The sequence below is a fragment of the Callorhinchus milii genome, unplaced genomic scaffold (genome assembly GCF_018977255.1).
Source record: "Callorhinchus milii isolate IMCB2004 unplaced genomic scaffold, IMCB_Cmil_1.0 Scaffold4, whole genome shotgun sequence".
Taxonomy (NCBI): Eukaryota; Metazoa; Chordata; class Chondrichthyes; order Chimaeriformes; family Callorhinchidae; genus Callorhinchus; species Callorhinchus milii.
In genome coordinates, this window is record NW_024704745.1 from 22632328 (window position 1) to 22704416 (window position 72089).

At 39.7% G+C, this 72089-nt stretch overlaps 1 protein-coding gene across 1 annotated transcript; it reads left to right on the forward strand.

Annotated features, from left to right (window-relative positions):
• Nucleotides 1–1789: 1789 nt before the first annotated feature.
• On the forward strand, nucleotides 1790–56395 carry tubgcp3 (tubulin, gamma complex associated protein 3). Its single transcript, XM_007891763.2, is given in 23 exon segments — nucleotides 1790–1957; nucleotides 12257–12364; nucleotides 15686–15753; nucleotides 18204–18252; nucleotides 18255–18280; nucleotides 20693–20907; nucleotides 23295–23464; nucleotides 26917–27026; nucleotides 28168–28293; nucleotides 30360–30428; nucleotides 32837–32969; nucleotides 33457–33623; nucleotides 36258–36368; nucleotides 37246–37354; nucleotides 37911–38100; nucleotides 39864–39999; nucleotides 43012–43080; nucleotides 45237–45372; nucleotides 51193–51281; nucleotides 52576–52707; nucleotides 53949–54089; nucleotides 55646–55756; nucleotides 55923–56395. Coding segments are annotated over 23 exon segments (2703 nt in total). The 5' UTR covers nucleotides 1790–1881; the 3' UTR covers nucleotides 56085–56395.
• The last annotated feature ends 15694 nt before the right edge of the window (nucleotides 56396–72089 follow it).

The following is a 72089-nucleotide window of genomic DNA, read 5'->3' on the forward strand; positions in this document are numbered from 1 at the left end:
TCCTTCTTCAATGGCCCTAGGAGGGTAAGAACGCTCCTATTCTAGTTATCCACATGGCCAACCCCTTTTGTTTTTGCTCTGGCCCGCTACCCTGTGTGAGGGGCGCTATATAAAGTCAAGTTGTTGTTGTTGCTTGCAGTTTTCCACCCTCTCTTAACCAGATAATGCAATTTTTTTTAAAAAGCTCCTGAACATTACTGACAATTTATTTAAAAATCCTCACCTCTCACATATAAAGCCCTCCAAGCACACCCCTATCTCTCTGATCTGCACATACCCCACTCCTCTGCCCCTATACCACAGCTCCCCTCATTCCCCCCACGCGCTCAGGTGATACAGACCTGCTGCTCATACCCTGCTCTCTCCACACTACTGTCAGTGGCTGTGCAGGGTGGCGAGAAATTAAAATACATACAAAATCAAACACTAGCTCAAAAGGTGCCCAATATTATGTATCTATAACTACGGGTAGCAGAGAGGCCAATTTAGGTTTGTGCTTTTGCAACTGTGTAAAAAAAGGTCTTCAAGGAGTGGGGGGGTGGGGGCTAAGTTTAGCAGGTTTAAATTAAAAATGTTAGAATTAGGCACCCGTCCAAAGCCATTTTTGTCACGCAGTATAACAAAAGCCCACCCAATCTGGCAATTTATGGCTGAGCCTTTAGCTACGAACCTCTGAAACTCCGCCTCAATCCCTCGCCTCGTCTTTCTATCTCCTGTTAATCCTGCAACCCAATGCCCTAACGGGTGGCCCCAGATGGAAAGCTTGCCAGACAGCGATATCAATGGCAAGCTATGCGCTTTTAGCTGGTTAGCCTCCAGCAGTTACCCCAACGCACACTCTGGGGTGCCCAGGTCTTGGCTCTTGCCAACCTGCGCCTAATACTTTCTTGAATTTTCTCTTTCTCTTTGACCGAGCCTTCAGCTCCCCTCTCGACTCTCTTCCCCCTCCTCGCTCCCTCCCTTCCCTCACCCTGACCATTTCCCCCCTCCTCGCTCCCTCCCCTCACCCTGACCATTTCCCCCCAATGCTCGGGTCATGACCCAACTGTGCAGCGCCTTGGGACGTCCTCCTGACGTGAAAGGCGCTTTATAAATGGAATCTTGTTGTTGTTGTTGTTGCTGAATTAGGTGAGCAGGATGCTTGAGAGTGTGCACACCATTTCCAACAATCCACCTGCGGGATGTCCAGGTGTAGGTGGGATGCAGGGAAACGCTAATAATAATAATAATAATAATAATAATAATAATCCCTGCATTTAATACGGCGCCTCACCACGTCCCCGCGACGTCTCAAAAGCGTTTCACACAATGCACCGTAAAGTGAATCGACTCGTTATTTTGCGGGCGAAACGCGGCAGCCAACTTGGGACGCTCTGAAGCACGGCGGTGGGTTCCTGCATGTGTCAGACACCCACCCCACTGACCCACTGACCCACAGGCTTCACCAGGACCCATTTCGACTCAGTGACCGACCTCCGCCCCCTGTGAGCCCCGCCGGATAAATGCAAGTTGTCGTTTCAAATCCAAGGACCACTTATAAATCGACAGGGGGGGGGGGCAGCTCCGTTCCCAACCTAATTTATTTATTCTAAATAAAGCAATTAAGCCACCGGGGAGGCGCGGAGCTCAAAGCTCAAACGCAGCTGTTTTGTTTGTCGGCGGCGCTCGGTGTCGGCGGGGACCGAATGGCGGCTCACGGGTTACAGTCAGGAACTGATGTTCTGGTTCCTGTTGCCGGGGGGAAGCCGGACAGGGCGGGACGTGTTCCCCGGTGAAAGGCATTGTGGGTCACTTTCGGCGGGGCTGAGGGGGGAAAATGGCGCCGCCGAACTGAGAGCGGAGAGCGGACCCGGACCCGGACTCACGCGGAACACGTCAACAATGGCCAACCTGGAACACAGGTCACCCAATGTTCTCCTCCAGAGCCTGTGCTGCCGCATCCTCGGCAAGAACGAGGGTGAGCCACACACACACACACACACACATATATACATATACATACACACACACAGGCACACACACACAGACATACACACACACACACATACATACACACACATACATACATACACACACATACACAGACACACAGACATACACACACAGGCACACACAGACACACACACACAGGCACACACACACATACACAGCCACATACACAGGCACACACACACAGGCACACACACACATACATACACAGACACACAGACATACACACACACACATACATACATACACACACACACAGGCACACACACACATACACACACATACACACACACACATACACACACCATGCACACGCATACACAGGCACACACACACACACACACCAACACACATACATACACAGACACACAGACAGACACACAGACATACATACACACACACACAGGCACACACACACATACACATACACAGTCACATACACAGGCACACACACACATACATACATACACACACATACACACATACATACACAGACACACAGACATACACACACAGGCACACACACACACAGGCACACACACACAGACACACACACACAGGCACACACACACACAGGCACACACACACACAGGCACACACACACACAGGCACACACACACACAGGCACACACACACATATACACACACAGAAACACACAGACACACACACACAAATACATACACAGCCACACACACAGACACACACAGACATACACACACATATACACATATACACATACACATATACACACACCGAAACACACAGACACACACACGCAGACATACATACACACACACAAATACATACACACACAGCCACACACACACAGACACACATACACACATGCATATACACACACATACATATATACACACATACATACATACATACATACATACATACATACAGCAATGTACATACATACCTACAAGACATAACACAGAGATACACATATGTACACACACAAGACATACACACACACACACATACAAGACATACACACAGAGAGTCACATACATACAAGATATACACACAGAGGTACACATATCCATCCAGACACACACACAGACCACAGCGATACACATACATGCAAACATACATACATACAGCGATATATACATACATACAAGACATACACACAGAGGCACACATATATACACACATACATACACAGCGATATATATACATACATACAAGACATACAGAGATACACACAAATACATGCACACACAGCAATATATACATAAATGCAAGGCATTCATACACTGCTATATATATACACATGCATACACACACACAGAGATACATACACATACATACAAAACGATATACATACATACATGCATACATGACATACACAAGAGATACTTATACATACATACAAGACACGCATACAGAGATACATATACAGCGATATATATACACACACATACAAGACATACAGACATACAGACATACATACATACATACATACATACATACATACATACATACATACATACATAAACAGAGAGAGATACACATACACAACAGAGAGAGACACACAAGCACAGACAGAGACGCACAGACAACAGAGGCACACACGCATGAGAGACATACACATGAGAGAGACATACATACATACATACACACACACACACACACACACACACCAGAGAGAGACACACAACAACAGAGAAAGACACACACACATAACAGAGAGAGAGTGGCAGACCTATGTGTGGGGGAGAGAGTGACAGATGGGGTGGTTGGTGGGGAAGAGAGAGAGTGGGAGTGACGGACGGGGGGAGAAGGGGAGTAACGGATGGGGTGGGGGGGGGCGAGAGTAAATGACAAGATAGTGGGGAGAGAGAGTGATAGATTTTGGGGGGAAAGTGAGAGTGACAGAAGGAGAGGGCGAGAGAATGAGGGGGGAATGAGGGTGAGTCAAGAGAGGAGGGTATAAAGGGTGACGGATAGGGAGACAAGTGATTGGGAGGGATTAAAGGTGAGTGCAGAAACAGTGGTCGAGAAAGAGTTGATCATTGAGAGAACCACTATGAAGCAGAAAATCAGTGAACAGAGAAGAAAGGGGCACGAATGATGATGAGTAAGAGGGAAGGCCAGCAGTCCAAAAGTTTATTTACAACAAAGGAAAAATGTGATGATCTCAAAGTCTGTCCATTTGCTCGTTGGCCACAATGCCACTGGGGGGGTCTAGTTAGCACCGATGCACACAAAATAAAAACAAACATCCTATGGGCCTCAGCCTGTAGCAGACAAGTTAGGAGTTGAAACGAATTGCAGGCCCGTAGCTAATATTAAAGTCTGATTCCCTCTCTCTCGACCCCTTTTCGTTTTGGGATTACAGAAATTTGTGAAGGTTTTAAAATATGGAGTGTGACTGAGAAGATGGCAGGGAGGGTGGGTATTAAAGAGTGAATATGCTATATGTTGCAATATTGTTTTGGGGGTTAAGAAGGTGTGTTGAAGTGGGCTGGAATTTTGCCCTCTCACCTCTGGGACACGGCTTACAAATCAGTTCACAGGCCTTATTAGTGCAAAAATGAATGCTTGTTTATGTTACCAAAATGAATAATTTGCTGCTACTTCCTCCCAATATTAGCATCTAGAAATTCAGTGCAGCAACAGAACACCTTTATTACAACATATCATCAGAGTTCTCAATTCTCCTTTTGCGTGTCAGCAGAGGTTAGCAATGTTGGCCTCCCCTCTTACACAGTTTCATTCTTGCCCATTCTCTTAAAAAAAACACTGTGTTTGAAGTATATTATTGTTTTGGTACCAAGCCCTGTTGGGTGAAAAGATTTATGCAACAGGTTGTAAAATTGTCTTTCTCTTTCTGCTTTTGGTTAAGTGTTCAATGCGTGCGATATTATTGTAAGAACTATTAAGGAGAACTCCATCCTGGGCCTAAACTTACTCTATTTATGTCGCATTTTAGGGCATCCAGAAATTAGCAAATATTGGATTCAATTTTAACTTGTAATCTGTTTCTTAAACTGACTTGCAGAAAAATGGTTTAAAAATTAAGGTTGCATTTAAGAATTTGACAAATTTCGATCCTCTAAAATGCTGCATTGAGTAAATGTAGATCCAGATGGAAAGTCTCCCCATATAATGGCTAAGTTGATAGACCGTTACAGTGGTAGCTTCTGAAATCCAGTTGTTAAGGATACGTTTTTCTCAATTTTGCACAAAAATAGCTACTGCAGTTGCCTTCAAAATACACAGATACTATACTTCACAGTAAATCCTATAGAACAAGAACATCTTGAGAAGATGAGGGAATAACCTCCTCCACTCACCTTTAAATTCTTCAATCTCAATTGAATAAAGCACAGAAATGGAACACGTTTAAACTATCCTGGGATGGAAATGCAGCACATTTATCCTGTGCTGGTGTGGAAATGGGAACAACAACAAGATTACATTTGTATAGCGCCTTTCATGTCGGGAGGACGTCTCAAGATGCTGGACAATCAGTGTTTTGGACCAGAGCTGGGGGTTGGGATTGGGGAGGGTGGAGAGCAGGGGGGGGGAAGGAGGGTGACCGAAGGTACTGTCGAAGAGGAGGGTCTTGAGATGGGTTTTGAAGGAGGCAAGGGAGGGAACGAGGCGGAGGGACTGCGGGATGGAGCTCCAGAGAGTGGGGGCAGAGTGGCAGAAGGCCCGCCCACCAATGGTAGAGCAGGAGAGGCAGGGGACGTGAAGCAGGCTGGAGTATGCTGAGGGGAGTGCGTGGGCAGGTTGGTAGGGGGTCAGAAGGTCGCAGAGGTAGGGGTGAGGAAGGTGATGGATGGCCAGGATCTTGAACTGTATCCTCTGTGTGATGGGTAGCCAGCGGAGTCGGGCGAGGTTGGAAATGGAACACATGCTATACAGAATTACATTATGTGCTCCAGCACAGAAACAGACCATTTCGCCCAACTGGTTTGATCTAGAATTCATACTCCACATAATCATCCATCCCTACTGTTCCCCTCTTTTGTAGCCATCTTTTCCCTTCTCCCTAGTGTATAGACCAAGTGCCCTCTCAAATACGTTGACGCTTTCTGCTTCAACCACAGCTTCCATACTCTCACCACCCTCTGTGTAAAGAAGTTCCTCCAAAACTCCATTTTAAACCTGCTGCTCGCTGTCATATTTATGCCCTTTTGTTTTGGATTCACCAACAAGTGGAAATGGCGTATTAATGGGCTTGTTATACAATCCTTTCATAATTTTTAACTCATCCATTGGGGTTACCTTTCATTTGTCTCTTCAGTGAGAAACGTTCTAACAATCTAACAAGAAAAGCTCTGTCCAATCTTCCTAAAAGATGTATCTACTCATCCCTGCTAGCATTCCAGTTCATCTACATTGCTGCACTCATGCTACTTCCTGTAGTTTGGCGACCAAAACTATACGCAGTACTCCAAATATGGTCTAAACTTTTATGTTCACATAACATGACTTTCATATTTTTATACTCTATTCCACTGGACACAAAGCCAATGATTCTATTTGCACCGAGATTGAAATGGGATATACTTACACTTTACGCCTGTACTGGAGATGTTCTTTTTGAGTTTGGGACAGAATAGAGAGCATTTTATTTTGCACCTGACTGCTGACACTGGATGCTTGTAATGGAAAAAAAATACTGTCTCCCAGCAATAACATTTCTCACTTGGAGAGATAAAAGTAGCCTGAGGGAATTAGTGGATTAAAATTAAATTTTAAAATTGATGAGAGGAGCTCTCTTAAGTAGTGCAATATGTATGTTTTTTTTATACAGTTGAGGTCAGTTACTCCTCCAAGTCAGTTATTAAAGTGAGGCAATTAGCACTCACTGTTTAACAACCAGTATTAATGAGGACAGAAAATTATTGTTTCCCTCTTCATGTGACAGTGAAACCTGCTGATTTTAGAAAATAAGAAAAATGCAGTACAACTTGAAGAGAAATTTAAGTTTCAGTTGCAAGAAGCTTAAGTAGCCTGCTGGAGAACTAAAATATTGGGACTTTCTGACAAAGACCCACCTCCTTTGATCTGATTCATTATTTATACACTTTATATAGCGTGAGGATTTCTTCCTTTTGGTTTTCTACTAATTGTTTTGCTGGATTTGTTTGTAGACAGGTTGTTGGACATCTTTCTGGTCACTGAATGTTGTTGAATCCCTTCTGAATGGGATTGAATGACATGTTGTATACGTTGGTGATAGCTTGAGGTCCTTTCATAGAATACTATCCAAGGTGTGTGGCTGTCCTACAATCATGCAATAACTCCAGCAACATAGCTGAATATGCCCCATTTGTCTCTGTTTATGGAAGCTTCTGAATGCTTAATTCTTTACAGATTGTGGAGATTTACCTTATCCACTCTGCTGCTGCCTGTTTATATCACTTTTTGGTTCAGTTGCAGCGTTTTTTTTGTTCCGCAGCCCATCAATGGATTCTACAGCTGACCGGTGATGGTAGATCTGAGAGAATCTGCTGTGTAGATCCTGTATTGTTTTTTACCGTGTTTGTGGCATTCTTTGTTTATGCTTCTGAATAGTAAACCAAAGTGATTGGTTTGAAAGCTGCAACGGGCCTGGTGTTACTTAAATTGTTTTGTTATGTTACCAATTTTGATTTTGTATTCTATTTGCAAGGATACATTCTGTAACAATAATAATACATACATTTGATAATACAGTCGTGCCTTATCACGTTGATGAGACATCTAAAGTACTTCACAGGATATATTGTAAAGTTGTCATTCTATGTACTGTAGTCCTATTTTTATACATAATTCATTATATTTAGAGCCAAAGGATCAACAAGGCAGTGGAACAAGAATTGGCATTTCACCAGTCGCTTTCCAAGTCTATAATCCATGATCATGAAAAAATATGTCCACATTTTTTAGCTAATATGGAAAGAAATGTTCAAATTGCAAGACTGCACTCTGGCTTCCATTATAAATAATCAATGGTTGATTGTTGGGAATTAGCAGAGTCAGTATATAAAAACTTATCAAATGTTTTATTCTGGATCTCATAAACACTTGAGCTGCTCCCATGTCTCTGACAGCAGTTCATTGCTGGCAGCAGTGTATGCAGCAGTAATGACTTGCAAATTATCCCACTTCTTCAGCTCCTCCTGGGGTTTGGTAGCCTCCCCTGGTGATACATAGCTCTAGTGTTGAAGGGAAGTCTATGGGAACTAATCAAGATACCAATCGATGATCAATTTAGCTCTTGGATGACACCATTTTCTGTGCAGGCATGACTCTGCCTTTTAATTTTTACTTTTCCTTCTTTCCTCTCCCCCCATGCCCCACACTTCTTATTGCTTCTATGTTTCACACTACTCAAGCTACATTCACCCACAAAACACAGTCACTGCACTTTACAGTATATCGGGCACTATACCACATGTAAGGATTATTATTAGTCAGAGAGAGTAGAGTGAAGGAAGAAGAAACTATGTTTATTTCCCTCCATGGTACTGAGTACTTGTGCTTTTGAGTTTTGGTACGGCTTAACTTTATCCAAAGTGGATCCCCAGTTTGAAAGGCACATGCTTAATGAAATGAGCCAATCAACACTCTTGGGTGCTTTTAGAATTAGCCATGAACATCTATATTTTAGCTTCCTGATTCTAAGGTAACTTGTTTATATAATATGAATTTAGTGCCTGCAGCTCCTAGTAACAGGAGCACGCATCCTGGGTCAGTTTGCTCTTGACCTCCCAGTTTTATGATTATAAATACATTTGCATTGATCAGGCATGCTAATTTCAAATCATGTGCTGGAATAAATTATGCAAATGAAGACACGCAGAATAATATTTTCAGTGATCTATATTCCCATATGAGTAGCATGCGTAATGGATGTGGAATATTTAGGTAATAGACTTCATAAGGTGTTAGCTTGGCTCATTTGGTAGTGCTCGCCTCCTGAATCAAAGAAAGTTATGGGTTCAAGCCCTATGTCAGGTCTTTGTGCTTGTCGTCTAGGCTGGCACAACTATGGATTGCCAGGAGGCATTGTATTGTCCTCGGTGCCATCCTTTAGATGAGATGTTAAACCAAACTCATCTTCCTGTTCTAGATTCAATAATACTTTTTAAAAGGAGAAGGGAGTTTCTCCCAGTTTCCTTGACAAGAAATCTCCCAGATAAAATTAGTAATTCATTCTGTGGATATATGTGGGACAATGATGTGGGTAAATTAGCTGCTGCATACTGCTACAAATACATAACCACTACACTTTATAGTGAAACGCTTTGAGATGTTTTGATGATGTGATAAGGCATTATATCTAATGCAAGGATTATTTATTATTTGTTTACTTATGTGTTTGTGTTTAGGTGGTCATAATGTGTTAAATGAGTCTTCACGCTTTGTGCATTTATTTTACTAAATATCTTAACCAAAAAGAATGAGACTGCAAATTAATCACGAGGTATAATTTTGGGGATCAGATGCTATTAATCATTTGATCTTTGCTCTTGTAATTTGACTTCATTTGAGTTTCTTTAGATTATATTGCAGATAGTAACATTCTGTCTTTAAAAAGTTATGTATCACCTGCAGTTTTAATAATTTTGCATTTTTTTTGAATATGTGCAGAAAGATTTGTCACGACTGTATTGAGTGTGGAAATAGTTTGGAAAATCCGTTTACCAGATTGTACCACTGGCACCATGTACGAGTATAATGGACTGTTTCTATTAACGATTAAGCAATTTCTCTGGCAAATGTAAGCTTTTTTAAAATATTGAAGTTGACAGTAATTGGAGTGAAGCTGTTACACCAGGATTTACTGGATCAATCTTATGATAAACCATTAGCTCCTAAATGGAAAAAGGATCATGAAATAAGTTTTATTTTTACAGTTTTAGTAAAAATGCATATTTGAGTGGTTCTAAAATTATATTTCATATAATATATGAAATGTCATCAAAAAATACAAGACTGGTGATTAGCACAGCTATTTTATTTGTGACATTGGAAACATGGTAAGTAGTGAAACAGTAAAGGGCAATTACATATTTGGAAATATTTTCAGTTATAATGAAATGTTTTGAGCTGACTAGAAAATAAAGTATCCAAAATTAAAGAATTATACTAAACTAATCTATGTTGTAGGAAATGTCATGCAGTATATGATAATTTGTTGTTGCAAAAAGGTGTGGTCCAAAGCAATCTTTTTTTCAGTTTCATTTGCTGGTGTTTTTATGCTCTTAACACTGTGAGAGTTAGTACTCAGGCAATACAGCACTTTTCCTTCAAGAATTAGTTTTGAGCACCTTATGGTCAGCCCTGACTGGTATGGCTCACTCTAGTCTATCCCAATATACATTATAGTGTGAACTTTCTAGTTCTTACACTAACCGTTGTCATAGCCTCTCTTAGGTACATACTTTTGTGTCAATCTGTCCAGAATTAAAGAAACTCCTGTCTTGGATTCTACTGAGTTGAGATTGCCCATATCTATTTCATGGAGGATTCTTCTACCTGGCAGTACTAAAAGGCTTTCATGGAATGTGGATTTGACTCAAGACCAGGTCGCAGAGTTAGGAAGTGCGTGATGTGATAAGCAACATTACCTTTATTTTTATTGGGATCTCCTGAGAACCTTCCTTCTAAAATCACAGGCTGTTCACAGAAAGGGTTTAAAAACAATCCTATCTTTTCCAGCATATATGTATGTATCTACATATCTAACGTGACTTCCAGAGAGGCACTTGAGAGTTGTGTCTTTGGAGGGATTGACACATGGGGATATTTTCGTACTTGAAGGATTAGAATGTTTCTCTGTGCTATTTTAGTTTGATGCACCACAGAGACCTGGATTAAGAAATTATTTGCTTGTGACTCAAACTACTTGTGAACAGCTGTTTGAATCAAGAATTTGAAGCAGGGGATTTCCTCCCACCAATTTGGTATTTTTTCAGCCAGTTAGAAGGTAGCAATAACATTGCAGGTAATATTCAAGCAGCATTTGTTCAAGGTGGTCCAAAGGAAACGGCAAGGTTCCCAAATGATCTAAATGAGCCTTTCTTATCCTGGCAGTTCAATTACTACTTCTTCTCAATCCCTTTAAATGCCCATTTTAATCCCTATTCTGATCGGTGGCTTCCTCCAAATGGAGCCTGAACCTGTTGGGGGAAGATCTAGGTCAGCTACCCCAGAAGTCACCATGATCTCCAGTAATCTGATTAATGAAGTAGAAGCTTTACGTTCTGAATGAAAAGGTGATTAAAGGCCATTTCTTTCTCCGTCTCAAGATCTTTGTGGTCTTAGTTGCACCTACATAGAAGCGCAATCTTTATATATTTCCTGCCTGGACCTTTTCCTGTGCGTTTAGATATTTCCAAAGGAATCATTGCTCTGCGTAATATGCAGCCTATTTGGCCTCAGAAAGTTAATGGCACTCCTTAAACTGGGTAATAAATATTCATGCTCAGTTTAAATACAGCAGCTCTCATCATTTGTACTCGTTACCCTCCTGATATAAATGGTATTGTGACAAAAAATAATGCATCAGTTTAAAAACATTTATAATCTGCCAGTGGCTAAGTGAGCAATACAGCTGTTATTCAAATGGATTGTGCAGCTCAGGAACGATTCAAGTGATGCGTTTCACCCACAAAATACACAGTCAATCCATTTTACAGAAGTCTCAACGTTGTGATAAAGCGCTATATCAAATGCAAGGATTATTATTACTGTCAAAGCAGCTGTTTGGTTACAGTTGCACTTGGAAAGGGTTGTCCTTCCCCTACATGGCACAGCCATGATCAGCAAACAGTCCTTGGCAGTTGTCCTCATGTGAACACTGAGTTTCTGGGTCCAGAAGGAAAACTGCTGTCCATCCTAATTTGGCTTTATTTAAATGGGAAATTGTGCACTAAGTGGGCTCAATTTCTGTATATGGTACACGCAGCATATAACAACAACTTGCTTTATATAGCGCCCTTCATATGGGGTAGTGTCTCAGAAGTACTTTTATGACAGTAATATTGGAATTCACTCCAACTTATGTTTCATAAATAGTAAAATTATTGGAATCATTATGCTTTGAAAAGCATTTGGTGCAAACCAAAGTAATTTGAAATAAATAATCAATATTGTAAAATATATTACAATATAGTCTCATCAGTGTTTTTATGGAAAATTTGTGGTTTTGTTGTTGCATTTGTCATAAGAGCTGTGGTTTTGTAAGATGTTGACCTGGCTGTTTGATAATCAGCCACATGTTAATGCAGTTGGAATTGTATTTTGCAGCGGATGTGGCACAGCAGTTCCAGTATGCTGTAAGAGTTATTGGAAGCAACTTTGCTCCAACTGTGGAAAGGGATGAATTCCTCGTGGCTGAAAAGGTCAAGAAAGAAAGTAAGTAGGTTTATTAGATAAACTCCATTAAAGTCTTGAAGATCTCTGCAATAGGTGAATTATAAAATAATAGTCATTCCGCAGATTAGCCTGGTTCGTAGCACTGTCATCTCTGAATCACATGGTTGTGGGTTCGAGCCTCACATTGTGGTGGGGTTTGGGTCATAGTGTAAACTGGTACTCCAGGTAAGCTGCTAAGGGTGCGCTGCAGTGTTGAGGCTTTAGATGAGAAGTTAAACTGAGATCTTGTCTGTCTGTTCAGGAAGACTTTAAAGATCCCAGGGTACACTTTGAAAAATGAAGGTAGTTTCTCCCAGTGTCCTGGCCAACGATGCTACAGGGAGAAAAAAAATTGGCATTTAATTTCATGGCTGTTTGTGTACCATAGCTGTGTACAAATTGGCTGCCAGGTTCGCCTCTACAGTAAATCCGTAAATCTGTGAAACACTGGTGAGATGTCTTGACAACATGACAATGTGGTCTATCAAATGCAAGGGTTATTATTATTTTGTTAAATCACCATTATTCACTCTTGGAATCAAGGGATCAACTATTATTTTTGGAAAGAATGTAGATACTTTAATTAGCTTTTTCTAATAGTAGTATGCCCTAGATCAATAGTTCAATATTATCAATATTGTTGTAATAAAATATGCTCCATCATAGCTTTCACACAGTGCTTAGTTCCGAAATAACATTGTACTTCTAGTTTTAGATTAACTGATATGCAAACTGCTAGATAAGAGCTCTGCTGTTTTTGTCAGCTGGGTGTTATTATATGTATTGAAACCTCCATCATGTCTGGTTGCAGAGAAACCCTTAATGCAGAGTTTATGATTTAAAGCACATATATCCTTGGGGTGGGGGGAGAAGAGAAACAGGCTCCTACACGCCACAGTGGAGGCATTAGGGATCCCAAAGTCTACGTCTATGGATACTTTGACATCTAACCTGCCAATTATGCATAGCTATACAGTGGGAAGTGCTGGTGAATTTCCTGCTTCTATTCCAGTTGGGCCTGCCCTCCCTGTTGAGGTGAGAGTTAGCAGGAATATTAGTACCTGGGAGGGAAGAGTCTTAACCACTGGAGGCATGTCTATCCCTCCATGTAGCTTTAGTGAGACAGGTAGCCTGATCAGTCATCAACTAGGACTTGCAGCACCGCTGACTAGTGTGAATAGGGATGAATCATTACAGCTGAACATTCGTGAGAAGAAGCAATTCAGAGCTGGAAGGCAAACCACAAATCTAATCACGCAGAATGCTGGAAATTTACAGGCACTTGCTCCCCATCTGAAAAAAATAGGTTTGACCTTTCTGCTAAGACATTGTCAGTCCTCTTTCAGAAGCTTTGCTCCTCATTGCTAGAAGTTTCTATTTTTTTGTTTCACCTTCAGCATTGCAGTTGCTCTTTTCAATCCTACAATGTATTGTATTGATAACTTGTGTGTTTCTCTGAGTTAAGGCAATGAGAGCCAAACTTATTCTGTATACCATCGTCCTGTACAAATTATTTTTCCATCCATCTCTTTCACTGCTCAGGCTTTTTTCTATAGTGTACGTTGGAACTGTGCTCAAATGTGGAGTCCTGTAGCTCAGCGGTTAGAACACTAGCTTCGCAAGTGAGAGACCTGGGTTTGATTCCCGGCAGGGGTGAAATGTTGGGTGAGTTACCTTACTCCACATGCCTCTGCTTACCTAGTAGTAAGTAGGAACCTGGTTGTTAGTCGAGTGGCAGATAATAAGCCTTCAAAAAAATATTTAATTTGGTCACTGAATCCACGATTGTTTGTAGGACATTGCTTTGCACAATTGACTGCCGCGTTTCGCCCACAAATATATAGTCAATTCACTTTACAGTATATTCTGTGAAGCGCTTTGAGACATCTAATGATGTGAAAAGCACTATATCAAATGCAAGGATTATTATTACTATTATTAGTTGCTTGCCATTGGTGTTATTTTTCATTCAACTCTAGGGGATCCTAAGACTGCATTGGAGTAATGTTTGAGTTTAGCCAGCTAAAGTTCCATAGCTGGCAATTGAGAGTATTATCTGGCAAGCTTCCTGCTGCTAGGACCACCCTACTCATTTGGGCTTTAGCTTGTAGAGTTAACGTGAGCCAAATGGGAAGAATCCTTCTTTCCATTAATAGAAAAAAACCCAATGGGTACAACTAAATGGTTGGCAATGAATACCAAACTTTGCTTTTAAAAATCTGTGGATTATTTATTTATGTTTCTTTTGCCACAGTACAAAATGGACTTGTTATTTTGCTGACCTCATTCTGAATTTGTGCTGGAATTTGTTTTTGAACAAATGTCCATATATCATTAACCCCTTTCCCCCATTCTGTTTTTACTTCTGGACATGACTGCCAATTAGTGCGATGAATATGGATACGATTGAACAAAAAATGGATAAAACTAATCTTATTTAGTGCCTTTCAAATGAAAGAACATCTCTAATGTGCTTTGCAAAATGAGAATTATTAGAATTGTTATACAGGCAAATGCAGCAGCAAATGTTGTTTGCTGAGTTGAATGGCAAGATGAACTGATTCCTTACTGTGAGGTAAGTGGACAGGGATAGGAAAGAAAAACAGATACCTAGGCAACAGGATAATAACAGTTATTTGAGTGGACAGCACCTGGAGATCCTGTTTTTTTGTCTTTAATGCTGTGAAAATAGTTGTGTTTCTGAATGATTTCCATCAACGTTTCATTATTTTCCGCCTGTTTAATGATCAAATTACTTATGTAGTGCAATGAGTCGTGGGACTTGAGAACAGACTACCAACTTCAACTTGCCTTTTAGCAGTAGAAGATTATTAAATTTTTTGGACTTTTGAAAAAAGTGAAATAGATAAAACTGAAGATAAAGGTGCAAACTATAAATAGACATAGTTTTCACTTGTTGGTGAGTGCAAAACAAGGGTGCTAAAATATAAAATAACCACGAGCAGATCTAAAAGAGAGATGGTCAGGTGAGGTAGAAAATCAGAAAGCAGTCCTGAAGTACTTTCTTGCAATGCTTAACCTGAAATAAATTAATCAGAATGTCAAGTATTATAAGTTCAGAACAGTGTGAAGTCTGAGCACAAAGTCTAAAATGTAATGAAGCAAATCACAGTGTCCTGATGTGTTCATTACTTTAAAAATCTCGTAAGTTTGTAATATTAAGCATTTAACATTGAGTTCCCTCTAACTCTGTCAGAGCCGTCTTTAAGTTTAGTTGTATTGCTTTATCTACTTACTTGTGCGTTTGGTTTGGTCTTTGAGTTTGAAAATGTCACTGTGCTAACAAGCTGTGTTTTGCAGTGGTAAGACAGAGGAGGGAGACTGATGCAGCTTTGTTTTCGGAACTTCACCGTAAGCTGCAGTCACAGGTAAGAATTAGTTGGTGATCCACTCTAAGAGAAAAGCAAAATTGTTTCCAAAATAAACAAAATAGTTAACAAACACCCTCCGTTGCTTAGAGGAAAGTGTACAGCTGCTACTTGATGTCTCTCCTTAGTAACACAGTTGAGGTCTTGAGCTTAACATGCTCCTGATGCGATTAAATTGACTAATTTTCAAAAATCTATGTTTAGATATGGAAAGGAAACAACGGAAATCAACATTGGCCTGAATCAGCTGCATTATTCACTTTAAGATCTTGGTGCACAGGGCACATCAAGACTAAAAATTAGTTTGGGCTTTATTTGTGATAACTGATCCTTACTTAAATCTACAAATCAGTGTTTATATCTTAGGCATATTCTATTATCTGGGCTTTTGCATGACCTTCTTCCCCTCCGCTCCACCATTGTTGGCCATGATTTCAGTCACTACATCCTACATCTCTGGAACTCCTAGCCTCAATCCCTCTGTCTTGCCCCCGTCTTTAAATCGCACCTGAAGACTTTCCTCTGCGAATCTGCCTTCGGTCACCTCCCCTCTTAAACCACAACACTGTTAGTTCCTCCGAGACGTTATTCTTGTTGAAAGAGGCTATATAGATGCAAGTTGTTATCTATTACAAACTTTATAGCCACTTTGAAAGTAATTTGTTTTGACTTGCCAAGCCCAGAAGGCTATTACCAGCATATTATAATGACTTTATAATTGCATTGACTCACATCTATATTGCTGAGTTTTGAGAATTGTCATGAATCAATATTTTATCCTGATTTACACAGTTCTGGATCTATAAGAAATGCCTCAATTGGCACCGCTGATTGGGCAGGCAAATGAAAATTAAATTGAAAAACTGTCTTTTCATTCAAGTATTTGTTTCCTCGAGAAAAAGTAATTCTTAAAAAGTAAGATGAGTCATCATGCAAAGTTCTTTTACACCTGCAATTTAGGTGAGATACTGGAGGGTGCTGAAGGTGTGGAGGTGACCTAACTGTCAGAAAAATAAGCAAGAAACTGGATATGGCACGTCTTTCCCAACTGTAAGGAATGTAAACTCAGCAAGTCCAGTCGATTCCTTATTTTATTCCTTCATTTGTCGGCTTGTCATTTGGGTCAGGCTGAACCCAGTTCACTGAAGAAAATTTGCAACTGAACCACCTGTTCCTTTGTATATTTTAGTGGCCACCTTAAACCTTTTGCTCAGTAGCAGGCGTTTATTACGCTACATGTTGGCAGACGTGAATTTTTATTTATTTTTGTATTTAGCATGTGCTCGAATGGTAATTTTAGAACTGTTCGATTGCATTAACTTAATTGGAGGATGGTTGAATCGAACACTAGAAATCCTGTAATTTGTTCCAAAATGAAGTACAGCTTCAGTCATGGCGTTTCCTGGGCCCTGATCACCCCTTCCCTTTAAGACCTTGACTGTAATCTCAAGTGATTTTGTGTCCAGTTATCTTTGTTTCTCAGCCCTGTTGCTAGTGCTCTCAGCAGCTGCTCCTTCTATTTCTGTATGGTGCTGATATTATCCACTGTCTTTTGCTTTATTTAGATTATGTTCCTGATTACTGACACAGTGTTAAACTGTTTAACATGTTTGTAAAATTATTACGGCTCTGCAAACTGTGAAAATGTTTATCTATTTTCTGTTCTGTACTGTATCATTTCTCTGTGCAACTAGTAGCATTTTTCTTAATCATAGAATCATAGAATCTTACAGCACAGAAGGAGGCCAGTCAGTCAACCAGCCTGTGTTGGCTCTTTGGAAGAGCTACCCAATCAATCCCACTTCCCTACTCTTTCCCCATACCCTTGCAAATTTTACCTTTTCAAGTTCCTATCCAATTCCCTTTTAAAAGTTGTTATCTGTCCACCACCCTTTCAGGCAGTGCATTCCAGACCGTAACAACTCTCTGTTTATTTCCCCCCTTTTGCGAATTATCTTAAATCTGTGTACCTTGATCACTGACCACCGACCAGTGCAAACAATTTCTCCCTATCTACTCTTATCAAAACCTCTCATAATTTTGAGCAACTCTATTAAATCTCCCTATAGCTCTCTGGCATCTCCCGACTTCTCCGAACTCCTCACTCCCAAATCCACAAGCCAGCCCCTCTGCTCAACAGGCATAGGCCTCCTACTCGTCTCTCACACCCTCCGACCCACTACACCCCGAAACTCTGAAACACTTTCCCTCAATCCCTCCGCCTTGCCCCCTCTCCTCTTTTTCAAGTCCTGCCTGAAAACCATGCTTACAGCCACCACCCCCCCCCCCACCCCCCCGGCTCGGTGTCAGGCTCTGCCACTGTTAAGCGCTCTGAGACTACCCTGGATGGAGGGTGCTATATAAGTGCAAGTTGTTGTTATTGTTTAACCATCTCTGCTCTAAGGAGAACACTCCCAATTAATGCATTTGTATTTGTTTAACACATACAGGGTGTACTAAAAAATCGATGGGCTATACTCTACCTCTTGCTAAGCCTGAGTGAGATCCACGGAAACCTCAGAGCAAGGTACTGAAAGAATTGCTGATCAATATAAAACGCTTGCTTGTAAGGGAACAAGTGAATATCAGGTTAAGCAGAACATCAAAATGCCAATTGTAATTGCAAATATATTTGATATACCTGCTAATGCCATATCAACCCGTCCGATCCCTCTGCTCAGCCTCCTCCACGTCCCGGGGGTCGCTCTGCCATCGACATTCGGGCCTTCAACCCCCTGCTCCCACCCTTTGAGACTCCATCCCACACTCCCTTCGTATTGTTCCCTCCCTTGCCTCCTTCAAGGCACTTCTCAAGACCCTCCTCTTCGACCAGCCTCAGCCACCGTCTACTACTCCTCTCCCTGGCCTTCACCTCTCTTGATCCCAACCCCTGCTTGGGTCCAAATCCCTGACTGTCCAACGGCTTGGGATATCCTCCTGACTTAAAAGGCGCTGTACAAATGTAATTTGTTGTTCATATTTTTAACAAAGGATGCTTGAGGGCAAGCTGTTGACAGGCACAAGTGATTTGAATATGGCTTCCTCATAAGTGCAGCATATTCAACAGTTATAAGAAAAATTCAACACTGGGTGGTCTGCTTACAAAATAGCAAGATTTTACATGATATTTGACTTTTTGAATTTGATGAACAAATGTGTTATTTTGCAATCATGTGTTATTGGAAATAACAATCGAAATATTAACAATCCTGATATTCTTTTTTAACTGACAATTACTGGAACATATATCCTGTTTTAGGCCATTTCTGAACTACAATTTTTTTGAAAAAAGGACATCATCTGTCACACCAAGAGAAATTTTGCCCAAGCTTGTCATTAATGAAATCCTATTTCCAGATAATAACTAAGTCATTTGGGGACTGAGGCAGTAGGAAATTAGTCCTCATCTCTGCATGTGAATACATTGTGCAGATGAACCAACTATTAATCTTTTGCAAGATTCCGTACCCTGCATGATTGGTATCAGTTACTTGTTTCTGTGGATGCTCTATGATCCACCTCATCATTGCATGTGTTTTGTTGCAAAATATGAAGAACAAGATAAATGTTACAGTGATAAATGCTACAGTGGAGTCCTGTAGCTCAGTGGTTAGAGCACTCGCTTTGCAAGCGAGAGACCTGAGTTCAATTCCAGGCAGAGGGTGAAACCTTGGGCAAGTTTCCTTACTCCACACAGAGCCTAATAATAATCCCTCCAAAAAAACAATAATTAAATTGGTCATTTTCAATCTACGACTGTTTGTGGGACATTGCTGTGCGCAATTGGATGCTGCGTTCGCCCACAAATATACAGTCAATTCACTTTACAGTGGGGTTTTGTGAAGCGCTTTGGGACGTCCTCCCGACGTGAAAAGCGCTATATCAAATGCAAGGATTATTATTATTAAATGTGTCCCTTTAGTCACCTGCTGTGAGAATACAGTATTTGGTGAGGTTCTCTGTGATACCAATTTAGTTATTTTATATTTGTGTGTGTTTCTAAATTTCTCTGAATCTAATCCTGTAATTGGTAAATGGAGTCAACAACAACAGCTTGCCTTTATATAGTGCCCTTCATGCAGGGTAGCGTCTCGGAGACCTTAAACGTCATCTGTGTGATGTGCATTAGTTAGTTACAGTGGTGAGAAGCAAATAACTAGTTCAGTGGACAATTGTTTGGGAATTCTGTTTCGTTTAGATAAAATTATCTTTACCCCAGTGTTGAAATATGCAAATTTGGTACATTCCTTGCTGTAGGTGACTCTCTTCATTGTCTCTGTCCAACATCAGTATTTGAAAACAATTTCATTTATAAACATTTACTGCCTTTGAGTTTAATCCTTTGAGCACTGGTTCAATGTGCTGATTGGATCTGAGGGTACTGGCATTTATTGATATTCACTCCTTGAGATCTCAGAAGACCTTCAACTGCCTTTAGTTATCACAATAATTTCTAACCATATTTTTATGGATTTATTGACTTTAATTCATAACATTGAAGTTCCAGCTGCACAGCATTTTACAGTGTCTTTCAGCTCCCCTTTGTTGTATTTTGTGCTTTAAAACAGCTGGTTAAGGGCAGCCTGGAAACTGCTCCTTGCATGCAGTCTCTCTCATGCAAAGACCTGAAGAAAATGCTGGGCTACGCACAGTCCCACATTGTTGTGACCCTGCAGAGAAGCTTTAGATTACATCAGAGGAGTTGAATGCAAAATTAGAATTTGAAAGTTATTAACAAAGGGTGACTGAGACTTCAGTATTTTGCTTCATATATTTAGGATTAAGTGACTAATCATAACAATGGATTTCTTATAAATAATGAATTGCATGAAAACCCTTTTGTTGTAATGTTTTGCATTTTTCATTGTATGTTTTGAGTTTCTTATCTCTCTAAATCATCTCTTGATTAATTTGTGTCTGATGTATTGTGTTTTTCCAGGTTGCCAACTATGCAGCATTATTTGCTCAAGCTTTACCGAGAGATGCCCATTCTACCCCCTACTACTATTCAAGGCCCCAGACTCTCCCGTTGAGTTACCCTGATAGAACTTCCTCAACCCAGAGTTCTGGCAGCATGGGAAGCAGTGGAGTCAGTAGCCTTGGTGTATATGGCTTAAATGGACCAACACCCACTCCTCAGTCTTTATTACCTGGGTAAGTAAATTTGCTGTTTTGTGAGCAGAATGAATAGATTAAAGAAACTGAAATGTACAGGAGTAATTTGGTAATCCAGGGATGAAGAGAATGGAGTCAATAGTTTAGGTCCACTTCTCTGTCAGAAGCAGCAACGAAAACAGAAATTTGTCTGGCCCACCACCAGAGCTCTACTCCAACGTAATCTATTCATGGAAGTGAATGAGGTGGATAGATTTTTGTTAGGTAAGGGTATCAAGAAATATGGGGCAAAAGTGGGTATTTGGAGTTGAGATATAGATCAACCACGATCTAATAGAGAGGTGGCAGAGGCTTGAGGGGTTGAATGGCCTACTCATGTTCCTATGTTCCCCCCACAATTTGGCATGTTGTAGGTCCAAGAAGGAGTACCTATTTGTATGGCTCAAATTATTTATTAGGAAATCCCAACAGCAAATACCACAAATTAAGACATTATAACCACAAAAAATTATCTTTTGAACACCTTATTTCAAAGAGGGGAGAAATTCTGTTTACCAAAGTTTCTTAAAAGAAACTACGAATAACCTAAAAATAATTTTCTGGAAATTAGTTAATGAAATCTTTATTTTAAATGCAGAACAAACATGCCATGAAGTAAGATTAATATTAAACTGGAACTTATTATAACGCAGTAATTGGGATCCATAAGATTCTGACCCGTGCTGTAGTGAAATGTGATAGCTGTTTTCACTGCATATGTGCAGAGCCTTGTGCACTTGCTTCCTGTGCACTGGCTGGCTTTCACGCTTCACTGGCTTACATCTGGGTCATTAGGTCGCCACTGATGTCGCATCCTGCTTTTTGCATATGCAGCCAACAGGAAGTGACTTTGGCACAAACCTGATGACTTTGTATTGTCAAGTGCCTTTGAATGACATAATATGTCGAGGCCCTATCTTGCCAGTTCAGATTGTTAAAGATTCCATGGCACTATTTGATAAGAGAAGGGAGTTTGTTCTGGTCAACAATCCCCCAGATAAAATTAGGCATTCACTTCATGGTTGGCCGTGAGTCTACAATATATAATCCTTACACTCTATAGTGGATCCTGTGAAGTGGTTTGAGATGTTTTGAAGACGTAGATAGACACTATATCAAATGCAAGATTATTATTTTCTAAACTGGTGAGATTCTTGTTATTTAACTTTTGTCCTTTATAACACCCATTGATCAATTTTTTGAAATGTTTTAAATAAAAGTATGGACTTGTAATAAAAAGGAGAAAAACTATTGCATTAATAGAAGTGCTCTTGGACATAAAATTCATTGTGATATTGACACTGGAAAACAGGTGGCTTTGACAACAGAAGCACTTTAGAGGGAATATGTTTTACATGAGGGGTTGCTCTTGGTTTTCATCAACATTGTATGTTTATCATTCTGTTTTTGGACATTCTCAAGCAAGAGTTTGCATTCAAATTGATTTTTACGCTTTTTTTTGCTGATCGGATTGCCTCTGGGTCAGAAGGTTGTGGGTCTTAGCTGCACACACATCTAGAACAACCTCCCGCGGTCCCTCCAATTTGCTCTCTCCATCCTCTTTTTCAAAGCATGTTTCAAAACGTACCTATTTGACCGCACTTTCGGTAATCTTTACCCTACCCACCCCCTCAGCTTGGGTGCTTATCCAGTACTCTAAAGGCGCTTTAGAATGTCCTCCCAACATGAAAGGCACTATAGAAATATAATTTATATTGATGAGACGATCAGACAAACTGAAAAAACTATCAATGAGTAACTGCTCAGAGGCTGAGCTTGTCTTGTGGGAAAGCAGCTGGTTTTGGTGATATGTTTTTGCATTCCTTCATTGAAGGTTGTAATTATCCTATTTGTGATAGTATCATTCCCCTTGCAACTGCAGAGAGCGTTAAAATTGCATGCTTTTTATAATTAGAGACTTCAGTAATTATTGTGTGTTTTAGATTTAATTTTGTCTTCTTTGGTTAATGAACTAATGTCCAGATAGAGAATTTGTAATTTCAGGCTGTACCAAACTTTTGTTGTGAACATGTGACTGAGGCAACCTAGAGCACAAATTGATTGTTTTTAAACTAAAATATAATTCTTAGATTTGTGCCAGAGTTTTTTGTCACACCATCAAAGAAAACCAATTAGATTGGTAACACCTCCCCTTCTTGAACTTATATTGACCATTCTTTATGATTTTATTTCTGACCAGATGCTTGTATCCCAAGGTAGGGGTTGAACCTACAGTTTTTTGACCATAGGCAAGAGTGATACCAACTTAGCTAAGCTTGTAGTGTATGTGTCCTAAAATACATTTAGTGTAAGCTTTGGCTCTAGATTAAAAACAGCTCAGTAATGAGTGGAAAACAGTAACTTCTAATAAAGTATTTTTTGCTTAGGCAAACCTATCATATTGCAGGAGTGGGAGATGCACTTAGACATCAACTAGGATCGCGGTTTGCTTGGACAATGTCTACTGCTCAGCCATCATCATCGAATACCTCAAAGGGCCTTCCAAATTCCATAACACGTAGTTCATCGCGGTTGAGGCGTGAAGGAGAACTCAGCTGTAAGTATTGAAGAATTTTATTCATTTGCTAGTTGATTTGTATGCACTATTTATGATGGTCAGAATTTTGTTTTGAAACAGTTGTCCTTTTTGGGGATCCCTGCTAGCCTAATTGGTAAAGGCACCACCAGCGCATAGAGATTAGATACTTGTGGTTTTGAATCCCAATATATACTGGGTAAACTGGATTGATCTAAGGCAGAGGTTGGACTATAGTTGATCCCCATATTTCTTCGGTACTGTACGGCTCTTGGCATTGACCATGTTTGAACTGTGAATGCTCGCTCTTTGGAGCTCACTGTGTTAGCAGCCCCATGAAGAATGGCCAGTTGAGTGGGATTGTGGAGGACGTCTGTAGAACCATATGCCAGCATGGGTCAACATCTTTAGGACAGGAAGAATTCCTAATTTGGAGAGAGAAAATTTCTAGCTTCAGAGTTTGCTGAAATTATGTGCGTTTGGTATGTAGCCACTGTGGCTGCATTCTCTGTTCCTTTAGGGGGTGACAATGTTGTTGTAAATCCCAGCACCCTGGGAGGTCCTCCCGACGTGAAAGGCGCTATAAAGTTGTAATTTTTATTGTATATCTTCAGCGTCCAACATTACTGGATGAAAGAGAATGAATAAATTTGGATTCTTGTGCTTGGAGCTGAGATCCTTCAAAACCTTTGAATCTGTAACATTAGACTCATTATATGAATGCCCCACTTTCTAATGAAGCATTTAAATGACTCTTAGTGGTGATCTAGTACTTAATGTGATATTGAACAAAACTAAATGTGGTCCCCATTCAAAGTTTATGCCTAATGTAGTGTGTGATTTTGTGATGAGATGATGTAAAATTGTTAAATAGACTGATTTTAAAGAAGCATTATTTGCAATGCCACTCATGATAGTTGAAGAGCAATAAAGAGCAGTGCATCACTCTTATAATTTTACAATGAAATCATTTTTGAAGAACCTACAAAATTTGGGCACCTATTGATCTGTTCTGCCCTCTGTAACTCACCTGTTCAAGGTGTGATTGGCTATTGTGACTTTTCCATTATCTCCTTGAGGGCAGGTCCCTCTTTTGGGATGCAGTTGAGAGGCAAGAATTGTGTCCACAACCTCTTGCCCTGCAGCCTTGCGCCACATTGCATTTGATGCACCAAATTTGCCACTCTACTGACCATGTATGCCTTCTAATCAAATTAAAAGCCATGTATTTGCAGTTAGTAAGCTGTGTTGATTCTACCTTCGTTCTATTATCAAGCAGTGGATCAGTTTCCTGCTCAACGATTTTAAGAGATGTTGACAAAGGTCTCCTAGGAGTTAACCAATTAAATGGCGATGACTTATTTTAAAAGTTACAGAATTCAACATGCCAGATTGGCCCATAACCACACATTTACTTTACTTTTACATTTTATGGGCAATCCCAATAATGGGTTCTGTTGTCACAGTGATAAATATAATCTAAACTTGATCAGGATTTTAATGTTGATTCTCCAGTTGTGAAGCTTGTCTTGTTCGGTTGCTTTTATATTATAAGTTATCAAATGCAAGGATGATTGAAGATTGCATCTGAAGGCAACTCATCAAGAAAATGGCTGCATTTCTTGGTGCCAAATTTGGCAGAACCCTTTTTGGAGGCTGACCTCACTCTGTCTCTGCAGAGATAAGACCTGACTCCATCAGGAAAAGGCTCAGCACCAGAGTTATGTTCCCAATGATGTATTAGCTGTACGATATCCTATCCCTCCTTTCTTTGGATTCTGTCTGATGTTCTTTCCTCACTCCATCCATGCTACCATCAGTTGCTAAGCTATCAGCCATTATGCTCCTGCTCTCTGGAACTTTCCAAAAATGCTTTTGTCTTGAAGCTTCTCTTCCTGCCTTCAAAATATTTTAAAAGAAGTATTTCCAGATATTCATCCTATGTAAAATGCACTATATAAGTGCAAGTTTCTATGTTGTTGAAAGCTTCCTGAAATGCAATTAATTATTATGGAAAAATATTGCACTTAGTCATGAAGCAAAATCTTGAGAAGCTACAACTTTAGGAGAATGAAATATGTGAGGGCAGGATCCATCTTGACTGTTAATGATCTAGACTTTGAAACTATGATCTAGACGAGGACATTGAATGTAACGTATCTAAATTCGCAGATGGTGGGAGAGTAAGCTCTGAGGATGATGCAAAAAAATTGCAACAGGATATAGATAGGGGAGTGGGCAAGTAGGTGGCAGATGGAATTTAATGTGGGGAAGTGTGAAGTTATTCACCTAGGTAGAAAAAAATAGAAAAACAGATTATTTTCTACAGTGGGAGAAATTAGATAGTGTTAGTGTTCAGAGGGATTTGGGTGTTCTTGCACACCAGTCTCAAAAAGTTAGTTTGAAGGTGCAGCAAGCAACTAAGAAGGCGAACGGCATGTTAGTGTTCATTGCAAAAGGTTTATAGTACAAGAGTAGGGAAGTCTTGCTGCAACTGTACAGGGCCTTGGTGAGACCGCGCCTAGAATATTGTGTGCAGTTTTGGTCTCCTTATTTAAAAAAGGACATACTTGCCCTAGAGGCAGGGCGAAACCTTGGGCAAGTTTCCTTACTCCACACGTCTAATAATAATCCCTCCAAAAAAAAACAATAATAAATTGGTCATTTTCAATCCATGACTGTTTGTGGGACATTGCTGTGCGCAATTGGCTGCCGCGTTCGCCCACAAATATACAGTCACTTTACAGTATATTCTGTGAAGTGCTTTGGGGCGTCTAGAAGACGTGAAAAGCGCTATATCAAATGCAAGGATTATTATTATTATAGAGGGGGTACAGTGTAAATTCACTAGGTTAGTTCCTGGGATGAGGGGACTGACCTATGAGGATAGGCTGAATAAACTAGGGCTATATTCTCTAGAGTACAGAAGAGTTAGGGGAGATCTTATTGAAACATATAAGATTCTTAAAGTGCTGGATAAAGTAGACACGGAGGGTCTGTTTCCCCTGGTAGGAGAATATATAACCAGGGGTCACAGTCTTAAAATTAAGGGTCAGCCTCTTAGAACAAAGTTGAGGAATCATTTCTTCACCCAGAAGGCTGTAGATGCTCAGTCCTTGAACATCTTCAAGGCTGAGACTGATAGATTTTTTAAAAATAGAGGGATTAGGGGATTTGGGGATAGGGCAGGTAATTAGAGTTAGGTCTGAAGATCAGCCATGATCTTATCGAATGGTGGGACAGGCTCGAGGGGCCGAATGGCCTACTCCTGCTCCTAATTCTTGTATTCTTATGTTAATGCACTTGTGTTCAATAACATGCTGCTGCTGTCTAGATTCACAAATAAAGACAGAATCAATCACAAAGTGCTGGAAGGGAACCACATGAGATTGCATCATGGGGGAGGGAATAGAACATGACTTAAATGTTTAAGGAACTTCATATTTTTGTGGTGGCATTGTTTTATTTTTCAGCATCTTCATAAGCAACCCTTGTCAGAGATATTCTGTACGTCTTCCAAGGAATTGATGGCAAATGCATCAAAATGTGTAATTCTGAAAATTGCTACAAAATTGATTCTAAGGTAATTTTCTGAGGAAAGATTAAGGCTAAAAATAAACTTGAGTATAATGTGTTATAGATTATCACATGTACATTTTGGCTTTTAACTGCACAGAAAATAAAAATTGATCAAAATTTATGTAGAGAGAGAATTCAGAGGAATGGATGCAACAAAGTATAAAGTTCTCTTTTATGCTGTAGTTATGCTACAGACAGTGTTAAGCAGTCCCTGCTTTTAGAGCAGGGGAAACAGACACTGAATTATAATGCTCACTTGCACTGTTTTTTAGTCTATACTTGTATATGTGTGCACAGATTTTATGTCTGGCATCCAAATGGCAGTGCCATTTTTCATCTTATGAATTGTCCTGCTTACTTTAATATTAATTGAATGCCAAGGAAAGATTGAGGTTAAAAATAAACTTGCCTAGGAATATTTTAGATTTACACATTAAAGGTTTAAGCTGGATGCTTTGCACCATTTGCAGTTCTACTTTACCATTCAGGGAGGTCAGGTCAGGGAACCGAATGGGTACTTGGCTTTTCTGTACTGCGGGTTTTTTGCTGTCCTTTGGTTCAATCCTTTGTTCTTTTGAGTCCTTTATTCTTTAAGTCTATCTTGGGGTAAGGAGAGTAATTGTTAATTTGGGAAGATCTATTTTACGTTGTTTTACACTGTTTTCCTTTCCCCTAATCAGGTTCCAATGTTGGGTTAATTGTATTCATGGAATGTTGAGTATGAATTCCTCGCAAATTTCCACCTTTTGCCAGATCACACAAGTCTGGCCACGAAGGCTGTTGATCCCACAGGCTTTTGCTCTTCAGATCACTCCTGAGAGGCAATGCCATGGTATTCTGTCCCTCCTATAGGTGGTGGCCAAGCTTCTGCTCAGTGCCTCACACAACAACGTAGCTGAGTGTATATCTTGCCTCTAATAGCATTCACTTCATTTCTAATTGATCTAATTCTGTAAAGGGTTTTGAGTCATTTATTTTACATGAAAAATGCAATATAATAAATTGTATATTTTCTACAACAATGGTTTTGTCAAGAGTATGAATTGGTCTTGCTTTTTATATCTATGATGTTTATGGTGTATGCGTCTGGCTGGAAGTTCGGCTTTTAAAATTAATCCATCAAGTGAACGTTTCTTTTCTTCCAGGTGGGAATATCAAAGTCGCTTCGAGATACCACAAGTAGATTAGCAGAACTTGGGTGGCTTCATAACAAAGTGAGAAAGTACACGGACCAGAGGTGTTTAGACCGTGCATTTGGGCTTGTGGGCCAGGTATGTTTGATTAATGGTGTGTATCTTTATCTGAACTAATGACCTTTTCAATATGCTGTTTGCAACCTCAAAATAGCACAGTTTGCAACTGAAGGTCATTTTCTGTTTGGCGCCAAATTAGAGCTTGGGAAAAGAATAATGGAAAGTTCAAAGTAAGAATAATCACAGCAGTATTGATAAATTAGAGAAAAATACAATAGATGGTGTAGGAGAGGGAAATTGGAAGCTAGAAGTGAGAGTAATTACTTATCAGGAGACTAACCTGTACTTTGTACCAAAGTGTACGAAATGTGCAAGAAGAGCTTCCACAGGTATGGGAGTAGTTTTCAAGTCTGGGCAGGCTTTATTTTCTATACACTTGTCATCTTTGACTTTGTTTAATGCCAGAGAATGCTTCACATTCCAACCTCAAAATATTGATATGCATGATTCCTTCCTGGTAACTGACACCCGACACTGTTTATATTTTCTGCAAGTGCAGCACAATTTTTGTGGAACCCATCCCAAGTTCAGCTGCAAGTTCTGACGGGATTGCTTGATTCACTGGGAGGAAATGCTTCAGACATAAAGAACTTCCTTTGCCTTTGGCCTGAAGCTCCAGATTATCAAAGCGTACCTCATTAGGGTGTGGCATTCTAGCATTTCTGCTTTACTTAGTCATTATTTACTCTGGGCTTTTGCTGAACCCATTGGGGTATTGAGTTATATAGTGTGTGTCTCCACCTACCAGTAATTTCAAGGAATTTGATTGAACATCCATTGCTATTCAGGTTGCCAGATTTGCTGTCAAAATCAAATGTTTCTCACATCAGTTAACGCTTGGTTGAAATGTGAAGCTTCTTTTGTGCAGAGCATGCATCATTCATTGACTTCTTAGGTTTTGGTGACCTTAAAAATGTTATCAACACCTAGAATGTTGCTGCGAATTTTGACAGCTGCTTGCCCTCTGCTTGACCGCTTGCCAAATTGAGCTCCCACTTAAGGGAGGGGGAGGCTCTAGCAATTCCACACATTTATCATGAGGGGATAGATTTTTTTTTCAGGTGGTGCAATAGTGCAAGTATTTGATTTTCTCATATATTTTTGCAATATTTGGGGTTATTTGTAGGATTGGGGTTCATTTAGTTGTAAATATACATTTAACCCTTTTTTGTCTATTCTGTTATTTGCACCTATCCAACCATATTGTGATAAATGTATGAGAAACATTGACCTTTTTTGCCTGCTACTGCATTGGTATTCATCCTTCTCTAATTACACCTATTTTTAAAGATGCTGGCAATTAAAGACTAATGCCTCATTTATAATGCTGAAAAATGTATTGAATGAACACAGAAAATTAGGTATAAATCTGGATTGGGCTCTGTGAACATAAGCAATTCCTTATAATTTAGCTATTAGAATTTATTACCAAATTGAATAGCTTCAACTAAGTTAACTGGAAAAGAAAATTTTACCCAACAAGATCAAGATGCACAATTTTCATACAGTCTGCCTGAGCAAATTCCTCAACAGCCATGTATAAACGGAAACTGCACACTTCTTTCTTATGCAGGTAACTTGTCAGAGGCCAATCTACCATTTTTGGTATATTTCAAAAGTTTTGATATTTGATCCAGAAAGCAACAAAGTAATTAAGCAGCATACAGTGTTTGTAAAAGAAAACTTATCATCTTGGTGTTCCTGGGATTTTATCAGAATGTTGAACTGAGGTGTTGAAGCATTGGAATGCTGTGGAAATATCTGAGCAAACATCTTCTGTTTATTCATGTTCTTGTGAGGAGTGAGTGTAAGTGAAGAGCAGTCTGCCTGAAATAAACCTGCTATCCTTAGTTTGGTTGAGGTAATGGTTTGATGTTTAAAATGTCTAATTCATCAAATCATCCCTTTCAGTCAAAGTTGTCTTTTAGTTCTGCTGGTATTTAGATTACCAAATAGCTGGTTTTGACTTATTGTTTTTAAATTACTAAATTGTAATTAAAACAACTGAAGTGTTGCATCTACATTGCAGATAAGTAGTTTAGAACAATAAATAATACTGTCTCATTATGTTTTTGTCCCCACAGAGTTTTTGTGCTTCCTTGCATCAGGAACTAAAGGAATATTACAGGTTGCTGTCTGTTTTACATTCCCAGGTAAAAAGCTTCGACTCTTCCATAATCTTTGCTAATTCCCCAGTCACTAGGGTGCTGTGAATACCTCACGGACTCATTGAGTTTAGCTATCTGAATGGTCTGAATTTGAATTATGAAGTTCTGGGTCAACAACAACTTGCATTTATATAGCCCTCCTTATTGCAATGTAGCATCCCAGAGTGTTTTAGTCAAAAGTGGTTCCCAAACTGCATTTGATCCTATGTACAGAAGCAGATGTGGTGATAAAATAAATGACCCTTTCAGTTAAATCTGAATATATACGACTGGAGGGATGTTGTTTCAGTGCTCTGTGCTTTTTGTGAAAAGCGCACATCTCTTTTGTATTGTGTTGGAGGAGCAAGTACTGCCAATGTAGCAGACTTTGATATTGTTAACAGAACAATACACAAAAATACAATGAAATGCTTCTCGTTTCTACATCAAGCTTCTTATTTTGAAGCCAAGTTGCTATGGATTGCTTTAGCTGCTCACCACTGCTCATTGTTCCCTGGCCTTGGTTCTGTTTGTGGTACTTTAGGAATAGGCTTCATAATGTACCTGATGTTTTGGAGCATGAAGGCTAGGGATTTAGGCACTTGAAGGTTTTCTTTAACCTTTTTTAAATAAGAGGGAAATCTAAAGGATTAAGATTTTTTCTGAGATTTTCTACATTCAGGGTGACAAGGTTATTAACGTCTTGTTAGTGTGAGTTCGCTTTTACTGCTCGTCTCCACGTGGTTCACTGTTGGCTGGGTTCATGTGCAAGAACTGGCCTGTCTGCTGTCCCAGAGGCAAGGTCAGCAGTATATGGTGCCCTGGAAGGTAGGCTAGAGACCATTTTTTTCATGGATTATTTATATCGTAAAGGCTATTTTTTTGTATTTAAATGTCTGGAGGGTAGGAATTATGATTATAATAAACCTTGGATTCAGTATAGTGCCTTATCGTGTTGTCATTGTCTCAAAGCACTTCACAGGATTTATGGTAAAATGTAGTGATTGGGTATTTGTTGGCAAATACATGTAAAGGATTGTATTTCATATTCCAGAAGAAAAAGAAAAAATGTCTTGTTTGCCATTGCTTTTAAAAGTAAAGCATTAAATATTTATAACCAGAACGAGATGGATTAAAGGTGCATTGTACTTTAAAAGCAGTATCAAGGTTTTGGCCTATACCTAATGTTCATGCAATGATAATGATTGGTGCAAACTGTTCGAATATCTAGAAATTGATTGTAATTTGGGAGTATTCGAATACCTAAATGAGGTTCAAGTTGTCTTCTACTTTGAAGACTTTGTATCTGTGCATTTGATCTGCACATCATTCAAACCTTTGCCGTTATACTGCTGTATTTGGGGTGGTTTGCTGTAGGAAATTGTAACTAAACCAACTCAGATGATTGCGGATGCAAAACTCAGATTGAAGACTCAGATTGAGTATGTTTCTAATAGTCTTTTTCTGTAGTTCAAACTTTTGATGGCTTAGGAACACTTTTCAAGCCTGTTGATGGTTTGAACAAGGTATCATGCCAAATTTTATTTTCAATATTGATGCAAATATGGGGAAGCCTATGAATTAAGAATAAGAAAATGGATTACCCCAGTCCAGTTACAGAATGTTATCTCTGTATCTAAAGATTCTGCCATACTAAGTCAGTAACTTTGCAATCCCATTCCAAATCCTTGTGAAATCATTACGAATTCCCATCAGTTTGTTAAGATAATATGCTGAATTACAATAATAATAATAATCTTTCCATTTGATATAACGCTTTTCACGTCTTCTAGATGCCTCAAAGCGCTTCAGAGTATACTGTAAAGTGAATTGACTATATTTTGTGGGTGAAACACGGCAGCCAATTGCGCAGTGTACCACAAGCAGTCTTGATTGAGTGATCATGTATTATTTTTATTTATTTCTTTTTCTTGAGAGATTATTATCAGGCATGTGGAGTAAGGAAACTTGCCCAAGGTTTCGCCCTGCTGGGAATTGAACCCAGGTTTCTCGCTTGAGAGCCGAGTGCTCTAACTACTGAGCTACAGGACTCCACACAAAATGCAATTACATCTGTATAATGCCTTTCACATCAGGAGGACAATCAGGGATTTGGACCCAAGCAGCGGGATTGTGATCAGAAAGGGTGGAGGGCAGGGACGGTAGGAGGGTGGCAGAAGGTGCTGTTGAAGAGGAGGGTCTTGAGATGTGCCTTGAAGGAGACAAGGGAGGGAGTGAGGCGAAGGGAATATGGGATGGAGTTCCAAAGGGTGGGGGGCAGAGAAGCTGAAGGCCCGACTGCCAATGATGGGGCGTGCCGGGCGGGGGACGTGGAGCAGGCCGCAGTCTACTGAGTGGAGGGAGTGGACAGGTTGAATTAAAGTATAATTCTCATTTCTGTTCACACCTAACAGATACAAGTGGAAGATGACCAAGGTGTAAATGTGGGACTTGAAAATAGTTTAACATTGCGTCGTCTGTTAATCTGGACTTATGATCCCAAGATACGACTGAAAACCCTAGCAGCACTTGTTGATCATTGTCAAGGTCAGTCATGTTTAATAATGTCAACTACAAAACCAGCAATATTTGGAAATTTCAAGTAACTAAGCTTAATGTGGATTTAACTTTCTCCATTTGAGCACATTCATTTTATGGGTCAAAAATCCAAAATATAATGTGAAAATTGGCAAATATTTTAACCGATTAAATTATTTTTTTTTTAAATTTGAGTTTGTTTCTTGAATGAATTGAATAAGCTGTGTAAAAGGGAATTGACATAAGGATCTATACAGTACAATTCACATTTATATAGCGCCAGTCATGTCGAGAGGACATCTCAAAGCACTTTGCACAGCTGGCTGGCCACCTGTGTGTGTGTGTATGTGTGGGGGTGGGTGGGAGGTGGTGGGGTATTCTATTGCTCTAAAGGGTCCCAATGGAAGAGTTGCACCAGCAATGCTTTGATGGGAGATTGACCACCTTGTGTGTTGTAATTCCAATGCTTTTAATGCTTGTGTTATTATATGTTAAGGAAGGAAAGGTGGAGAGCTGGCTTCTGCTGTCCATGCCTATACTAAAACAGGAGACCCCTACATGCGGTCACTGGTGAAGCACATTCTGTGTCTTGTGTCTCATCCCATCTTTAACTTCTTGTATCGCTGGATTTATGATGGAGAGCTGGAAGACACATACCATGAGGTAAGCAATTTGTACAGATGTTCTTGTCAATTCTATTACAGTATTGATTGAAGGAACAAGAGTGTATTTTAGAAGCTGAGTAAGCAGTGCAGCTCTCATGGCAGTAATTACAAGGTGCTTACTTGTTAACAAACAGCAACAAGCATTTAACAGTTTTCCCCTCCTTCATAGGATTTGCCTTAGTCAGAAGTGAGTGATTTGAGTCCTGTAGCTCAGTGGTTAGAGCATTTGGCACGCAAGCAAAAGACCTGGGTTCAATTCCCAGCAGGATGAAACCTTGGGCAAGTTTCCTGATAATAATCCCTCAAGAAAAAAAAGATTATAAATTGGTCACTTCAATCCACGACTGTTTGTGGGACAATTGCTGTGTGCAATTAATTGCTGCGTTTCGCCCACAAATATACAGTCAATTCACTTTACAGTACATTTTATGAAGCACTTTGAGATGTCTAGAAGACGTGAAAAGCGGTATATCAAATGCAAGGATTATTATTATTATTTTATTATATCAAATGCAAGGATTATTATTATTATTTGTGAAAATGCTATTATTTCTAGATGAAGCAGCCTTCTTGTCTTGGTTATGGTCTGATTAGAATTTATTTCAAGTGAAGTGGTTATTCTTGAAACAAGATGGTCATGGTAACTTAAATCTTTTAAAAAATATGAATATTTTTGATTTGAAGGGTAATGGAAGTCTAATAGACCTTTTTGTTCAAAATATTCCTCTGAGATATGGAAGCATAGAAACGGAGTAGGCCATTCAGCCCCTCGAGCCTGTTCCATCTTTTTATAAGGTCATGGCTGATCTGTACCTCAAGTCCCATTTGAGGACTTGAACAATATAACAGAAAAATATAATCATTAATATGTAGTATGTTGTCTGAACTGAGGGCTCTTCTGATCTAGAACATTCTTGGCATCCTCCTCATCAGTTGCAGAGCTGCTCTGTGCATGTGGGTTCCAGAGCAGTTTCATTTAATTTATGTTGGTCAGTGTCAGTGTTTTGGACTGACTTGGAGCTGATATGGAGCTGACTGATCCTAGAAAGTACAATACCAGTGAATATTAGGCAACACTGAGATTATATGTTTTCCTAGTGTTGGCAGTTTAGGTTGGCTCCCAAATTGGTTCAAGGTGCTGCTTCCCCAAAAGATTGGCAGTGCTTCAAACCATACACAGCTCCTTTTGTCGAGGCATCAGTGACTCTGAGAAAATTAGGATTCTTCCCTGAAGAGAATATGTACATTAACTGCATGTTCTGTAGCCTGATGGAGTCCTTCAGAACTATAGACACGAACCACAAAAACTAACACAAGAAGGCTGGCCATTCAGTTCACCACATCTATTGTGACTTTCTGAAAGAGCTTGTTGTTTAGTGCCATTCCCCTGTTTTTTATATTTAACTGATTGAATAGATTATATCTTTAATTTTTTTCTGTCTTTTAATGCACTAAAGCAGAACTATGGCAATCTTAATTACTTGACAACTTTACTATTGTACTGTTAAAGCTCTGTTTTTATAGCAACCAACTTATGCCAATGGTTCTCGACCCCCAGGTTATGGGAGGACTTCTGTTATTCACAACATTATCTTGTTGCACAGTTAAATGATTGTGGATAGAAGTATTATTCTACAGTGCTTCTTTAGGTTGTGTTGAAAATCAGCTTCTTAAATAGATTTCAGGACTGTTTGAGGATATATAAGAGCAGTTTTGTGTGAAGTAGACGTACTGTGTCCAAACTGAAGGAAAATGCTTTATGTTAAAATACCTATTACAGTAGGTTCCAATCATTCTTCAACAAGGTAACCAATGTTTATGTACTCTCTGGCCATAATACTCCAGTTATTTATGTTCACATTATGTTTGGGGTTTAGCCATTAAACAGGGTTAAAGTATCATTAACCTTATTATTTGACTTGTATACTGTTCCTGTGATTCTTTGTCCCATCAAAGGTTCTTGAATTGTCAAAATATTGGTTTTTCTCATTAATGTTATTTGTTGAGTCTTGGAGCAAACAACTTTTCCTTTGAAGTGTTGCAGCTTTATATATAATGTTTTAGTCATTGTATACATGTTAGTCATGTGTGTAAAAGTTTTTTTTAGAAAAAAGCAAAGGCGTAAGCTTGAAAGGAGCATTAATTGTAAAGTCCATTTAATGAAAGGCACTCTCTTTGGCAGTGTATAGAAATTAGTTGTTAATGTTGCTCGAGGGGCTGCTAACTCAATCTCATCACCCTTTCCTGGAGATTGGAATAATGTGACTTTGACTACCATTATCCTATATATAATGTTGGAATAGAATATTTTTAGATTGAAGATAATTAGCTATATTGTTTGCTCAATCCAAGATTTATAGTAGAGATAATTGAGATTAATAAAACTACTCCTCTATGTAGCTTTCTACAAATAAAATGCATGTTTAATGGTCACTCTTAAATAATTTAAGATCACTATAATAAAGATCGAACTTAAAGCACAAGTATGCATTCAGAATGCTTAAGTAACTTGCAAGTATCCGAAAAGGTACTTAAGCTCCATAAGGAATTTGCAGCTTTGCATTTGTATCTGGAAATGTCGTGTAGGAATGTCTTTCAGTATTTCATTGTGATTTCTCACTGTTCTTTGAAGTTTTTTGTAGCCTCTGATCCAACAGTGAAGACTGATAGACTGTGGCATGATAAATACACTCTGCGAAAGTCAATGATTCCTTCCTTCATCACAATGGATAAGGCCAGAAAGGTATTTATTTGAGTAACTGTTGCCTATAAATTGGATGCCAACTCAAGATTTTTTTGTTCTCTCCCCTCCAATCCTGAAGGAGTTGGACTCCTTTCTCTTGCTGTAGGGGAATAGTTCTGTAGGTTTTGGCTGCCCATCCAATAACTTGTCCATTTGGCCATTTGTCATCTGTGTGCCTTGACTGCCAGTATCATCAGACTCACTGATTTCTTTACATACACACATGGTGCTTACCAACAACTCAGTTAGATCATTGGTTCATTCACTTTGTGGCTATTTGTAGGATTTGCTGTGTGCATCTTGGCAAAATGCACAGTCACTACGCTTTATATGCTTGAGACAACCGCTGGATATGAAGGGTGCTGTATCAAATGCAAGGATTATTATTTATTATCATTAAATGTACTGTACTGATAAATCATGCTCTGAGCAGGCATTTCCATAGTAGCTGACCACACATTTCATATGACTATATTGAGCCGAAAAACAAATTTTCAGATGCATAGAGACCAAGTTAGAAATGTAAGAGAATATATGTTCAGGGCATTGGCTTCAAATGAAATTAAATTCCCTTAACATTAAGGTGTGAAAAAAATATTTCTAACCATAAAGACGGATTGTAGAGTTTAATTGTCAGAAATAAACTTACTCCAGAGTACTCCAAATAAAGTTACTCCAGAGAATCTGACACCTGTAAATATTACAAAATAAAAAAGGGTGGCCAGAGTTGAAATAATTGCCATTAGAATTTTTATTCCATTCAATACATATGAATTTACAAGCTATTTGGTCAGAAACAAGGACAATTCTGCAGTGTGTTTGAATTCTTTTTATTTTGTTCTTTTAATTTTTCCCTTTTTTTTCTTTTCTGTTTCAGGTGCTTTTGATAGGAAAATCTATTAATTTCTTACATCAAGTGTGTCATGACCGAACACCTACTGCAAAGATGATGGCTGTTACAAAATCTGTTGTTTCACCAAAAGATGGTATGGGAGGTGTTACTTTGGTTGAAACTGCTTGACTTTAATCTCAGGTTGTCAGCGATATCTAGTGCTTCTAAACTTTGCAGTTTTGTACAAAGTGCTTGTGTGAATGAAACTTCCCAATTCCATTCTGATGTGAACTGATGGAAGGTCCTTGAGAAATGAATAAAATTTTAGTGCAGTCATGCTGTCACCTAAAATCAATAAACCAATTCAGACTCTCCAATACTATGTGATTTTGAAACTTAAGTCCTATTGATCTATATGTCATAGATAAGATCTGTTTACTCTGGTAGATTCTATTGCTTATCAGAAAAAAACTTTATTCAAAAGTTTTGCTTGAAGTGTTTGGTCATTCAATCGTAAGATTAGTTTTGCATTGAGATTCAACATAACTTGAATAACTAACTAAATTACAGTCTGATTGTAAATGGGTGAAATACTTCTGTTGTATGATTCATTATGATGCAAAAGATTATTGGGCATATTATGAATGTGTTGGCTTTTTTCTTTGTGTTTGATTATTTTTGCTTTGTCCTTAAATTTCATTGCATTCTAGCGGCTGCTTTGTTCACTGATTTGGAAGGTGCATTCCAGGAAAAAATCGATGCCGCTTACAACGAGACCAGTAAATATCTACTTGACGTTCTGAACAAGAATTACCATTTGCTGGAACACATGAAGGCAGTGCGACGCTACTTGCTATTGGGTCAAGGAGACTTTGTTCGACACCTGATGGACTTGTTAAAGTGGGTATTCAGTTTTCTGCAGTCTTGAATCTTTCTTCATTATTATGTTGGAGATTTGAGAGTCGTGAATTATGGATATCCTTAATACATAATACAGCCTATAGTTCCTCATTTTGCTTGACTATACATTGCTCTGATTATTGATTTGTGGGAGAGGCAACACAGATATGCTTGAGAATTGTGCTCCTTTGTTCTGTATGTTTCCACCCTTTTCTCAACTTGGTTTATTTAATCAAAATATTTGGGTCTGCTGAGTCTGGTTTCAACACGCACTATCGGTAAATCCAAACAATACACTTACCCTCCTGTGTGAATGTTTTTCCTCCCTTCAGTTTTCTCTTCCTGCTGACATAGGAAGCTAGGAATATGGTTCCCTGGGTGCTGGCACCTTTCAATACCTCATCCAAGTGGCTGCTGTTTGTGTGAGAATCACAACTGAAGCCTGATCTTGTTCTCACCATAATATGTTTATTCCAGCAGTGACAATGTTTAGCACTAAGAAAGGGAATCCTAGATTATTTTTCTCCTTCTTCTGCTCAAGTTTAGGAGCTGGGAATAATTTTAGTGCTTCTACTGCCTTAGCTGAGATCAAATTGGGTGTCAAGCCCATGACCATCTGAGAATGACGCATTTTCATTTAGACAGTAGTTGTACTAATCAAGGCTTCAGAGGAGCTTGTTTATTTTGCAGTTTGACAACTTTGCCTCATTGCATGTATTCACAAGTAAAATGTAGCCTGGGGTGTATTAAGTCAAGAAAGAATGAATGAAAATGTGATACAGGTAGTCTCTTTTAAATGCAATTTTAAAAAAAATTGGGAACTATAAAGGCACATTGATTTAGTGGTTGTGATATTCTACAATTATCTTCAAGCATATTGCCAGAAAAATATACCAGACTTTTTAGTGGCAAATTAAAATGTCTGACCTAAGACTGTTGGATACTGTATTTTCCTTCCTGGTGCTGTTGTTACCAGTTTAATCTCAGACATGATTTTGAATTGAACTAGAATTACTTCTGAGTAGAGAAACTTGTTTTCATAATAATCATAATAATCCTTGCATTTGATATAGCGCCTTATCACATCGTAGAGACGTCTCAAAGCGCTTCACAGAATATACTGTAAAGTGAATTTTGTGAGCGAAATGTGGCAGCCAATTGCGCACAGCAATGTCCCACAAACAGTCATGGATTCAGTGACCACATTTCTTTTGAGGGATAATTACCTCCGGGAAGCGATCCGCCAATTGACTAACAATCGGATTCCTACTTAGTGCTCCGTAAACAGAGGTGTGTGGTGTAAGGCAACTTGCATAAAGTTTTGCCCCGGCTGGGAATTGAACCCAGATCCTCTTGCTTGTGAGGAGAGTGGACTAACCACTACCAATTCCACTCATGGCCTTGTTTATAGATTTCATGGACACCAACGACCGCATTGTAATGGGGGTGTGCTGTATTCACCTTTTCTGTATATTTAGTTTATGTTAGATACGCTTGACTCTAATTTGCTGTATTCTTGTAAACTATGTTACTGAATTTCTAAAATATTGTATGTGGTGAAGAATGCATTCATTGCTTTACAAATTTGATGATATAATTTGCAGCACAATCACCATTTCAGAAATGTAATAACAATACCTTTATTATTAAGAAATCTTCTAAGAAATACTGTGAATCAGATCCCATTATATGGTTTAGGAACTAGAAATTATTTGGCAAAATATTTCTAATGTATATTGACGTTTACAGTTCTTTTGTTATAGACCAGAGCTGGCAAGATCAGCCTCCACGTTATATCAGCATAATCTGACTGGAATCCTTGAAACAGCCGTCAGAGCTACAAATGCACAGTACGATAGTCCTGAGATACTCAAGCGCCTGGATGTTCGACTGTTGGAGGTAATTACTAACCTAGATGTGCACAAAAGCAGAAAAGACCAATGTAAAGGACTGGGTATTGCTGTGATCTTGCACTCTGTCCTTTCATATATTTGGCCTGTGTTGGAAACCAGTCCAACCCAGACTGATTGGTTGGAATTCTCTCTCTCTGCTGACTAGTGTGGTTTAATGCAAAATGACCAAAGCACAAAACTGCTAATAAGTTTGTTGGCCTTTTAAGTAGACTTGAACAAACTAATAAAATATTGCTTGGTATGATGTGCTGTAAAGTCCAGTATACTTTTGTATTCTGTAATGTTGTGTATATTTTAGTTTGTCATTCTTCATGGGGAGCATAATTATCTTCAGCTTTTTGTGTTCAATTCTAACATATTGACATTAACAAATAGGATGTAAATGATGACATGCTGTGCTGTCAAATTCTAGTGTAATTTAAAAAGAACAGGAACAGGACAAAGATGATTATGAAGGCACGTTGCAACAGTGGCACCAGAACGGTGAATAGTATAATGGTCGAATCAGTTTAAGAAGGTTGTGGATTACTTAGGACTTAGTTCAATTGTTTATTTTAAATTGTTACGAGGTAAAAAGTCAAGAAGGCTGGAGTTGGCATGTGCTAGAAATGCAAGTAATTGTCAGTCAGTTTTTTAAAAAAAACTAGGTTGGTCTCCCTTGCTATCTCATGCCTCACAAAAAAAAAGTGCTTCTCACAGAAATAGTTATTTTCTCTCCACACACTCGGTGGCAGTTCAGCTTTCAACACACTCTAGTGTTGTGGGATTTTAAGAAAAATAACTTCTGTGAATTTCTATATCCAGACTCACCCTCCACTTTGAATGTGAGGAAATGTTTTCAGTGATAAACCTTCAAGATATTTCTGGCGAACATCAAGTCACAGCTTTTGGATGGCAACTTGAGAAACTACCCAGATTTTTACTTTATTCGCTTGTTTAGACCAGATTGATAGAACCCCAAAGCTTAGACTGTCCACAGAGCCAAACTGAACACACCAAAGACTCGGTTGATCTGTAAGGCTGAATGTGTTTTTTTCCTTAGCTTCCAATTTCTTCTGTTTTCTAGAAATAAGCACATACAGCAAATTAGTCCAACAAGCTTGTACTTTGTTAATAGTCAAATTCACTGAAATCAGGCTAGTGTTGCACTGTTCACATTGCTGCTGAGCATGAACTTTCACCATAGATTGAAAAACTATTACACCAAGCAAGGGAAAACCTGGTTTTCCCTTTCTTGGTTTTTTTTCAAAGAAACGTTCATATGCAGTCATGTGTGTACATATGCAGTCAGTGTTGTGAAACCACCCGACAGTGTAAAATGGCAGATTCCATTGAATTGGGAGCCTTGGGGTTCACAGAGCCACTTCTCATTTAATTTTCACTCATGCATTTCTTTCAATGCTTATTGCAATTAGTTCAGCTGTCCTCAAAATCTTTTTTTTAATTTTAAATGTATTTATATCACTTGTTTTACCGATTTTACAAATATATTTACTTGTGCTTTGATTCCATTGAAACTACATTTGATTTTTGCAGTGAATACTTGTTTGAACCCGTCGCATAAGAAACTAGGTATCTGTTAATGCTGCTAACAACAACAAACAACAAAATTGCATTTGTAAAGTGCCTTTCACGTTGGGATGTCCCTAGGCGCGGAATAGTCAAGGATCAGAACCCGAGCGTGGCGGGCAGAGTTGGGATGAGGGAGGGCAGAAGGAGTAGGAGGGAGGCTGAAGGCACAGTCAAAAAGGACGGTCTTGAGTCGTGCCTTGAAGGAGTCAAGAGGGAGCAAGTTGAAGGAATGGTGAGATGGAGTTCCAAAGAGTGAGGGCAGAGAGGCTGAAAGCCTGGCCACCAATGGTAGAGCAGGTCAGGTGGGAGACTTGGAGCAGGCTGGAGCCTGCTGAGCGGAGGAAGCGGATAGGTTGATAGGGGGTCAGAGATGTAGGAAGGGGCAAGGCCTTGGAGGGCCTTAAAAGTGAGGACGAGGATTTTGAATTTGATCCTCTGAGGGATGGGGAGCCAGGCGAGGGTGGGGGTGATGGGGTCATGGAGCTTGGTGTGAAAGAGGACACGAGCTGCAGAGGTCTGGATGATCTGCAGCTTGTGAAGGGAAGAGTTGGGGAGGCTGACAAGGAGGGAGTTTCCATAGTCGAGCCTTGAGGTGATGAATGCGTGTATGTGGTTTTAGCGGCCTGAGGGGTGAGGCAGTGGCGAAGTCGGGCAATGTTGCGGAGGTGGGGGAAGCCAGAGTGAGTCATTGGCATGGATATGGAGAAAGGATAGTTGAAGGTCGAACAAGAAGCCCAGGTTCCTAACTGGATTAGTGAGGTGGTGTGTGCAACCGTGGATGCAGATGCTGTCAGTGCCTGAGGTGCTGAGGCGCTGGTGCGAACCAATCAGAGGGCCTCAGTCTTGCTGACATTCAGCTGTAGAAAGTTGGCTCTCATCCAGGACATGATGTCAGACAGACAGTCTGTCAGGACATCAGTTGTCCTAGAATCAAGGGTGGAGGCAGAGAGATAGAGTTGGATGCTGTCTGCGGACATGTGGAAGTTGTCCCAATGTCTGGATGATGTCGCCATAGGGAGAATGTAGAGGTTGAAGAGGAGGGGACTGAGGACAGATCCCTGAGGAACACTACACAAGACTGTGCGGGGGCTGGAAGAGAAACTGTTGGCAGCGACAAATTGGAAGACATTTTGAGAGATAAGACCTGAACCATTCAAGGACAGAACCTGGGTGTCTTGTTCAACCAGGGCAGCCTCCCCAACTCTTCCCTCTACAGCTAACTGTTAGCTATAAATCTGAAAAAGATCAGGTTAGGGTGGTGTTAAACCATGTTAAAAGCAAGTTTAATGAGTCTTGTGTTTTGTACTAAAACTAGCTAGACTTTTCTTGCGTATAATACAACAAACTGTTTTCCCTTATTACACCTTAGTCTTTCATTAACGTCTCTTTGGCCAGCCTTTGTTAAAATGTATTGTTTTTTTCCTAGATATCTACTGGAGACACGGGCTGGGATGTCTTTAGTTTAGACTATCATGTGGATGGCCCAATTGCGACAGTAAGTGAAGTGATAATTGTAGCAAAACCTGAATAATTCAGTCTCACCAGCTTAGTTTAAAGCTTCTTTGGACTTGGGAGATCTTGGCATTTACGACTGTTCCCATTTTCTTGGTGTTTCAGCTTAAAATTCAATTCAAATGAATAATTCATGGCAGCTGAAAGGTTCAGTGGCTAAAGTGGTTTTAAAATATTGATTGGAATTCACTGTTTTCTTAGTATTTTAGCAGAACCGTACCATTCTCATTTAACATTAGCTGTAGGTTAAACACATTTGAAAAGGTATTAGCAGCACTGAGTCATTTTGCTTTGTTTTTCTTGTATTAACAGAAAGGTCACATGGAAAATCTTTATCATTTCCTGTAAGCTTATTTTAGTTTTGGAAAGGATGTAACAAATGACTATAACTGCATTTGGGGCTTTTGACGTGAACCTTTCAAAAGTCACGCATATATTGATCAAAATAATATCTCGCTACATGGTGCTGGGTCTCAAGAGTTATTGTAAAGCGACTTTGAAGCATCTTACTGAAAAATGTGTGTATATCAGGTGAAGAAAGGAGCAGGCTTGACTGATCTACAATGTTCAAATAGTGTGTTGACATTTGATGTCTCTGCTCCATGAAGAATTGGCAGGTTGATGAGTTAATTGAAAGTGGTGGTGCCTGTGGAACTGGACTCCAGTATGGTTTAGTGCTTTCAGAATAGGAGAATTGGAAATCTATTACTATGAGAGAGAAGAAATAATTAGACTAGGATTTCCAATTTTATACAGCCACTATTATCAATCATTGGTCTTCACGAAGTACGTCAAAGTCTACCTCAACAATATTTTTCTGATCGACAGGATTACGTTTGGCATAAAATCAGAAATTGCTGGGAACACTCAACAGGTCAGGCAGTATCTACGGAGAGATGAAAGTAAATTAACGTTTCAGGTCAATGACCTTTTGTTATAACTGGGGATGTTGGAAGGGAGCAGTTTATAGGACAAACAGAGAAGCGGGGAGGGAAAGAAAGACAAAGGAAAAAATAGTTGGAGGACAGAAGATGATGAGGCCAGAGGTGTTGACAAAAGAAGATAATAGTGGGAGATTATAGAAAGAAAAGATATGTCTGAGACCCAGAGGATGTGTGAATATTGTGGGCAGTTTAGTTTTTATTTTTGCATGTACAACTATTGGCATTTAATCAGGAATCTACGACGTTAAATCAAATGTAGTTTAAAAATCAGCATTAAGAAATGTTCACTTTTTGTATTTCTTGTGAATGTCAACTCTATATTTTCTTAAGGAAACAACTTTGCACATTGGTTCTTGCACATATTAAAAGGGAAAAACATTTTTAATTTTGACATGGGATAGAAGGTAAAACACAAAATATAAAATAGTCATGTCGAAGATGTAGGATAGAAGGTTGTAGGTTCACGTTTCACACTAGGACTTGAGCTCATAATCTAGAGCAGTTTTGGCCGTCCTTTATGGTCGGCTAACAAAATAAATTTTCTTGATTGACTACTTCTTGATTTGTGGCAGCCAATTAAGAAAAACTGAAAACTAACAACATGGACTAACAACAATATACTCGTGCGAATGTGCAGGGGGGTGGGGGGCACATTTTGACGGCCCTGTGAGCCACAGGTTAGTCACCACTCGTTTAGAGTGACACTACGCAATATTGAAAGTGCTGCCTTTCTTACTGAGATCCCACCAGTCTGTTCTGGTAGTTTAGTGAACATTAAAGATCCAATGATAGTGTTATTTTGAATATCAGTGAGTTCATCTTGTGTCCTGACCAATGGATCTCCCATGATCCAAATTCACCAAATAAAGTCCTGAGCATTCATTTCAGTGCTGACTATGAGATAGTGATGGTGCAGATTAGTTTTCTTATTTCATGTTAAGATATCAACAGGAAATATACACTATACTTCAAGTAACTCATTGAATGTTAAGCATTTTGACTCAAGATCTCAATTTTAATATTTCATCAGAAGGACCACATGTCAACTTTGCAGCACTCACTCAGCAGTGGAGTGCGTGGCTCGATTATAAGCTCAAGCCCTTTAAATATATGAGATTTGCTGTTATCATTTTCTATCAAAACAATATTTGTTGGAAACCGATCTAATTTATCTCTGATTTCTATTCCATTTCAGGTGTTTACTCGAGAATGTATGAGCCACTACTTAAGGGTATTCAACTTTCTTTGGAGAGCAAAGCGAATGGAATATGTTCTTACAGACATATGGAAGGGACAGATGTGTAATTCCAAACTGTTAAAAAGCATACCAGGTATGGCATTTCTTAAGAAGGTGTTATTACTATTCTGAATAGAGAGAAGTGGTATTGTTTCTCCTTTAGCATTTTCTGAGGCAAATCGTGATGCCCTGACATTTTGCACACTGCAGACCGTGACTCGATCCTATGGCTTTCTGGTTCATTTATCTTAGTGGTGGAGTCCTGTAGCTCAGTGGTTAGAGCATTCCCTTTGCAAGCGAGAGACCTGGGTTCGATTCCCAGCAGGGTGAAACCTTGGGCAATTTTCCTTACTCCACATGCCTGATAATAATCCCTCAAAAAAANCAATAATAAATTGGTCATTTCAATCCACGACTGTTTGTGGGACACTGCTGTGTGCAATTGGCTGCTGCATTTCGCCCACAAATATACAGTCAATTCACTTTACAGTCTATTCTGTGAAGCGCTTTGACATGTCCAGAAGACGTGAAAAGCGCTATATCAAATGCAAGGATTATTATTATTTGGGAAAGTGTTGCTTTTCCCATCGGGGGAGCCACCGAAAATTTTTGTACATGTAAAGTAATGATAAGTTTCCATCTCGTTGGGGGTGGTTCCAATTGCTTAACAAAACTAATTCTGTCTTTCCTGATTAATCTATTGTAATGGGTGACTGTATGATTGGGAGTAGATGGGCATGTTTGTAAATGTGACCTGAATCCACTACTGTAAGTTTCCTTCAGGGTGAGGAACATATGGAAATGTACTGACAAAGTTCTAGTGGGGATGGGTGAACAGCCAGTGGTCATTGTTCATGTTAGAACCAATGACCTGGAAAGACCAGAGCCTGAGGACTGACATAGGACATATGTAGAGCTAAGGATGAAACTAAAAGGCAAGCCCTGAAATGTAATATTCACAGGAATATTACCTACATCACAAACTGGACCAGAAAAACTGAGGTAACTGCAACAGATTTTTGAAAAACAATGTCACCATCCACAGCTTGGACACACATCCCTACCCATACAACGATGGCTGCACAAGTTGTAAGTGCTTGAGCAACAGAAGCTTACCTCTCTGCATACCAATCATGGTTAACACAACGATTGAATGGGTGGCCTTATGGCTAGTATTGTAGGGAATGATTTAGGTTTCTGGATTGTTAGGGCCCTTGGTAAAGGGTGGCTGTACAAGTTGAATTGACTCCAACTCAATGAAGAGAATGCAAACAATCTTGGAGAATTTGTAAAGAGCCTTGGTGGATGGATGATAGAGGTAGAATTAAGAGTATAATTGAATTAAAGTCACTTGAAGTAAATGTGACAAAGAGAGGAGAGCCATAAGGTGGAAATATGTGATAAGGCGCTATATCAAATGCAAAGATTATATTATTAATTGCTTCTTGAGCTCTTTGGATTCTGGTATGCTACCAAAGGCCTGGAAGGTGACAATAGCATCAACCACAACAAATTACAATTGTATAGCACCTTTCACGTTGGGAGGACGTCCCAAGGCGCTGGACAGTCAGAGTTTTGGATCCGAGCAGGGGATTGGGATCAGGAGGTTTGGAGGGTGGGTAGGGCTAGGACGGTGACCAAAGGCACGGTTGAAGAGGAGGGTCTTGAAACGAATATTGTGGGGAATTTTGTACCTCTATTCACAAAGGGAAATAGAGATAATCTTTCGATTGTAAATCAAGTGTGTTTGACATTTGACATCAGTGATGGAATCTACCATCCATGAAATAGTAGTTATGCATCTGGATAGACACAAGTTGATCAGGGGAAGCCTTAACTTGGGACAGAAGGGAACATTTCTAGAGGGAACAGATTCACAAAGAGATTCGGGTGCTGTGTGAGATTTTTGGGGAAATGCATCTGCCGTGATATTCATTTTGAAATTTGTAATTGATGAATAAACCACCAGGGAGCAGTAGAGGACTATGACTTGCTTCGCAGTTTCAGAACAAACCAACCGTGATTCTCACTGTATTCCTTTTATTGCATAAAAAATCCTTGACCTTGGGTTGATTGATTATATTTTGTTGGGAAAGAGTGGAGTGTCTTGGTTGAATGTTGTCTAGCATATGAACGCAAAAAGCAATTGGAATTAAATTGAGTTACAGTAAAAGACTGAGAAAATAGTTTTGCGCGAATAAAAAAANTGGGTTTACTCCGGAGATCAATGCTACAATTCTCTTTATTTATAATATACGCTACAATTTGTTTACGTAATTATTTTTAACAGTAATGCACAAGAAAGACAAACATATATATACACATATATGTAGTATATACATAATGTACACTATTATACAAAATATTCTGTTCAACACAACCAGAATCCAGACATGCGTAGCAAGAAACTCTTGCCAGAAGACAGAATCTAAATTCTTTAATCTAAAATCCCCCTTGTTCTTCATATCACCCACCTAAATGTTTATTACATTTTACATCTGTGTTGTGACACTGAGGGCAACACCTATATTGTAGTAATAGCTGTATTACCTGTGATCCTGGGAAATTTTAGAAGGTATAAAAAAACAGAAAGCTAACTGAAATTGAATGATCAGAAAGAAACTTGCTTCATTCATACATTGTCTTCCTCTGGTAGAGAAATCCAGAAAATGGGGACGTAATCTTAAATCTGAAGTTACGATGGTTCAATGTGAAACCAGAAAACATTTCACACAAAGGGTTCACTGTCTAGACATCTGGTTATGTAATGGATTTAGGTGTTTGAAAAGTACATAAATACTTGGAAAGTCAGAGCGTGCATTTTCATAGTGATTTTTATAATGTCTCAAAGTGCTTCAATATAATTACTATCAAGTATGGTGGTGACTATTTAGTAGGCAAACTCAGCCCAAAGCAGTATCCTACATATAACTATGAGGTGAAATACCAATTAATCTGGATTGTGGTTAGTCAGGACACTGAGAGAAACTGCTTTCTCCTTTCGAATAGTTCCTGGATCTTTAACATTCACCAGAACAGGGAAACAGGACCTCAGATTGAAGCCTCAATATCTTAGTGCAGGAATCATAGCTCCTTGCTGCTAGACCAACATTCTTGGAGAAAAAAGGGCTAGATATGGGGAAAAGAACTTCTTGTGCTTTCTGTGTAACTATTGTTCTGCAATTTTTAAGAGGGAGATGGGGCTACTTTTCCTTTTCCTTCTCCTTTAAACTATTAAGCGCTCAGAAGCTACCCCATGTGAAAATCGCCGTATAAAGGCAAATTGTTCTTCATCCAGAACTCTGCAGCCCGTGTTCTCTCCTGCACTAGGCTCCGCGATCCTATCATCCCCATCCTCGCCCAACTCTACTGGCTTCCCACCACACACAGGATACAGTTCAAGATCCTGGTCCTCATCTTCAAAGCCCTCCATGGTCTTGCTCCCCCCTACCTCTATGACCTCCTAACCCCCTACCATTCTGCTAGCTCCCTCTACTCAGCGGCTCCGGCCTGCTTCACATCCCCTGCCTCGTTTGCCCCACTATTGGTGGGCAGGCCTTCTGCCACTCTGCCCCCACCATCTGGAACGCCATCCTGCAGTCCCTCCGCCTCGCCCCCTCCCTTGCCACCTTCAAGACCCATCTCAAGACCCTCCTCTTCGATCGTGCTTTTGATATCCCTGGTTCCCCCCCCTTGCCCTCCACCTTCCCCGACCCACAGCTCGGCTTCGAAACTCTGACTGTTCAGCACCTTGGGATGGCCTCTTGACATGAATGGCGCTATACAAATGTAATTTTGTTGTTCTTTTTGTCCTCCAATGGCGTATTGATGAATTCCTTAGTGTTGGATTACAGAACCAAAGGGCCCAAGAAAGATATCAGGTCTGATCCCTGTTTTGTGGTGAGTTAGGACGTCTCAGTTCTCATGCAAGCGATGATGGGAATTCTGTTGCTATCCAGTGACCTGTTGGAAAGTACATGGGTCTCAACTGTGATAAATATTCCTCATATTTAATGCCTGAACTCGCACATGAAGAATGACCAATTGGATGAAGTGCCTCAGAGTCAGCAACTTGAATAGAAAATTGGAAAATAACAAAAACTCTTAATTTGGTGGATTTTTCTAGACGTAACCAGCTATTTGCAGCCGAAAGTTCAGCCTATAGGGCAACATATGATTCTCCCATCTCCAATAGAATAAACTGTATTGCCTTTGCTATTAAGTAGCTAGGCATAGAGCAAGATAGAAGAGCACATTAATTCGACAATACTGATGGGGAAGGCAGGCGGATTGTAGCAGATAATTGGGTGGGGATAGATGAGGTTACATTGTATTATACTTACCTGATGAATATATGATGAAGAGGCCACAATTTATGACCTGCTTATAGCAGTGACTTATGAGCCATCAGTTAGCTAATTTATGGGATACAATTTGTATCTTATGGTTTGTTTCTATATATCCTCTACATACTGTGGCTTCTGGCAATCAATGGATTCTACAATATCTTCCCCTCCTGGATTAAAGAACTCTTAAAAAATGGCTTCCTGGGGTTGCTCTGTTTAATACTTCAGGATAGAAATGGCATGTGGAGCCTGAAATCTCTTGAAAGAGGCAGGAGATTTTACCCAAAATACTGTACCTTAATATGAAGAGTGAGAACTACTATACCAAAAGATGAACAATCTGCCTGTAATAACTCTTGCTATATTAAGATGGGAGGGGGTCCGGGACTTGGGTGTGGGGTAAAGACCCGGATAGATGCCTTGCCTTCTTAGGGCAATACCAGAGATTAATTTTAAAGGTTTGCCTAAAATAAAATTCTGCACGTTTTAATCAGAAATAATAATGATTTAATGCTGGACTAATTCAAAGCAGTAGTTCACTAATTTTAAATGTTGGCAAATATTTATTGTAATCCGTCCCAAATCTCGTTCATTACCAGTGGACATTTCACATTTAAGCTTTTGCCTCATTATGTGTTCCAAATTGATATCAGGAGGAGCTATTGACAGTATGAAGCTGTATTGACAGCTTGCTCTGCTTTTGCAGCTCTTGCTATTGTGTTGTGTCTCCTGTAGTATTATCTAAGTCACGAGAATGTGTTGCTGTGAGGCTACAAAGAGACAATGATGAGGCTGACCCGTTTCCAGTCTATATCGTTAATAATACATTGAACAGATTTATCTTTTTTTTTGCACATTGTACACTATATATAGGGTCAGCAAAGGAGAACTGGGGTGAAGTCATGAATAGAGTGGCTAATTGGTTAGACTCTACACACTCAACCCTTTTGAAGGTGTTTTTTTTATCTTGCACGAAGAAAATGAAAAGCTTTGAAGGACGTGGGGTCAGGTTCAAAGGTTCAGGTTCCATTGGCTGGCTCGGTCGTGCAGCAGTTACTGAAAGAAATGTCATTTTCTCCTCTTAACTGATTGTAGATCTTGAATTTTTTATGTATTCTGCAGACAGCAACTATAACAGAAGTCTAATATAGAGCCTATTTCAAAGCTGTAGGGTGTAAGATTTTAATATCTAAATATTGCATGTAATTCTATTGGGTTTCATTTAACCTCGTGGGACTGAAGATGCGAGAGGCTTGTATGTTTTGTTAGCTCATGTAACACTAGCTGATTAGATGGCTGAGTACTTTTCTGTTTTGTATGCGCCAGGCTTAATTTTGAAAGGTCTTCTATCACTACTGGCTAGTTAATAATAATGCATTAAAATTAGTGATGACAACCTGCCAGAATGTTTTATTAGCTAATGAAAAATGGATGATCCTGCAAACTTTTTTGTAATGAAGTATTGGGTTGCTGATGATGTTGCAATTTGCTTTGGGTCTTGTCTTCTGTGATCTGAATTTTCTGCTATTGTTTTGAAGTTTATTGCTTTATGTTTGGATTCCCTGCAGAGCTATCGGGGGTGCTTCATCAGTGTCACATCTTGGCTTCGGAAATGGTCCATTTTGTCCATCAAATGCAGTATTACATTACTTTTGAGGTATTCTTCATATATACCAAACGGCTTAATACAATCGTAATTACACTCAAGTCATATTATTTTTAACATGAGTATTGCTAATTTTAAATTATGTTTTGGTGCCATTTTATAATCAGCTTCTGGCTCAGCAATTTTGAAGCTAATTATGTGTGAACTCTGCTGATATAAGCACGGACAAAGAATGCACAGAAAACATTAAAGTGTTTTCAGAAGCCAAAGGTTTTGGTTGAGAGCTGAATTTCTGAGAATTCAAATCAAGATGCATTATTGTAATATTATTGTGAGCTGAGTGTGTTTTTTTAAATATATTTTAGCACCATTTACATTTTGTTTCCTTTTAATATTATGTCAATATTACTCTTTTCTCCCCCCGCCCCCAGTCTCTCGCTGTTCTTTCACTGCTGATGCCATAGAGGGTGGGTGACTTGCGGCAGGCTCCAGATTTGTTGGATAATGAGAACTGCGGCTTGGTGACAATTCAGCATTTCTGTCCTTCTGACTGAGATCAAGAACAGCTCTCACCCACGTGGCCATTTTTCATGAATTAGTCTGTGCAGGCTTGGCAAGCTATTTCACTATAGTATCACCACCATTGCCATCATACCACGATACGAATTGGGAGTAGGGAACTTGGATTTTGTTTACACTCATCTTCCCAATCTCCCCCATTGTACCCACTCATATCCTTGTCCTGGCTGAGATCAGGCAACAAAGGACATAGATCAATTCTGTTCCATTCCTGGTTTATGTCACTCAGTACCACCCCGGCCTCATGCTCATTAAGTCTTTACGAAACTCTCCTAGTATGCAGTTTAATATTGTAGGTATCATTTTACTCAATTCAGTCCGCCAATCGCTTATATGTGATGCATTTCAGATTTTCAAACTGTTGAAATCTATTTATTATAAATGTGCAACAGGTCAACTAAATGTACATAATTCTGCACTGAATTTTAAATTGTGACCACAGTTTTTTTTTCTAATGTGATTTGCTGTCATTTAGTGATATTAATGTTACATGATCATGTTTCTACATTCCATAAACATGACAAAGTGCAATAAATAGTTGACTGCGTTTGTTTTAGGTTTCATTTTTGCTCTAATTATTTTTCAGTTGGCTTAAAGGTCCCTTTATGCAGATTAGAAATCAGTATTTTATACATGTAGCTAATAAAATATAGACTGAAACAGTAAGGGGAAATACATGTGCAATAAAGTTTGGACAAATAGGTATTGTAGAGTCTTGTGGCAGGATACAGGGATGGTTCAAAATGACCAGTTGTTTTTCTTGTAGGTGTTGGAATGCTCTTGGGATGAACTATGGAATAAAGTGCAGCAGGCACAGGATCTTGATCACATCATTGCTGCTCACGAAGTTTTCTTAGATACAATAATTTCTCGATGCCTGTTGGACAGTAACTCTGAAGTAAGTATTTCTGTGTGGATCTACATTGGTTGATGTTTAAGGAGCTGGTGTAAAAGTTCCACAAAAAGTTATCACATCTTAGTGGCACGATCTCACTTGCTAATAAGTTATTATTGGACATAAGGTATTTATTTTATAACCCCTGTATTTGAGATGGCACCTTTCATTTCAGGAGGAAGTCTCAAATGCTTCACTTGTATAGTGTTGATATTGATGCTGTGTATTTGTAGTAAACTTGGCAACTAATTTGCATCGAGCAATGTTCCACAACAGCTACGAAGTGAGTTTACCAAGTCTATATTGGGGATTGTTGGCCAGGACCGCGGGAGAAACTCCTTTCTCTTTTCAAATAGTGCCATGGGATCTTCAGTGTTCATCTGAGCAGGCAGCTGTGACCTTGGTTTAATGTCTTGGAACGTCCTCCCGATGTGAAAGGCGTTATACAAATGTAATTTTGTGTTGTATTTTGTGCAATGTATCATCCAAAGGAAGAGAGCCCCAACAATGCAGCACCATGATGGTATTGGAGTGTCAGCCTACACTATATGAGTTCCAAGTCCTAATGTGGTGCTTATATTCTTCAACCTTCTTACTTAGAGGCAAGCGTGCTACCAAATGATCCAGGCTGAGTTTTTTATGAATGAGCAAGCATTGATCCCAAATCATGTTTCCCCACATGTAATGGTTTTGTCTTATTATAAACCAACTGTTATGGCCATCTGACAGCACAGCAAGTGAGGTAGACCCCTAATATGTGATAACACCAATCAACTTTCCACAATTGTTTGCAAAATTTGTCAAATTTCCCCCACAATTTTCCGTAAAATTTGACAAAAAATGTCCCTGTAATTTTTGGTAAATATTTGTGCAATTTTCTGTTAGCCCTGCTCATTAGTAATGTTTCACGTTCTGTCTATCTTTGAACTGGTGCATGTACTATTCGACTGCTCATTATGCAACATTCTATATTTTTAAAAGCATTTAATCTTATTTAACAGAGAAGTCAAAGTTCTCTTTTCGTCTAATTTGTCAGAAAATTAGATCTGGACAAAGTTAACTGCAGCCTCTACGAAGATTTTTGTGGTTATCCTCAGCAGCTCCTAATAGAGACAAATTAAATCTTTCTATGTTCATGGTGCATTTTAAAATTCAGGAAAAATGTGCAATTTCCTGTTAAATTTATGATTATGATTTATGATTATTTACAAATTTGTAAAATTGCTCTTATGTCTCTATTAAAGGCACTTTTAACTCAGCTTCGAGCTCTCTTTGATCAAATCCTGGAGTTTCAGAATGCCCAGGATTCCATGTATAGATCTGCACTGGAGGAATTGCAGCTCAGGCTTGCTTATGAAGAAAAGAAGAAACAACTTGAAATGGAGGTATGATGCATTTTGTTCATTTCTATTAAGAAGATGTCATCTACTTGGTTTCACTCAATGCTTGACTCCAGGACCACTGATGTCCTGATGGATTGTTTGTCGGACATCAAGTCCTGCACGAGAGCCAATTTTCTCAAGTTGAATGTCGACAAGATGGCAGCCCACCTGCTTGGCTCCTTTCAACACCTTCTTACCTCAGGCGCTGACAGAATCAGTATTCATGGATGCACTCTTCACCTCACTGAGCCACTATGGAATCTTGGTGTCTTGTTCGATTGTCAACTGCCTTTTAAACCCCCACATCCATTCCATAACCCGTTCTGCCTTCCCCAACATTGTCTGCCTCCGCCACTACCTCTCCCCTCAGGCTGCTGAGACCCTCATCCATGCTTTCATAACATCCAGGCTTGACTATGTTAACTCCCTGCTCTCTAGACAACAAAAACAAATTACATTTGTAAAGCACCTTTCATGTCGGGAAGATGTCCCAAGGTGCTGGAGAGTCAGGGATTTGGACCTGAGCTGGGGGTTGGGATCAAGAGCGGTGGAGCGAAGGGAGGGTAGTGGTAGTAGAGTGACTGAAAGCACGGATGAAGAGGAGGGTCTTGAAGGAGGCAAGAGAGGGAGTGAGGCAAAGGTACTGGAGGATGGAGTTCCAAAGGTTAAGGGCAGAGAGACTGAAGGTCCAAAGACTTCTCAATTCTTCCCTCCATAAGCTGCAAATTATTCAGAACTCTGCAGCTCGTGTCCTCTCCTGCATTAAGCTTTGTGCTTGGATTATCCTCATCCTTGCCAGGCTTTAGTGGCTCCCCATTCCCCAGAGGATCAAGTTCATGATCCTCTTCCTCATTTTAAAGCCCCCTATGGTCTTGCTCCTCCCTACTACCTCTGCGACCTACTAAAACATTACCAACCAACCTCTGACTGTATCTCTTCCCTCGACCTGCTCCATGTCCCTCCCCCTGACCACTCCCAAACATCGGCAGTGAAGCTTTCAGCCTTTTTGCCCCTCCCTATAGAGCTCCATCCTGGAGTCCCCCGGCTGAAGATGAGGAGAGATTTAAGAAAAAAATAGTGGACTGGGTGCACTGTGTTAGTTTGAAGTGAGCAGAATGAATGCATCGGGCTTCTCATGATTTCCCTCAACATCAGTCATAAGATCACCTCTTCTGAGGCTTGTTGCCATGTGGTAACCAGAATGTTAAGATCTTTATTTCGGGCACTGTGGGCGAATGCATTGGACAAAGGTGAAGACCATATTGCTTCCCAGGGAAGACCTCACAAACTTTTCCCTCACTTTGGAAGAGGAAAATGGTATCGGTGATGTGAAAGAGTTTCACTTCCAAGAAACATGGGCTTCCACAAGGAACTCCTACCACTTCTTGGTCTTTATACTCAATGAATAAGAAGATTTCTAAAGTTGCACTTCATGTTTGTGGTTATTAGCCATTCGACAGTTCTTCAACATGGATATTCTATCACATCGTAGCTGTAAGCCAAATTGTTGTTGTTGCTCAGAAACGTATTTAATTATAACTTCCGTTCTGCCATTTTAGGGCGAGTGGGGAGAAACGGAACAAAAGGCAGAAAGCAAAAGAATTCACGAATTCCAGCAGTTAATACCAAAAATGTGTTCCCAGATACGTGTGTGTTCCCACTTCTATCAGGTAGGAGTTTAAATAAATATCGATTGGAAAGAAAATGCATCAAAGCAATGAAGAATTAGAATTTAAAATATTTTCAGATGTATTAATCATTTAAAGTTAGTAACTTTTTCACGGATTTATTTGCGTATTTCTTAAACCATTTCAACTTTTAACACATATTTTTCAGGATATTGTTCAGCAGTTCCTGGTATTATTGACAAAAAGTTCAGACGAAAGCCTTCGATTCCTTAACTTCAGACTTGACTTCAATGAACATTACAAAGCCAGAGATCCTCGGCTGCGTGTTTCACTGGGCACCACTAGGGGGAAATACAGTTCAGCAATATAACCGTGCAGTGGCATTTACACTCTTTATAAATAGGGCTACTTCTCATTTTTTGTTCTCCTCTTCCTGTAATCCTGTTTAAAACTATAGTTGTATTGGTTGCCAGTAATGTATTGGTCTCAGAAAGTGCACCATGGGGGGTGGGTGGGGGGGGAGCACAAACATTAGTAATTATCTTAACGATGAAAGTTAACACTCCCTTGAATAAGCATTGTATTCCAGAGCACAGACAGATAATGGGTCTGCCTTTGTAAGTTATTTATACTCTTAATATTTTCTTTCTGTATTAAACTGAATCTTGTTTCGATTGGCAATTTTTTGGCTATCATCTATAATAACCTTATTTAACATGTACCAGATTCCAGAGAACTGAGCCTAAGAACATTCTTGCCTCTGATATTTTTCTTCCAAGCACATCAACTTGGAGTTAGCTCAGCTTCAAGGAGAATCCGCTCACAAATCAACAACAACAAAATTACATTTGTATAGTGCCTTTCACATCGGGAGGACATCCAAGGCGCTGGACAGTCAGAATTTTGGACTCGAGCTGGGGGTCGGGATTGGGGAGGGTGGAGGGTGGGGGGGGAAGCAGGGTGATCGAAAACACAGTTGAAGAGGAAGGTCTTCAGATGGGTCTTGAGGGGTGGGGGGCAAGGGAGGGGGCGAGGCAGAGGGACTGCTGAATGGAGTTCCAGGGGGTGGGGACAGAGTTGCAGAAGGCCTACTCGCCAATGGTGGGGCGAGCAAGGCGAAGGACGTGAAGCAGACCGGAGCCCGCTGAGGGAGTGGGCAGGATGGTAGGGGGTCAGGAGGTCGCAGAAGTGGTGGGAGCTAGACCATGGAAGGCTTTGAAGGTGAGGGGGAGAGGACGCGGGCTGCGGAGTTCTGGATGATCTGCAGCCTATGGAGGGAGGAGATGGGGAGGCTGACAAGCAAGGAGTTTGCATAGTCAAGCCTTCATGTAATGAAAGCATGTATGTGGGTTTCAGCAGCCTGTGGTGTGAGACAGTGGCAGAACCGGGCGATGTTGTGGAGGTGGGGGAAGGTAGAGCGGGTCATGGCAGAGATTTGGGGTAGAAAGGACAGTTGAGGGTTAAACAAGACACCAAGATTCCGGACTGGCTTAATAAGGTGGACTATGCAACTGTGGATGGTGATGCTGTCAGCGCCTGAAGTGTGGAGTCGCTGACGGGAGCCAATCAGCAGAGCCTCAGTCTTGTTGACGTTCAGCTGAACAAAATTAGCTCTCATCCAGGACTTGATGTCTGACAGACATTCTCTCAGGACAACAGTGGTCCTGGAGTCAAGGGTGGAGGCAGAGATGTACAGATGGGTGTTATCCGCATACAGGGGCGGATGATGTCATCAAGAGGGTGCATATAGATATTGAAGAGGAGGGGACTAAGGACAGAGCCCTGAGGAACGCCGCATGAGATAGTGTGGGGGCTAGAGGAGAAGCCGTTTGTGGGAATGAAGTGGAGGCTGTGTGAGGTATCATCTGAACCAGTCAAGGACAGACTCGTGAAGGTTGAGGAGAGGCGGTGGATGAGGATAGAGTGGTTGACAGTGTCGAAGGCAGCAGAGAGGTCAAGGAGGACGAGGAGGCAGAGGGAGCCTTGGTTTGCAAATGGTCATTTGTCACTTTGACCTGGGCTGTTTCTATGCTGTGGCCATCACAGAAACCCGATTGAAGGGCTTTGTTAAGGGAGTGGCGGGAGAGGAAGGAGCAAAGCTCGGAAGCAGCAACTCGTTCCAGGACCTTGGAGAGGAAAGGGAGGTTGGAGATGAGGTGGTAGTTTGAGAGTAGAGATGCGTCCAAGGTGAGTTTCTTAAAGAATAGGAGTGATGATGGCCGTTTTTAATGGGGTGGGAACAGTACCAGTGGACAGAGAGAGGTTGATGATGTCTGTGAGTAGAGGGGCAAGGAGGTGGATCTGGGAGGTAAGGAGAGGGGTAGGGATCTGGTCAAGGGAGCAGGTGGTTGGTTTCATGCAGGTTATAGTGGTGGTGAGAAGAGTGGGAGACAGGTTCGAAGGTGTGGAGGGAGGGATGAGTAGGGGCCGGGGTGGGATGGGGTAGGATGGTAAGATTGAGAGAGTGTAGCAGATGGGAGGGCATAGGAACTGAGCGGATCCCCTTGACTTTGGATTCAAGGAAGTCCAGCATCGCCTCACAGTTGGCATTGGAGGTGAGGATGGGTGAGGCATAAGAGGGTGGAAGGAGGAGCCAGTTGGAGATGGAGAAGAGGAGACTGAGGTTGTCCTTGGCCTCCAATATTGTCTTCGAGTAGAACGACGATTTAATGGAGGCAAGGGTGGAGCAGTAAGATTTGATAAGGTCCAGCCAGATCTGCCGAAAGACTGCTAAGTTTGATTTAAGCCAGTCCCACATGAGTTCTAACTTTCTACAGCTCAATGTTGACAAGACTCAGGCTCTCCTGCTTGGCACCTGCCAGCACCTTCTCATAAGGCTCTGATAACATTGATCTGCTCTGGTGCTCACTCCACCTCATGGAGCTGGTGCAGATCCTCAGTGTCTTGTTTGACCTCAACTACCCTTTAAACATAAGTCCGGGCTCTCAAAACAGTAATTTTGGATCACCCAGAGTTACCCAGGTTTTAGAGTTACTAAAGTTAGACTTACAAAAGGCAATTTCAGGACAGACACCAGGAAGTATATCTTTACCTAGATGCTAATTAATGACTGGAATAGGTTGGTTGAGATCAGTATTCTGGACTCATTTAAAAATAGCCTGATGTGATGGGAAGGTAGTTGGGTGGGTTTTCCCAAAGAATAAGATCAAATGGGCCAAAGGGCTTTTTTCATTCAAACTGATCTTGTGATTTGGACAAATAATGTATAAACTGATAGTTTAATCACACCTTTCATATAAAATAAAGTCATAGATTTATTCTGAACCACTGAAAGACAGGTTTTATCCTTTAACTAGTGGTTCACAAAAAAAGACATTAAATTTATACAGTAATATTTTATTTCTGAAAAATTCTCCTACACTGAACACTTTCTGATATTTTACTAGACTTAACATTTTAAAGCAAGGATAACAATAAAGCCACTAGCAATATACTTTTATTTATTTCTGCAAACGGCTAACATTTGCTGTATTATTTAGTGGTGAACTGGACCAGTTGCTTGGTTGCCATTCTTGCAATTATTAACAATAATTTTACTTTCATTATATTCTGTAACAGAAGTCTATGAATAACGTTTCCCCTTAGCATTCCGAGTTAAGCTAGGAGGCATTTAAACCATTATCAATGGTCTCACACGATGATTCAGAGGAGTAACTAGAGGAAAGTGAAATACTATCATCACTCATATTGAGGGAAGAACTAGATATTCCTGTTTGATCATCGTCACTAGTAGTAATCAATGAAAGATTGCAAGAGGTTGATGTACCACTTGTGTTATCATAACTCGTACCCAATGATTCTAAACATGACAGATAGTTATCACTACTGGTGAAAGAATGACATGGAGAAGTCGATTCAATTCTTAAATAATCACCAACACTATTTGATGAGATCTTCATAGAATAACCATACCCATACGATGGAACGGATGAATAGGATATGCCTGGTATGTTAACGGCATGAGTGCATGGTGATTGAACAGGTGACTTAGATGTATTTGGTACATTATCATCAGCATAACATGACTTTTTTTTAATAGCAGGCTTAGGTACACGTTGGATGTTAACATGAGTGGGAGACGCTGGGGTGAATGTATCGGATACACATTGTACGTTATCAGTAACGGTTGGTAAACATTGCGTAGAAACACTACGAGTGGGTTGTACATTGTCATTCTGAGGTGGTAGTGATTGGGTGTGAGGACTGGATGTATCATCATGAATAGAAGGTGACTGACTAGAATGAGATACACATTGAACATTATCATCAGCTTGGGTGAACGGTAGTTTGGTAGAATGAGATAGTTTTCGAGCATTATCATCAGCTTTCGTGGGACATGATGTGATGAGTGATTGCGATGCACATTGTGCATTATGAGCAATGTGAGTGGAATCGCTGGATATGCCTTGGATATAATCACTATCAGTGCACGGTGAGAGGGTATGACTACAAGATATTTCATTGCGCCCAATATCAGTGTCATCCAAATGTTCGCACAGTTCATGGCTCAAAGGGCACGAAATACCTTGAACATTTTCATTAATGTTTGGGAATTTAGCTTGGCAGATGGAATGAGGTAAACCTTGTGCACTATCATCAATTTCGGTAAGCCAAGTCTCAGCAGGACAGTGAAAGACACTTTGAAATTCATGATTAGCATGATCACACAGTGATTTAGCAGAAGGACAAGGGACAGCAACACAGTCATCAACCTGCATTAATGGTGCTTGGATGGAAGAATCTTTACAATTATCAGTCTGGGTTGATGATGATTTGATTGAATCTTGAGGTATGGCTTGTGTCAATGATGGTTGGATGGAACACTGAGATTCATCAGTCTGTGTTGATGATGATTTGGTGGAATACCGAGGTATGCCACTAATATTTCCACCAACCTGGGTCAATCGTGGTTGGATGGAAGAAATAGATAAATATTTAACATTATCATTAGTCTGAGTTGATGATGATTTGGTGGAACAATGAGGTATACTTCTAGTATTTTTGTTAGCTTGTGTCAAAGGTGATTGAATGAAAGATTGATATCCATCTTTAGCATTATCATTTACCTGTGCCATCGATGATTGGATGAAATTATTAAATTCTTCTTCAGCTTGATTATCAAACTGTGTTAATGGTGGTTGGGTGAAAGAATGAAATCCATCTTCAACATCATCATCAACCTGTGCCAGTGGTGGATGGGTGAAAGAATCAAATTCATTTTTAGCCTTAATGTCAAAGTTTGTTAATGGCGGTTGGGTGAAAGAATTAAATGCATCTTCAAAACTATCATCAACCTGTGTCAGTGGTGGTTGAGTGAAGGAATGAAATAAGTTTTCAATATCTTCATCAACCTGCATTAATGATGGTCGGGTGAAAGAATCAAATTCACCTTCAACATCATCATCAACCTTTGCCAATAGTGGTTGGGTAAAATAATGAAATCCATCTTCAACACTATCATTAACTTGTGTCAATGGTGGTTTGGTGAAATAATGAGGTATACCTTCATCCTCAGCCTGGATCAATGGTGATTGAACAGAAGAGCGAGGTATGTTTTTAACAATATCATCAATGTGTGTGGATATTGCTTGGCTAGATGAATGATTCATACCTGCCTTATCATCAGCATGAATGGACAAAGATTTGGTGAAAGAACGAGATACACTTTGTGAATTATTATCAACAGGGGTTGAGACTGATCGGATGGAAGAGCGAGACTTATTTTGTGCATTATTAACATGATAAGCAGATAGTGTTTCAGTGGAAGAACTGGATATATTTTGTGCTTTATCAATATGAATGAATAGTGATCTAGTAGAAGAATGAGATAGAATCTGTTCTTTGTTACTAGTACTGGTGGATAGTGATTGGGTAAAAGAACGAGATATAGCTTGTGTTTTTTTATTAACATTAGTGGAGAGTGATTGAGTGAAAGAACGAGATACACCATGTTTTTTATCATAAACACGGGTAGACAATGATTTTGTTGAAGAAAGAGATGGATCCTCTAAATCATCATCAACATGGGTGGATATTGATTGAATGAAAGATTGAGACATACCTTGTTTATTATTGGCACGAGAAGACAGTGATCTGGTGGAAGAATGAAATATGTTACGTGTTTTATCATGAATACCAGAAGACAGTGACTTGGAATTGGATTTTGATGTACCTCTTAATTTGTCATAATCATCATGAATGGACATTGATCGGATTAAAGAACTAGACACACCTTGTGAGTTTTCATTAACAGGTGTGGAAGGTGATTGGATGAATGAATGAGACACATCTTGTGTATTTTTTATATTGGAGGGCATTGATCGGAGAGAAGAATTAAATGCATTGTTTCCACTTCCATCAATATAGGGAGACACGGAATGTAAGGAAGAATTTGATATATGTTGTAAAATATCTTGTCTGTAAGGATCAAACTCTATGGATGGGGAATGAATTGAAGATTTGTGTGAGTATTGTAATTTATCTCGTCTCTTGTCATTAACATTGAAGAATGGTGATTGATTTTGAGAAATAAACACATCATTTACATTATCGGACACGTGTGGGATTTTATATTGTGTGCCATCATTAACATGGATGGATAGTGATCGGCTAGGAAAAAGGGATCTATCATGTACAGTATCATCTACATACCTCGACGATGACAAATTGGGAGAACTGAATAAATGTTGTGCCCTTTTGTTCACATAGTACACTGGTGAATGGATGGTTGATTTGGACATATATGGGATTTCTCTTTGTCTGCCATCATGAACACAGATGGATGGGGAGTCGCTAGGAAAGCGTGATTCACCTTGTACACTATCCTCTACGTACCTCAATAATGATAATTTGGGAGAACTAAATTCACTTTGCACTCTGTCGTCCAATTGGAGTGATGGTGAATGGTTGGAAGGCTTAGGTATATTTTGTGCCCTATCTTTAATATTGAAAGATGAGGAGCGGATGGAAGATTTAAATAGAGTTCGTGCCCTATCTTGCAATTGGGAGGATGGTGAATGGGTAGAAGACTTAGCTATGGTTCGTACCCTATCTTTAGCACATTCAGATGGAAAATGCATAGAAGACTTTACAATTCGTGCTGTATTTTTGACATGTGCAGATGAGGAATGGACAGAAGACTTAGCTACAGTTTGTCCCTTAAGTTCAACCTGTTCAGATGGGGAGTAAATAGAAGAATTAGCTACAGTGTGTCCCTTATTTTCAAGATGTTCAGATGGGGAGTAGATAGAAGAGTTAGCTACAGTTTGTTTCCTATTTTCAACATATACAGATGGCAAATGAATAGAAGACTTTGATGGCAAATGAATAGAAGACTTTGGTTGTGCTTCGTCTTCCATACAGTAAGCTGGTGAATGCTTACGTTTGGCTACAATTTGTGCTTGATCTGCAATATGTGTAGATGCTGAATGGATTGATGACCTAGGTATAGGTTGTGTCCTCCCTTCAATATGTATAGGTGATGAATGGAGAGAAGATGCTGATATTTTGGGGGCCCTGTCTTCAACATGGAAAGATGGTGAATAGGTGGCAAACTTGGATTCAATTTGTGCTTTATCTTCAACATGAGGAGAAAGCGGATCCATAGAAGATTTAATTCTAGTTTGTAACCTATCTTGAACAAAGGAAGGTGGTGATTGGATAGAAGACTTAGACACAGTTTGTGCCTTGTTTTCCATATACGAAGCTGACGAACGATTGGAAAATTTAGATCCAGTTTGTGTCCTTTCTTCAGCATGGGGTGATTGTGAATGGATAGAAGACTTAGATCTGGTTCTTACCCTGTCTTGAACAAAAGATGGTGAATAGATAGAATACTTGGATCCAATTTGCGTCCTTTCCTCAGCATGTGGAGATAGTAAATGAATGAAAGACTTGGATCTAGGTGTTACCCTACCCTCAATAAGGGAAGATGGTGAATGGATGGTAGGCTTAGATTCAGTTTGAGCTTTGTTGTCAAGGTCTGAAGATGGTGAACAGATACAAGGTTTAGATGCAGTCTTAGATTTAGTTTGTGCCTGTTCTTCAGCATGGGGTGATTCTGAATGGGTACCAGACTTAGATCTAGGTCTTAACCTATCTTGATCAAAAGTTGGTGGATAGATACAAGACTCAGATTCAGATCGTGTCCTTTCCTTAGCATGAGATGATTGTGAATGGGTAGAAAAGTTGGATCTGGGTGTTACTCTGCCCTGAACAAGAGAAGATGGTAAATGGATGGAAGATTCAGATCCAGCTTGATCCCTGTCTTCAAGGTGTGAAGATAGTGAATAGATACGAGACTTAGATCCAGTTTTCATCCTGTTTTGAACAAAAGATGGTGAATAAATAGAAGATTTGGGTTCAATTTGTGTCCTTTCTTCAGAATGGAGTGATGGTAAACGAATAGAAGTCTTGGAGGTAGGTATTACTCTACCCTGAAAAAGAGAGGATGGTGCATGGAAGGAAGATTTAGATCCGGTTTGATCTCTGTCTTCAAGCTGTGAAGATGATGAATAGATACGAGACTTAGATGCAGTCTTAGACTTAGTTTGTGCCTGTTCTTCAGCATGGGGTGATTGTGAATGGGTAGAAGACTTAGATCCAGGTCTTAGCATACCTTGAACAAAAGTTGGTGAATAGACACGAGATTTAGATCCAGATTGTGTCCTTTCCTCAGCATTCAATGATTGTGAATGGGTAGAAAAGTTGGATCTGGGTGTTACGTTGCCCTGAACAAGAGATGATGATGAATGGATGGAAGATTCAGATCCGGATTGAGCTCTGTCTTCAAGCTGTGAAGATGGTGAATAGATATTAGACTTAGATCTAGTTTGTGCCCTTTCCTCAGCATGAGGTGATTGTGAATGGATAGAAGATTTAGATTTAGTTCTTCCCCTATCTTGAACAAACATTGGTGAATAAATAGAAGACTTGGATTCAATGTGTGTCCTTTCCTCAGCATGAGGAGATGCTAAATGAATAGAAGGTTTGAATCTAAGTGATCCCCTACCTTGAATGTGAGAAGATGGTGAATGGATGGAAGATGTTAATCTGGTTTGAGCTCTCGCTTCAAGCTGTGAAGATGGTGAATAGATACTAGACTTTGATCCTGCTTGTACCCTTTCCTCAGCATGAGGTGATTGTGAATGAGTAGAAGACTTAGATCCACGTTTTAGCCTATCTTGAACAATAGATGGGGAATAGTTACAAGACTTAGATCCAACGTATGTCCTTTCCTCATCATGAGGTGATTGTGAATAGGTAGAAAACCTAGATCCAGTTTGTGCCCTTTCCTGATTATTGGGTGACAGTGAGTGGATGGAAGACTTAGATCCACTTCTTTGTCTATCTTGAACAAAAGCTGGTGAATAGATACCAGACTTAGATCCAGGTTGGACCCTCTCCTCAGCATGGGGTGATTTTGAGTCGACAGAAGACTTAGATTCAGTTCTTAGCCTATCTTGAACAAAAGATGGTGAAGACATAGAAGACTTAAATTCAGATTGTGCCCTTTCATCAGCATGGGATGATGGTAAATGGATAGAAGAGTTGGATTTGGGTATTACTCTACCCTGAAGAAGAAAAGATGGTGAATGGATGGAAGATTCAGATTCGGTTTGAGCTCTGTCTTCAAGCTGTGAAGAAGATGAATAGATACTAGACTTAGATCCAGTTTGTGCCCTTTCCGCAGTATGGTCTGATTGTGAATAGGTAGAAGGCTTAAATCCAGTTCTTAACTTATCTTCAACAAAATCTGGTGAACTGATAAAAGACACAGATCCAACTCTTTCCCATTCCTCAGCATGGGGTGATAGTGAATGGATAGGTGTTGCCCTACCTTGAACAACAGAAGATGGTGAATCAATTGAAGATTTTGATTCAGCTTGAGGTCTGTCTTCAAGGTGTGAAGATGGTGAATAGATACAAGACCAAGAGATAGATCCAGGTTGTCTCATTTCCTCAGCTTGGGGTGATCTTAAATAGATAGAATAGTTGGATCTAGGTGTTACTCTACCTCGAACATGAGAGGATGGTGAATGGATGTAAGATTTAGATCTAGTTTGAGCTCTGTCGTCAAGATGTGAAGATGGTGGATTAGATTCAGTTCGTCCCTGTTCCTCAGCATGGGGTGATTGTGAATGGATAGAAGATTTAGATTTAGTTCTTCCCCTATCTTGAACAAACATTGGTGAATAAATAGAAGACTTGGATTCAATGTGTTTCCTTTCCTCAGCATGAGGAGATGCTAAATGAATAGAAGGTTTGAATCTAAGTGATCCCCTACCTTGAATGTGAGAAGATGGTGAATGGATGGAAGATGTTAATCTGGTTTGAGCTCTCGCTTCAAGCTGTGAAGATGGTGAATAGATACTAGACTTCGATCCTGCTTGTACCCTTTCCTCAGCATGAGGTGATTGTGAATGAGTAGAATACTTAGATCCATGTTTTAGCCTATCTTGAACAATAGATGGGGAATAGTTACAAGACATAGATCCATAGTATGTCCTTTCCTCGTCCTGAGGTGATTGTGAATGGGTAGAAAACCTAGATCCAGTTTGTGCCCTTTCCTGATTATTGGGTGACAGTGAGTGGATGGAAGACTTAGATCCACTTCTTTGTCTATCTTGAACAAAAGCTGGTGAATAGATACCAGACTTAGATCCAGGTTGGACCCTCTCCTCAGCATGGGGTGATTTTGAGTCGACAGAAGACTTAGATTCAGTTCTTAGCCTATCTTGAACAAAAGATGGTGAAGACATAGAAGACTTAAATTCAGATTGTGCCCTTTCATCAGCATGGGATGATGGTAAATGGATAGAAGAGTTGGATTTGGGTATTACTCTACCCTGAAGAAGAAAAGATGGTGAATGGATGGAAGATTCAGATTCGGTTTGAGCTCTGTCTTCAAGCTGTGAAGAAGATGAATAGATACTAGACTTAGATCCAGTTTGTGCCCTTTCCGCAGTATGGTCTGATTGTGAATAGGTAGAAGGCTTAAATCCAGTTCTTAATTTATCTTGAACAAAATCTGGTGAACTGATAAAAGACACAGATCCAACTCTTTCCCATTCCTCAGCATGGGGTGATAGTGAATGGATAGGTGTTGCCCTACCTTGAACAAGAGAAGATGGTAAATGGATGGAAGATTCAGATCCAGCTTGATCCCTGTCTTCAAGGTGTGAAGATAGTGAATAGATACGAGACTTAGATCCAGTTTTCATCCTGTTTTGAACAAAAGATGGTGAATAAATAGAAGATTTGGGTTCAATTTGTGTCCTTTCTTCAGAATGGAGTGATGGTAAACGAATAGAAGTCTTGGAGATAGGTATTACTCTACCCTGAAAAAGAGAGGATGGTGCATGGAAGGAAGATTTAGATCCGGTTTGATCTCTGTCTTCAAACTGTGAAGATGATGAATAGATACGAGACTTAGATGCAGTCTTAGACTTAGTTTGTGCCTGTTCTTCAGCATGGGGTGATTGTGAATGGGTAGAAGACTTAGATCCAGGTCTTAGCATACCTTGAACAAAAGTTGGTGAATAGACACGAGATTTAGATCCAGATTGTGTCCTTTCCACAGCATTCGATGATTGTGAATGGGTAGAAAAGTTGGATCTGGGTGTTACGTTGCCCTGAACAAGAGATGATGATGACTGGATGGAAGATTCAGATCCGGATTGAGCTCTGTCTTCAAGCTGTGAAGATAGTGAATAGATATTAGACTTAGATCTAGTTTGTGCCCTTTCCTCAGCATGAGGTGATTGTGAATGGATAGAAGATTTAGATTTAGTTCTTCCCCTATCTTGAACAAACATTGGTGAATAAATAGAAGACTTGGATTCAATGTGTGTCCTTTCCTCAGCACGAGGAGATGCTAAATGAATAGAAGGTTTGAATCTAAGTGATCCCCTACCTTGAATGTGAGAAGATGGTGAATGGATGGAAGATGTTAATCTGGTTTGAGCTCTCGCTTCAAGCTGTGAAGATGGTGAATAGATACTAGACTTTGATCCTGCTTGTACCCTTTCCTCAGCATGAGGTGATTGTGAATGAGTAGAAGACTTAGATCCACGTTTTAGCCTATCTTGAACAATAGATGGGGAATAGTTACAAGACTTAGATCCAACGTATGTCCTTTCCTCATCATGAGGTGATTGTGAATAGGTAGAAAACCTAGATCCAGTTTGTGCCCTTTCCTGATTATTGGGTGACAGTGAGTGGATGGAAGACTTAGATCCACTTCTTCGTCTATCTTGAACAAAAGCTGACGAATAGATACCAGACTTAGATCCAGGTTGGACTCTCTCCTCAGCATGTGGTGATTTTGAGTCGACAGAAGACTTAGATTCAGTTCTTAGCCTATCTTGAACAAAAGATGGTGAAGACATAGAAGACTTAAATTCAGATTGTGCCCTTTCATCAGCATGGGATGATGGTAAATGGATAGAAGAGTTGGATTTGGGTATTACTCTACCCTGAAGAAGAAAAGATGGTGAATGGATGGAAGATTCAGATTCGGTTTGAGCTCTGTCTTCAAGCTGTGAAGAAGATGAATAGATACTAGACTTAGATCCAGTTTGTGCCCTTTCCGCAGTATGGTCTGATTGTGAATAGGTAGAAGGCTTAAATCCAGTTCTTAATTTATCTTGAACAAAATCTGGTGAACTGATAAAAGACACAGATCCAACTCTTTCCCATTCCTCAGCATGGGGTGATAGTGAATGGATAGGTGTTGCCCTACCTTGAACAACAGAAGATGTTGAATCAATTGAAGATTTTGATTCAGCTTGAGGTCTGTCTTCAAGGTGTGAAGATGGTGAATAGATACAAGACCAAGAGATAGATCCAGGTTGTCTCGTTTCCTCAGCTTGGGGTGATCTTAAATAGATAGAATAGTTGGATCTAGGTGTTACTCTACCTCGAACATGAGAGGATGGTGAATGGATGTAAGATTTAGATCTAGTTTGAGCTCTGTCGTCAAGATGTGAAGATGGTGGATTAGATTCAGTTCGTCCCTGTTCCTCAGCATGGGGTGATTGTGAATGGATAGGAGACTTAGATCCAGTTCTTAGTCTATCTTGAACAAGTGAAGAAGGTGAATGAAGGAAGGACTTAGTTGACATTTTCACTCTGTCCTCATTGTGAAAAGATGGTGAGTTAATAGACGATTTAGTTCCAGTGTGTGTCCTATCTTCAACAAAGAAAGACGGTGAATGAAGAGAAGGTGTAGAAATATATTGTGCCCTATCTTCACTATGGGGAGATGGTGAATCAATGGATGCCTTAGATCCAGCTTCTGCCATATCTTCAACATGGAATGATATTGATTGGATAGGTAATTGAGATCCAGTTGATGGTCTAGCTTCAACATGTATAGGTGGTGAATAGATATAAGATTTAGGTATAGTTTGTGCTCTATCTTCAACACGAGGGGATAGTGAATGAACAGAAGACTTAAATCTAGTTTGTGCTCTGTCCTCAACAAAGGACGAAGATGGATGGATAGAAGACCTAGGTAGAGTTTGTGGCCTGACATCATCATGAGGATATGGTGAATCACTGAAAGCTCTGGATGATATTTGTTCACTCTCACCACTATGTAGAGTTGGTGAATGACTGGAAGATCCAGATGGATATCCCAATGTATCTTGTCTATTATTAACATATATGGCAAGTGATTGAGAGGGAAATCGAGATGCACTTTGTATATTATCTTTGGAATGGTTGGATGATGAACAGATGGACAAATGAGATACACCTTGTATATTGTTAGCAACGTGGGTAGATGGTGAATGGATAGATGATTCAGACTCATCTTGTATGTGAATATTCAGTGAATGATTGCGAGAAGTAGATATATTTTGTACATTATCATCAATACAATAAGGCAGCGGTTGGATAGATGAACTGCATGTGTTTTGTATGTTAACAGCTGTATGTATAGGTGGTGAGTGAATACAACTAGATACACTTTGTACATTATGAGCATCAAGAGGTGAGAATGACTTTGTACGAGAGTGTGGTACATCTTGTACCTGAGAATGGACTGGAGAATTGCATGCAGTATGTGCAATATTAGTTACATCTGTATTTGGTGTCTGAATGGAAGAACCAAATATATCCTGAGCACTACAAGCATCAGGTGATATTGATTGTGTAGAATATTTTGACTGTCCTGGACATCTATTAATGTTAGGTAATTCACTCTGACAGTAGGGAAATCCAAAAGATGTATTTGATCTTATCCCATATAAATGATGATCTGATTTCCATGGGCTACTAGCTCTTGATCTATATTCTTTCTGTCTAGGTGTGTTGTGAGTAACTGGTGACTTAGCCTGTTCTCTGTACTCCTCGGTATAGTTAGGTGATGTTTGGATTGAATTATCAGATACACTTTGTCTATCATCAACAGCATGTGTGAATGATGAAGATGTAGATCCAACTTGTGAATTATCGTTTGTCACTGACTCACTGTAACAGTACGGAAATCCAAAGTGTGAAGATGGTCTTGATTGAAGTGATTCTTGCAGTTTAATTGTTCTTGACTTCCTAGTTTTTGTAGTTCTATCTCGTCCATAATTAATGGTCAGTGATCTGGTATGAGAGTTGGCTCTTGAGAAATTGGGATGCAATATTTGTGTAACAGGTAGTATTGTTGACTTTTGACAATCACCATAACTGCTCGTAAATGAACTGGGATCTTGTGTTCTATGTGTCTCAGCACATGTTGATGATTGAATTGAACCACCTTGTTCATTATCAACTGGAGCAGCCTGTGACTGGATAGAATCACATGATTTTCGTTGTGCATTATTGTGAGCAAGGGGACATAATGACTGCACAGAAGAACAGCATATACTTTCTAAATTACTGGGAGCAAGGGGAGCTACTGACTGCCTGGAAGAACTAAATACACCTGGTTCATTCATTTTGTATGATGCACTATAACAATAAGGATATCTGAAGGGTGACCCTGACCTTGATTCAGGTGAAGAGTTGAGTAATTTTTGTGGGCTCAAGGATCTTGATCTTTTAGTTTTTGCATGTTTATCTGTTCCATAATTAATTGACAACAGTTCAGTATAGGAATGGGATTTTCTCGCAGTTGGAAAGGCTATCTTAATTGTACGTATTTGTTTTGTCTTTTCACAGTCACCACAGCTGCTTGTTCGTAATTTATCATCTTGTGTTCTGTTTTTCTCAGCACAGGTAGAGGACGACCGATTGGAAGAACTACAAAGATCTCGTACTATATTAGCAGCATAGGAGGATAATGGTTTCATGGAATGACCAGATGTATGTAGTAGAGTATCATGGGGGAGAGTTGGTGGTGATTGTAAAGAGGTATTAGATACAGGTAGTTTAAAATTAACATGGGGACACTGTGATTGAATGGACACACTAGATATGCTTTCTACATTGTTGCAAACATGAGCTGTACAAGTTGGTACATTTTCATCAATAGAGGTGAATGTTAATTGTTTGGAACAACTGGGTAGACTTTGTGAAATATCAGCAAAGGTGGTCGGTGACTGGATAAAACAGGGAGAACAGCGTTTTCTGGGATTCACTGTTGGAGAGATTACTTTTCTTACATGTCTTCCTTTTCTTGGCATATGGTAGCCAGCACATTGTGGATACAAGTTTTCATTTTCTTCCATGTGTTCCTTCACATTATCTGCTGTTGAAAGCACATTATAATCGTTATAACCTAAGGTAGAAACATCTCTGTGAGAACACGATGAATATTGTGGTAAATGTTGTCCAGCTGCTGACTGTTTCAGATTATAGGAACCATTCCAAAATTCAAAATATTGTTTTGGGGGTGGAGGTGCAATAGGAAGGTCTCCAAAATTGTCTTTGGTGGTTTTATCAGTAAAAGTTGTACAGGTGGGATAATCATGCTGAGGTTTGACTTCCTTAGCCCCTTTATTCTGTGGGTATTTCCAAGTATTCATTTCAGTAGGACTTCTGTCATTCTTTTTCATTTTAAGATTAGCCCTAACAAATGCATCTTCCTCATTGTACTCCATTGGACTGCGTTCAAAAACAGTAACAAATGGGGCTCTGTAATTGTAGAAAAGAGGCAATTTTAAGTTAACATTTATGTTACATTGTTTCAAGAAAGAAATGAGACCTTACAGAACATTGCTAATTAGATTATGTTCAATAGAGGATTAAAAAAAGCACAAAAATAGAATAGTTTGCTTATCTTGGTGCAGTTAGGTTCTGGGGATACTGACAGATTTACTTATCTGTTAGCAACTTTTTCTAGTTTAACATGTATCATGCATCAGGATTGACCTGTTTACCAAATGTCCAAATCAGTCTTTAAACTTTAAACTGGCTG